This window comes from Primulina eburnea, chromosome 14 (assembly GCF_022965805.1).
Source record: "Primulina eburnea isolate SZY01 chromosome 14, ASM2296580v1, whole genome shotgun sequence".
NCBI classification, from domain to species: domain Eukaryota; kingdom Viridiplantae; phylum Streptophyta; class Magnoliopsida; order Lamiales; family Gesneriaceae; genus Primulina; species Primulina eburnea.
Genome location: NC_133114.1, coordinates 18,718,516 through 18,790,604, shown reverse-complemented (window position 1 = coordinate 18,790,604; position 72,089 = coordinate 18,718,516). Strand labels below are relative to the sequence as shown.

General features: G+C 35.9%; 1 protein-coding gene and 3 long non-coding RNA genes across 4 annotated transcripts; 2 read left to right on the top strand and 2 right to left on the bottom strand.

Annotated features, from left to right (window-relative positions):
* Positions 1 to 10,673: 10,673 nt before the first annotated feature.
* On the bottom strand, positions 10,674 to 16,054 carry LOC140812077 (uncharacterized). Its single transcript, XM_073170271.1, has 5 exons — positions 15,631 to 16,054; positions 13,797 to 13,874; positions 12,391 to 12,490; positions 11,545 to 11,687; positions 10,674 to 11,044 (listed from the first exon to the last, which is right to left on the bottom strand). Exons 1-5 carry the CDS (start codon positions 15,934 to 15,936, stop codon positions 10,829 to 10,831), a joined length of 843 nt encoding a protein of 280 aa, XP_073026372.1. The 5' UTR covers positions 15,937 to 16,054; the 3' UTR covers positions 10,674 to 10,828.
* A 19,929-nt stretch (positions 16,055 to 35,983) lies between these two features.
* On the top strand, positions 35,984 to 42,295 carry LOC140813247 (uncharacterized). The gene is made up of 3 exons (XR_012113861.1): positions 35,984 to 36,164; positions 41,775 to 42,031; positions 42,201 to 42,295. It is a non-coding gene; the product is annotated as an uncharacterized lncRNA (long non-coding RNA).
* Positions 39,048 to 40,785, bottom strand: LOC140813249 (uncharacterized). Its single transcript, XR_012113863.1, has 2 exons — positions 40,682 to 40,785; positions 39,048 to 39,209 (listed from the first exon to the last, which is right to left on the bottom strand). It is a non-coding gene; the product is annotated as an uncharacterized lncRNA (long non-coding RNA).
* Positions 42,296 to 42,495: 200 nt separating the features above from the next.
* On the top strand, positions 42,496 to 56,302 carry LOC140813248 (uncharacterized). Its single transcript, XR_012113862.1, has 3 exons — positions 42,496 to 42,615; positions 55,920 to 56,103; positions 56,190 to 56,302. It is a non-coding gene; the product is annotated as an uncharacterized lncRNA (long non-coding RNA).
* The last annotated feature ends 15,787 nt before the right edge of the window (positions 56,303 to 72,089 follow it).

Below are 72,089 nucleotides of genomic sequence, written 5' to 3'. Positions count from 1 at the left end.
TCGTGACTCTACGTTTTAGACTAGACTCAATTCTAGTCTAGGGATCCCGGTTTCCAAATGTGGTATTCCTATACCGAATTCCGTAATAGAAGGAACTCTGATCCTATTACTCGATATAACCAAATATGGTGTTCCTATATCGAATTCCGATATAACCAAATATGGTGTTCCTATATCGAATTCCGTAATAGAAGAAATTCCAATTCTATTTACTCGATATAACAAAACATCCGGTGTCCTGATCTAACCGTCATGGACTGTAGCTCCATCGCTAACATTCTATCTTGAGACATCGTGCAATGTGTCCGTGGCGATACCACCACTATCAGGCACTTCTGTCACAAGATTACTCGTCTAACACCTGTCATCTATAATTCAAGAGAACAAGTATATCAATCAACTCAATGCAAATATCAATGCAATAAAGTAAAGTATGTGATTTAGGGAAACTCGAGTCAAACCTCACTCGAGTTGTGCAATCCCAACTCAACATTAATTTATACCTTTATCTCCTCGCTCAGAAGAAGAAGAAGAAGTCCCGACTCTATCTCGGTCCATTCCCAATCTGGTTATAACAATACCGAACAGATATAATATCAATATACAACTCAATTCAATACCTGTTCTGATCAATATTCAAATCAAATATACGCTGATCGATATCAAATCAAGGTACAATCTAATCCATATCGACAATATCACGATATAATCGAAATCACTACTGAATCTGATCAATATCAATTAACTGATGTTTCGACGGTATAGCAATACAGTCTCGATACTCCGTCAGTCCGAACATCACAGATATAATACCAGAATTCCTAATCAATATCGATACCAGTCATAATCTCAATAACAATACATATCTGATATGAATTCTCAGTCAAATCGAATCCAAAAATCATAACAATTCCATAATCAATCCGTTTCTCAATCTGACTTTGATTCTATGATGTCTAACTTGACAAGAACATCATATATAAATCCTATTCAATTCTGACAATATCATAATTTCAGAACATGTCTAAACGTAATAAAACTTACGTCCAATTGTAGCTGTCGTCGCTAGGAACACGATACCGTACTCGGATCGAACGGACGGATTTCTCATCTGCAAGACTATAGCAAACTTCCTGCTGCTAGTAAATCAATCCGTGATAGACTCCACTTCAGTCGTCCACGAACATAAAGGAATAACTCCATTCTTTTCGATAACCATCGAATCAGACCTAATACGGATATCAAGGAATTTAAAATCTAAATCCCTTACCGTATATTATTCACTCCTTGGCCATTTCCGGTTCGAATCTTACCATCTCCTGGCAAGAATCTAAAATAGCTCTGTACTTGTTCGATATATCAATATCCATCATGCAGTCATCATCAGACAATATAAGTACAATCTAGTCTAATTCGTTTTTATTCTCAACTTACTGTTGTATATAATATATCACAGAATTCACTGCTATCAATTCTTTTCCCCAAAAGGTATAAAGGTCAATACTTCAGTAATACAGACCCAACAGGTACAACATATATCAATGCAACTCAGTCAAAGATAAACATAAAGAATGCATTAGTATACATCAATACATATGCAATACAATCATAAAAGATCAGTACATGTCACTGTATCATCAAGTGTGTCCTGAGTCTGTTTCTCGATCCCTCCCACCAGAGGATTCTGCTCCCCGAAATCTTCGGGGACCTCTCTGTAGACAAGCTTTAGCAAAATGTCCTTGCTGTTTACAGATATTGCACCTACCAGTTACTCACCGGCATTGCTCCGTAAGGTGTCTCCCGCCACAAACTCTGCAATAGGTTCCAGTATAACTCGGACTAGAACCACTAGAGCTAGATGAACCACTCCCTAACTTCTTGAATGACTTATTTCGAGCTTTCAGCAAATCCTGCTTTCCACTCGTGCTACCGCGATCAAATCGGAGAGGGGATTGCTGTGTCTGGGGTTGCATTGCACACAACCTTCCTAATTGTCTAATCAGACTCGTCTCCGCTCTCTTCGCTCTACTCAAGGCATCAGCAAAATGGTACGGCTACTGCATATTCATCAATGCAACTATCTCTGAGTTCAATCCTTTGATGAACTGAGCCGTTACAGCTTCATCATTCCTAGCTACATGAGGAGCAAAACGCAGTAGAGTAGAGAATTTATCAACATACCCTTCAATATTCAGTTGACCTTGGCTCAAATTCTCAAATTCTACTTTCTTGTCCTCTCGGTACGATCCTGAGAAGAATCTTCGATAAAATTCAGCTTTAAAGACTTCTCATGTGACCACCGTACCACGTAGTTCTAATATTCCTTTGGTTGTAATCCACCAACTCCTGGCAGCCTCTCGTAACTGATGGAATACCAGTTTAACTCTCTGTTCATATGTACAATCAAGTAAATCGAACAATATTTCTATGTCATCAAACCAGTTTTCACAACCTTCAGACGTCTCGATACCACTCAGAATCGGCGGTTGCAGTAACTGAAACTCTCTCAGCTTTACTTCCATCTGAGTTTCTTATACATCTATCTGATCAGACGAAGTACTACCCCTTTCTGGAATCCTTCTAGAAGGAATATCTGATAATCACAGATGTTAGTAATAACAGGAGACAAATCCGTCTCAATCCCAATCCTGATCAGCTTACCTCTGATCAAGAATTGGTTCTGATCCAGTTCCAAATAATACATATTACCAAATCAACTCAGATATTCAGGTAACATGTAGCTTAATATACAATAAAAACATACTGAAATCTTAGCATATACAATGTAATTTCAACATTATATTCAATCACATGCTAGCAATCATATGCAAGGAAAGAAAACTCATTCTACCCCGTTCATTCTTCTCTATCTCAGTGCTAAGGAACCTACAGTTCAAGGACCTATAGCTCTGAAACCTAATGCTCTTGTAACGTCTCACTCATTTTTAAAAGTGCGGAATTTTTTTTTTTTTAAAGATCGCATTTTCGAAATAACATTAGAATAATCATAATTATCTTACCGTAAAAATAGTGAAGTTTAAATTAACCAAACTCATCCAAAATCATACATAAACATAAACGAGTAAAAATCTTAAATTCATCAACGTATAAAAATATTAATCTCCTCTCAATCTCATAAATCGTAATGCGGAAAACATGTGGTCCTCGGGTCATGTCACCGCACCAGGTCTGCCTACTCAGAGTTCAGCACCTACAGTCTCCTCAGCATATAGCTCACCTGCATCACACACGCCTAGTGAGTCTAAAGACTCAACACACCTGTACCAGTAATAACAAGTACATATAAGTAGCACACAGCAGTGAAAAATATCATACTCAACATATCTTTCATGAACTTAAAACATAACGTAAACATGTCGTGAAAAATCGTATCGTGTCAAAGCATGTCATCATTTACGTATACGTGGCGTGTAAAATCATATCGTATCATCTCATGTCATCATATAAGTATATGTGTCGTGTAAAATCATATCGTATTAAATCATGTCATCTCATGTCATCATATACGTAAACATTTTCTTTTTAATTGAATTCAGTTCATTAACTGTGACTTTCGTATCATCATGTCATCATGTCAGTCGATGGATCCATCTACGTGTAACCGCGGTACCCGGCGGCGGAGGACATCAGCGACACTCTCACCCGTCAACTGAGCCCGAGCCTATCATGTCATCATATCATGTCAATGGAAATACGATCGTTGGGCTCCCTCTGGGGCCTTCTCCCGTAAACGGGCTCCCTCTGGGGCCTTTTCCCTCACGATATCTCCAATCATATCATCGTGTTAGTCACAACTAAATCACTTCCTTCAAAACGTGTCATCATATTCATCACTTAATAAAAGCATGCATATACATAATTTTTCCTTTAAACCAAGCATGCAACGTATTTATCATAATTACGTAAAAATCGTAAACATGATGCATAAACATTTAAAATATCATAATTTTGTGCTCAGGGCGCTGCCATGACCAATATCTCACATCGGGTACAAAATGTCCATTTTGCCCCTGGAAACTCAAAAATTATCGTTTCACCCCTAGACGTAAAATTCCGCGTTTTTGACATTTTCTTAATTCCATTGGCTCTAACATGTCCCAAATAATTATTTAAGCCTACAAGAATTTTCTCATATTTTTATTTGGCTTAAATCGATGACTTTTAAATTAATTTTTAAATATAACATATTAATGTCTTTTAATCTCGAATTAAACCAAATCTTAGCATAAAATTCTCAAATTAAAAACTTAGACTTCTAAAAATTATTGGAGCTTAAATATAATTTTCCATAATTTTATTAAGCTTAAATCTAGGTATTTCAATTAATTCTTTAATTAACGTTTCCTGCGGCGATTATATCACGAATAATTCCAAAATTCATCATTTTGACCCGAAACTTACCAAACTCATTAAAATATCCCAAAACATATTTATAAGCATTCCTAGACGTAAACTCGAGCTCATTTTACAACTTAACCAATTCTTTTTAAAACTTAGCTCAAGGTCTAGGTTTTAATCCGAATCGAGCCGAAACTTAACCAAAATCTTACCAACCTTTTACCACCCTTTCTAAACACTTAAAAGGCTCTAAAACCACTAAGCCAGCCCCCTTAGACCTTCGAACAAGACCCTGAACAGCTGCTGGAAATTCCAGCAAGCCATCGTCCAACTCTAGCCTTGACCCTAGCATGCTTCTACCGACTTCATGCTTAAACCGACTCAAACCGGACCCGAACCAGGCCCTAGACTTAACCCTTGGACATAACTTAAGACCATGGTTAAGCCCTTTTTAACTCAGAACCAGCGCCTAAGCCCCAAAAATTCAGAAACATGTCAGCAGCTACAAGGGACTCAAACTGTGCAGTTTTCATGTTTCTGGTTGTACAGCTTTCTCCAGCCAACCAAGCCACGAACCACCTTAATTAAACTCATCCTAGGACCCTTAGAGACTTCCTAAACCATAGCCAAAAGCCCTAGACCAACCCATGTGCAGAATCGAACAGCGAAACCCAAACTTCCAATCTTGTACTCAACCACCACAATGGCTACTATCCCGAGCGTTTCCTCTTCGAGCTTGGAAAAACCGAGACTCCCTTATTCATTTGCCCTTACACACGACACATACAGCCCTTTGCATCATGCATTTAGCAGCCCCTTGCACAAATACTAACAAGAAACGTGAGTTGGATGAAGAAGGTGCAAGAACTATGAACAAAACCGAAGCCTTCCTACGTTATATGCAATATCAAGAATTTTATGCAAATAAACCCACGTAACAGCAAGTATCTAGCATGTATGATGCAAAAATAAAAGTACAATGCGTGCCTTGAAGAGTAAAATGCGAGGCGGTCGAAGGATTGAGCAACAATGCAACGCCGAAGGATTTTCTTTGCAAGAATAATTGAAAAGCAAGGCCACCAGCTGGGTTTAAATTCTGAAACCGAGGTGAAGAATTCTGAATGGGGGAGTGTCGGCTGATTGAAACTTTGCATACAAATACACATATTACAGCCTAATATTGGAGTGCATGATGAGAGAAGGAATATACAAACGTGCCTTAAATGATGCACACCCACACAAGGGACACGAGATGAAGGCCGGAGGAAATCCTGCATGAACAAGTGGAAAACCGATGGGGCCTATAGTTGTAATTGATGAAAACGAGAGGGAGATGGTGCTATGAATGGTGTGTCGGCTGGTACAAAGTTTAGGTTTAGGGTAAATTGTGTTTAGTAGCTTAATTATATAGTTAATAATATGTTAATGGGCCACAATTGTATTTTAAACGTTTTTAAAAGAATTTTAAGCCCAATAAGATTAAAAGTAAGCCCATTAAATCTAAACGCACTCTCGAAAATTATTTCGTGATGGAAAGATGTTGAAAATATTAGCCGAACCATTAAAAAATCATCCGATTCGATAAAATTCGCATACAGTTAAAAATAAAGTCCCGCGGGTAAAAATACCCCATAAAATCCCATTTTTGAAAAATCCACTTAAAAACACCTTATATTAATTTATCAAAATAAATTGTGTAATTAAAATAATTTCTCTGAAAATTCTCCGGTCTCCGATCCTAGTTTGAACGCGAAATGCAACTTAAAAAAATCTTTAATGCATGAACCTTTAAAATATCATGAAATAAATTCTACCATGCAATAGTAATGCATAAAATGCATAAAAATAATTAGACACAAATTAATAAAATAAACATGCATTTTATGCTTTAAAAGAATTTAATAAAATACCAAAGAAATTTAATAATTTGCATGTATGTGGCTTACGTGGACTTTTAAATTTTCTTCGGGATATTACAGCTCTGATACCACCTGTTGTGGGGACCCGAACGCTAATCACGTTCTAAATCATAATGATGACTAATTAATCAATTAGTATAAACAGGGTCTAATTTTTTTTTTTTTAAATGCAAAGCGGAAACGTAATGTAATTAAATTCAAATTACATATCAAACATAACATACAATTATTGTATGATCTACACTAATCCAACTAGGTTCAACTACAAGTCAGTGCTGAATCCTAAGTTGCTTCAAAGCCCGGATCTCCACGCTATCTAGTCCAGCCTCGTGCTCTTCTTGACCCTGATCCTAGCCCACCTGTTGCCATCACACATACAAACAAGACAACAGCCGGATAACTCCGGTGAGATATAAATATCCCAATATAAATCATGTATACATGCCATCATATAAACAATATAAAAGCATATATCAAAAAAATCATATCATATATCAAAATCATGATATAAATCCATAACAAGAATAAATCATATTCTATACATGTACCCTGATCAGGAACATAAATCAATATCAAGAATAAATTCTATTCTAAGCATGTACCAATATCAGGAACATCAAGGGACATGAACCATCTTCAGGAACATAAATTAACATCCCTCAATACAAATCAATATAACTGTCACTCAAACTCGTGACTCTACGTTTTAGACTAGACTCAATCCTAGTCTAGGGATCCCGGTTTCCAAATGTGGTATTCCTATACCGAATTCCGTAATAGAAGGAACTCTGATCCTATTACTCGATATAACCAAATATGGTGTTCCTATATCGAATTCCGATATAACCAAATATGGTGTTCCTATATCGAATTCCGTAATAGAAGAAATTCCAATTCTATTTACTCGATATAACCAAACATCCGGTGTCCTGATCTAACCGTCATGGACTGTAGCTCCATCGCTAACATTCTATCTTGAGACATCGTGCAATGTGCCCGTGGCGATACCACCACTATCAGGCACTTCTGTCACAAGATTACTCGTCTAACACCTGTCATCTATAATTCAAGAGAACAAGTATATCAATAACCTCAATGCAAATATCAATGCAATAAAGTAAAGTATGTGATTTAGGGAAACTCGAGTCAAACCTCACTCGAGTTGTGCAATCCCAACTCAACATTAATTTATACCTTTATCTCCTCGCTCAGAAGAAGAAGAAGAAGTCCCGACTCTATCTCGGTCCATTCCCAATCTGGTTATAACAATACCGAACAGATATAATATCAATATACAACTCAATTCAATACCTGTTCTGATCAATATTCAAATCAAAATATACGCTGATCGATATCAAATCAAGGTACAATCTAATCCATATCGACAATATCACGATATAATAGAAATCACTACTGAATCTGATCAATATCAATTAACTGATGTTTCGACGGTATAGCAATACAGTCTCGATACTCCGTCAGTCCGAACATCACAGATATAATACCAGAATTCCTAATCAATATCGATACCAGTCATAATCTCAATAACAATACATATCTGATATGAATTCTCAGTCAAATCGAATCCAAAAATCATAACAATTCCATAATCAATCCGTTTCTCAATCTGACTTTGATTCTATGATGTCTAACTTGACAAGAACATCATATATAAATCCTATTCAATTCTGACAATATCATAATTTCAGAACATGTCTAAACGTAATAAAACTTACGTCCAATTGTAGCTGTCGTCGCTAGGAACACGATACCGTACTCGGATTCAAAATCGAACGGACGGATTTCTCGCAAAAGGCGTAAGGATTTCTGGTAAACCTCCTCGACCCTTTCTTCAATTCTGAGGAGCATTAACCGTTTGTATGCATATATATATTTATATATATATACACGTTGTACACATCATAAACGTGGCATCCTTACGTTCTGCATGACGGCGCATATGCGGGCCCAAGCGTCTTGCATATGCGCCGAACTCTCGGCCCGACATTTTGTCTCTTCGCGCATATGCGCCGTCAATCCCGCGCACATGCGCCGAACCTTCTGTCCCTCACGCGCATGTGCGCCATCTACGTCGCGCATATGCGCCGAGCTCTCTGGAGTTTTTCCTCGGCATTTCACTTACCTCGCGCATATGCGCGCCATGTCCCGCGCATATGCACGAGAGGTTCTGGACATTATGCTCATGTGTGCGCTTACACGTCGCGCATGTGCGCGAATGCACACCCTCGCACATATATTTTGCGTCTTGTCTCATCTTTCCCGGTCCGATCCGATCCGTCTATAATTACCTTGATTAAACAATAACTCATTCCAGATAAATCTCAGATTAAGGTAATTATACTCAAATCATTTCAGATTACGATAGTCCAATTCTCGGGCCTTACAATAATGCTGCATGTGTTGCTCAAATGAAAGAAGGATACATAAAAAGCGACAGAACTAAACATATTCCTCCTAAGTTCTTCGCATTCACCAAGGATCTTGAGAAGAATAAATGTATTGATGTTCGTCACATTCAATCAAGTGAAAACTCATCAGATCTCTTCACAAAGGCACTTCCTACGTCAATATTCAGAAAGCACATATATAATATTGGGATGCGCAATCTACGAAATTTGTGAAGAATTGTTCATGTCAACATCAGGGGGAGTTTACGTGAATGCACTCTTTTTCCCTTACTATGGTTTTTATCCCAATGAGTTTTTCCAAGTAAGGTTTTTAACGAGGCAGTACAAAACACGTAATGAAGATATCATCGTATCATGATCATCATCACAAGGAGCAGTGTTGAAAATAAATGATTTGAATATTGTAAAGTAATAGTTGAATATTTGAATGTTGAAAATAAGAGTTGTAAAATTAGAAATTTGTGTGTGATAATGTAGGTAATGATGTATTTTATTTTTTAGATTATATGTAATGAAACTCTATAAATAGATCTCTCATTAGTGAAGAAAATCACAATTCAGTAGAGAGAAAAAATTATAAAGTGTGTAGTTTGGTAAATTTTGAGAGTTTGAGATTTTTACTTTTTACCATAAATTTTTACTTTTTCACAACAAGAATCGATTTATTTTGGAAGGTTTAGCTGGTTTGAAATTTTGATTTTTATTTAAAAATCGCTTTATTCATTTCTATTTAAGTTATTAAAAAACAAATAAATTGATTTTTTAGAAATAAAATTTAATTTAATTTTTATATGGGTGTCATAACTCATAAGTTCTGTTGATGTTGAGTTCTACTTTGTGCTACTCCACTTTCGCCTACTTGCTCAAAATGCTTTCTAAATTTTGGTTGACGGCCTAATTAAGCTATTTTTAATTCGAGTTAGTTTGTTGCGATATGATGGAAAAATCAATCGATTCGATTTGTTCGCAAAAAAAAAAAAAATCGATTTACACAATTGAGTTGGGAGAGTAATCACATAAACTGAATAATTGTCCCTAACAAAACAAACAAACAAACATACGTTATGTACAAGTAAAATTTATGGCTGATTGCATGGAATAGAAGGTACGGGGGCGTGGCTGGCCACAGCGGAAGAAATACTCATCGTGTAGTTTTAACTGTTAGATGCTAGCTCCGCCGACAAAATAGGCGGCGGGATCCAGTAAACCAGGTTGTTGCCAGCCACCGCAATGAATCACCGTAGACAAATAGAGCTATATGGAATAGGCCTCCTATGCAGGGGTGGAGCCACCGCATTTTTCACCCGGCCTAAAATTTTTTAAAAAATTTATATTTAATTTTTTTTATAATTTTGGATAAATTTGATATTAGTCCGGATATATCAATTTAAAATATTAAAGGATTTTAGAATTTAAAATTCTAGCTTGGATAGAATCGGATTCCTGACTCTGCCACTCTGCTCCTATGGGATGTGTGTAATGCAACGTTGATGCAGCTGTGTTCTCCAATCCTTCTCATACAGGTTATGGATGCATTCTAAGAGATTATCAAGGTTTGATCATAGCTGCTATACATGGTCGCTTACCAGTAAGTATATCACACTCTCCAACATCCGCATAAGCGCTGGCATACCAGGAAGCACTCAATTGGCTTAAAGGGTTGCAGATTCAGAACGTGATAGTTGAATTTGATGCCCAAATCGGATCGAAGTCATCAAGAATTCGGTTTCAGATTCATCTAGTTTATGATAAGCGATCAACGGATCAGGCAACTCATATAGCTCAGACGACGGTTTCTATGGCTGATCCTGTAGGATGAGCTGCTCCCTCTCATACTTTAATTTCGGATGTAATGACTCTTGATGTGTAATGATAAAATTCCTATCTTTGTAATAAAAAAAAATTGCCTGATTTCATTTATGGCCACGTTCAATATTATTATGCAGCTACCTGCTCAACAACTTCATAGAGAATCCTTGTAGTATAACGAGAGCAAGTAAACAGTAGGATAATTTGATGACGATACATCTGACAAGCATGATTTATAAACAAGAGTATTACAATTGAACTGTTTTCTACATATGATCACTTGAGAGTGCGTCTATCTGATTCTAATCAGTTCTAATCCGAGTCCGACTTGTGCAGATTGTGAAGAATGTACAAGGAAGCAGAAGACAAGAATATACATACAGAGTAACTCAGCAAGTCCATACCAGTTGTTATTGTCACCATTTTGCTCCTCTCGAACATTTTTACAAGAAGAATCATCACTATTACATGTCCCACTTTGGTCTTCAGTTCGTCCAGTGAGCTAATTTTCATCCACTTCGGTCTCTCCTGCATATGGACACAAATCCTCCGTTAAAAACGATAACAAAGTACTACAATCCAAACACAGCTTACTATCATTATAATCATTTTTATGAAGCAAGCTTTAAGGGAGACGATGATGGCGTGAATAATTCAAAATGCAGAAAAAAGATTGTTTCGGTGGTTGGAATGATGGCATGATCGAAACAATTTTTATCAGATTTCTTCAACGAATTTTTTTTAAAAAAAATTATAGTAATGAATGCAACATTAATTACTTTCAATAGTTTGAGTATATGCACTTAAATTGAATAGATTTTCAAAACAATAAGTTTAGCTATGAGATTATGAAGAATCACCAAAGGATATTTCAGGCATTTTGTAGAATACAAAGCAACAAAAAATGAACTGTAAATAACAGTAGTCATATGGAGATTTATATATATAGATAACTTTACGCGGAGAAATAAAATAGCTCCATAAAGAAAGTAGTGATGTATGAGACTAGGCAGATATAAGCACAATACCTTCAAAGCAAACATGCCAAATAAAGAAGACCCCTTAAGTGAACGATCCAGTGACGGCGGTACATCAGCAGATACATTTGAGATAAACAATCCATACAAGCCCATGCCAAATATCAACATGACAGTCCCAGCAAGATATACATCTGGACTAAGATGAAAATATACATTTAACCGAGAAAGAAGGAAAATAAGAAAATGCAACAGCAAGAAAATATAGATATCAGAAGCCCGCAAAACAAGTGCGGATTCTCAAGGTTTAGCGAGGCTCCTTTTTCCTAGTGCCTCAACACAAGCTAAGGTGCAACCGTTCGAAGAAGTGCGCACCTTAACCATAAAGCCCCAGCCATGGTTTAAAGCTCAACACACCTAAGTGTGTCTTACATGCGAGGGGAGTAAATCCTAGATGAAATGCAAGATGATAGACATTCGTTTTTTCCTGTAAACTAATGAGTGCGTGTTCGTTGTCCATTAATTGTTAAAGTGCGTAATGGATTATGTTTAATGAATTTATTTTGAATAATTAGTTTTAGCAAATCATCAAAAAGGGCACATTATTTTAATAAAGCATGTGTCGAGCTTCAGTTCACCTTGCACTTTTGATATTATGATAGGTACTAAAAAAGTTGATAAAAAAAAAGGCTGACAAGAGAATATAGAATTTGTATACATGCATCATGAGTTAATCCCCAAATCTACGCATATCATAACTCTACTCCTGAGGGATAAGGAATTGCTTATAAAAAGATCCTAGAATTAAATTCCAACACGTGGAAGAGAAGGTCGTAGGGGTCAAAGATAATTTACAACAGTAAGTGTGGAAACAGCTAAGAATTTCAAGAAACTCACCAATAGCTTCAACTAATCGTAGAACCATTTTGCCAGTATGGACACCTTTCACACAGCTCGACCAATATACTTTATAGGCATCAAATATATAAACACATCCCTAAAAATGTATATGTCAGCCTCGAGATCTTTGTGAATAACATACAAGACAACATATATAAGAATGCATGACAATTATGCGGATTAAAAATCCAAATGGATGTCATGATTAAGTTTAAAATTCAAAGGTAATTCATAAGTGATAGGTAAGAAACCGAATCACTTTTCCCCAACGTCTAAGATTGCATTGGAATTGAAAGAATTGATCTGATAAATGGATTCAAATTACTTCAATAATCATGGACCAGAAATTGATTGTAATGATTTAAAAATAAATAAAAAAGAGTAGCAACGTATCCGAAAGGGATTGATTAAAAATTATAAGCAAGTTGACAGGATAAATATCTATGGTTTGAAATCCTTCTCTCCCAAATTCTTTTAATCCAAACACACAGTAACTGATGTTTCGTACCAGAAACATTTTAACTTGAAGTATGGAAAAATTGTACATCAGCAGTATAAAACGTAAAACAACCCATGTTTCTGAAGGCTCGCTTAATATAGGAGTCAAAATACGAGAACAAATATTGTGAACTCGAACTTAGCAAAATGAAGATGCACAAACAAGGCAGATGTTTCCTACAACCCAAAGAATCGTTATATGATGTAAACAAATAACACTATGATAAAGAATCCTCTCAAGTAAAAATTTCCAAAACTTCTAAATCAGATTCCTCTCAAGTAAAAATTTCCCAGATATTACTCGGATGGAGCAATTAGCCATGCTATCGGAGATGAGAATCTCTCACATTTATTTTTTTGGGAGTGGGTGGGGGTGGGGGTAGACAGATTCTTTCTTCTTTCATTCCAAATTTGATACACGTGAATGGACAGATGAAACGGAAGTTTATTTAAGAAACTATTTTAGCTGATCAGCTCGTGGCCCTTGACTTCATATAAAGAAGATACAAATATTTCAGAAACGTTTCAACAAAAAAGTTTATTTAACGAACTTCTTTGAAGCTTTCTTTCAAATGCAAAGACGATTCAATTTAATGTATCCATGGAAGTCTGCATGAGTCACTAACTAATCAATACCTTGAATTGTTGTAAACTTTAGTATAGCAGAAAACTCTAGGACTAAGAGAAATGAACAAAATATATTAACTTTGATAGAAAATATGAGACCATCTAATCTAGAAAAGTAAAGAATTATCCCATAGACAGCGTCTTATTAGTTATATAATAGAAATAAAAAATAAAGTAAAATGATTTTCATATTCATGGATGAAGGAAATTACTGTCCTGCTGTTTGAGCTAATAATACGAAATGCAATAATTCGGAAGGTTCCCGAAAGAGAAATTACATTGAGAAAGCACAGCAAAGAACCTGCTAGAGAGCCTCCAACAGCCAGAAGTGCCAAAAAACGAAAGTCAAATATGACCTGCACAGATAGGAAAAATCAACACATTCTAGAGAAATTTTTTGAAAATTCAGCATGCCCGATAATGTCCATTGAAATCTTGTCAAAATTCAGCACGAATTTTAATCCAACTATTTGATGACAATGAATACACGCTGATTAATGCAACAAATATATCCCAATCCGTGTTCTTAAATTATTCATTTTATCGTGATTTATCTAATGCTGATATGATGTCAATTCTGGATAAGTCAAGAAAATAAGACACTTACACAGAATCAGTTGAGAAAAAAGTTTTACAATAGGCCTTTGAAGTTACTTGATGTAACTGCCCCACTCTAGCAAGTTGAATTGAGTTGCGTATGATCCTTTCTCTTACTGTCCTTTCCGAACACGAACGACATTCACAAACTAGTGATTTCATCATCAATTACTCAATATTATTTGCTTGAGCACTGCTTTTTCATGTACTCAATTTTATTGCATTCAACCTCATGAGTATCGTGCAATGATCACTATGATTGGGCATTAGTTCATGGCACAAAATAATGGGAAATCGACAAATCAGATGACATAGATTCTTAATACCATTTCATAGGCACGTAAGAAAACTCGGGTTTAAGAATGTTACGCCCAGAGCCCGGCCCGCACGAGCGCCACTACACAAGAATTCCTGTAACAACTACTTCATATTCAATCTCGATACACAAAAATTGTTGATCCAAGTTACTTCAGGAGTCCATTAACTCATTATTAACCAATTCAAATAATTTTTTCTATCCAAAGCGGAAATGGGACATCACAATCACCCCACCTACGGAACGCGGTGCCTATCCTCTCTATCTACCAGCACGAGAATCTAAAGGAGGCTCTAGACTTTTCCAATATATTAATCCATGAATATCATGCTGACCAGGTCTGACAACATTTCCAACTAACTGTCATCTAGAATAAACCTGATAACAAGATTTCTCTATTCCTACTGAGCAGCAAAACAATCACACTACAAACACACAAGCAGAATTATTTCTTCCCCTAATAACTGTATTGTGATTTCAATGATTGTGCAATGAATCGAAATACAGCTACAGGTTTTTACGAAGTAGCCCCTTGATTGCATCATCACATAGATTGTTTAACCAAAGTTTCATATATAGAAATATTGATATTCTCTAGTCGTAGTTTTCGCCTTGTTCTCCAGAATCCTTGTAATGCATTTTAGTAACACTAAAATACAAACTCAAGCACAAATTCATCTAGCACGAATGGGCAGTGATGCATTTAATGAACTGTTTTGCCGCAAAAATGCAAAACCTGAGATGATATATTTTATTTACTAAACGCCCACAGAAATTCTGTTGCCAAAATCTGTGTCACGGCCAAATATGTCATAAACTGACTTCGAATAGCCAACATTCTACAGTGCATTAAAGCATAATTTTCCATTTCCCCATCTTCTACTGGGCCAATATATTCGATTTCACGCCCATCAGACTATCAAGTACGCTGAAACGATTCAAAAACACTCTAAATGGAGTCATACAAGCCCGGCCCTAACTTCTGAAGCCGAATGGCAATGAAAAGACTTTAAATTTTAATAAGCAATCACTGAAAGCATGGAATTTTGTCCCAATAAACATTAAATCCCTCCCTGTATGCTTCAACTAAGTTACGTTATCCCACAACTGAAACAAACTATCAAACACAAAAATAAAACTAAAAAATCATAAAACATCAAAACAAACCTGACTGGGAGTATTAAAATTACTTCCCTCACCTTCTCAATATTAGACTCTGTAGACTGTAAAAATCGCACCATCGGGCTTCTATTTGGATGATGCATCACGTCAGGCGGCTTCGAGAGCTCAACAAATGGAGCTTTCGGAATCGACCCTTTTGCGGAAACAGAATAATTGTCATTTTTCATGGCCGATGGTGATTCTTGAGAGCCCGATGCAGAAGAAGGGATTAAAGAAGCTAGTAAAGGTGAAATTTTTCGCCTCAATTTTCCACAGGACCAACAGGTGGATATGCATAGGGAAAGAGGGTTGGCCGAAACTGCTGAGAGTGAGAACATCGCCATTGAAGTTACTTACAGTCGTCGAAAACTTGTGAAGGAGATTCAGATGTATTTGAAGTGGAAATGAAGGGATATTTTGTTCGTAATTTAGAACGCATATATCGCTATCAGCCACTGGCGGGCAACGAGACTACAAACCAAACGATGCACACCTTTTTGACATATTTTTCCCTGCCAAATAGCATTTTTTTTAAACAGTTACACTTTTAATTCTTATTTTTTACTCGAAAATAAATTTGATAATCCCCATTTTATTACCAACAAAATATAGTCGATAATAACAATACGATTTTAATTCTTTAAATAGTACATCAACTCAAACATTTTATTCGGTTCCACGTTATTGGTATATTACAGGATTTAGACGTTCTGTTTTATTGGAACTAGTCTTTCACTCGTGCGATAGATAAACAATTATTTTATGTAATTGACAATTAAAATTAGTATTAGTAAGTACGAAGATCTATTCACTTTGTCAATGACGAGATATCTTATTGTTCTATTTATGTCCGAACCCCCAAAATAGAGAAAATGTAATTCATACCTTCTCATGTTCGGAAAATATTAATATTTAAAAAATTATAGATCTCTTGATCATGAAAGATATATTTAAACTGAAATCCTCATTGTTTCCATATCCAAGTAGATCATAACAACGAAACAGTCATAGTTTCATCGTTCCATCGTGAAGTACATTTTTGAAGGTTTTAACCTCGTGAATAACACTTATTAAAATAGTCATTTATATATTCTGATTGAAAAATGATATAACGCTTATATCATAGAAGGAATGACAAAATATGTTAGTCAATATAATTATGTAGTAATACACATATCATTTTTTTACTTTGTATAAAACCATAACTGTGATTAAATAAAATGATATAAACAACACAAATTTTTAATGTTTTTCTATTTTCAAGAAGATATTTCATATTCAAATTTGAATTCTTAAAAATAATTCTAACAGGCATAAATTGTTACAATAACATATTCATTATATATTGGTGCAATATCCTACGCATTATATCTTTATTATTAAATATTAAAAATATTGTACGGATACTTAATGATAAATCAAATTCATTTATATATATATATATATATATATATATATATATATATATATATATATATATATATATATATATATATATATATAAAACCAAAATTTTATTTTACCCTTTTGCCCTTTTATCATTTTGCTTCACTTCAAAGATATTTATCTCTCAAAATAACTCCCCATCTCCAACAAACCACCTACTCTGCACGATTCTCTTTGATTTACCCTCACAAATCTTCTCTCTCGAAATTTGTTTGATTGGGATGGACCAAATCCACGATCTCCTCCAACATATATTCGGTTGAGGCCTCGACAATCCGAACACCATATCCATTGCATTTGATCGCCACCCTCCTGCCGATTGAAATTCAATTTTCCCGGCCAAAAAATCAAAAGGGTCCTCTGGTAAGTACACAACAGTGTTCTTTTGCAATTTCTGGAGATTGTCTCGATCCATCAATTAAAGACGTAATCTTTTGAGTCAATCTAATTTAATAATCACACGTCCGAGATTACTGGTCCACATCATCACCCGTGACGGGTTCCTCCATTGTGTATATTTCAGATACAAAACTCAATAAATAGAGATACATATAGATTTGTGTCGTTGATTGTTGAGTTCCAAAGTTATGGTTGTCGCGTGGGAAAGGCGCGCATCTCTGTTCGTCTTCGCGATTGTTTTGCGATGTAAGCGTTTAGCGCGTATCTGATTTGTCAATAATGAGATTTGCGATACATATCCTTTTTTGGAGTTGCGGTAATTTTTTTATCCGATAATGGTGTCTGAGTTTGATAGTTTTACCATTTTCGTTTTACTATTTTCAAAATAAAAGAAGTATGGATTCAAATTGGATATACGGAATACACTTTTGTTTGCATATAAGTTCTGTGAAAGGCCAATCAATAATTTTTTTCATCTTTTACTATTTATTAAAGTTAAGCCTATTAGAATAACTAATGGTGTCTTGGTCTGTTTTTGAATCTACCCAAATTACCCTCCCCACCTCTCCACGTTTTTTCAAGATCCAATCAGATTATTTATTCCCTCACAAGTGCCAAACGAGACAAACTTCATTCTCCTTTCTTCAATTTCTACATCTAGTTGCAATATCTTTCTCTCAAATTGTCGCCTCTTCCCTTCCAAAACAATCGCATTGAAGTGGAGTCGGCGGCCGAGGCCAACGCCTGTAGAGCACCCTAACAAACTCGAAAATTATTGTCACGTCGACTCCGCCTCTTCCCTTCCAAAACAACCACATTGAAGTGGAGTTTCAAATGATCGCCGGAAAGCACGGCGGTCGAGGCCAGCGCTGGTATAGAGCACCCTGCAAACTCGAAAATTGTTCTCTCAAAAGATCTAAACATACATCCACGATTGACGTCACCTCGGACTCCGTTTATGTATTCCTAGATACTTCGAGCAGTTGGTTGAGACGATCGACGCTAGCCATCATCTCCTTATTGTCCTTCGAACGCACCAACTCCAGCGCCTCCTCCATAGCGGCGGTGGTTTGGCTGCAACACCCTACAGTGATTTCAATTTTTTTCCTCTTTAAATTTATTTTAGTTCGATTACTTCTATAACGGCGTATTATTTTCTTTTATTCGCTTTTCTGTACGTGTGTTGGTGTGATAAGACGAAATAATTTAATTTTGATCGATTTAAGTGGTTTTATATTTTTTAAACTTGAAATTATTGAAGACAAGGTTTGCTTTGCTGCCCCTTCCCATATTCGCCTAATAGAAATTTAAAATAATTTCTTCATGAATTTGCATAGTTGGGAAAATAGTTCAACTTTGTTGAAATTTCAGACCGTGGAAAACGATGTGCTGCCACTTTTGGATACTGATTTTGAGGGCAGCATGTGTTTTTTTCCAGCAGGAAAAATGTGACTTTGGCTCCCTCAAGCTGCCATTCTTGGATACTGATTTTGAGGGCAGCATGTGTTCTTTTCCAGCAGGAAAAATGTGACTTTGGGTCCCTCAAGTGTCCCAATCTTTGCATCAGACTCAAAATCAATCATCTTAATCAATTCGGAGCCCCAAATGGGAATGTATTAAAGGAGAAGCGATGGAATTTACTAAAAATAGCATCAAAGTCAGCAGAAGATTGAACGAAGACAACTCTTTTGCTGTGCCACATATCAGTCCACCTTCAACTACCTCCAAGAGACATAAAAACATTTGGTAGAGCAAAAAAAAGAAAATAAAAGAAAAGAAAAATCAAATTTCAAAGATCCCCATTATTTTGAATCCACTGATCTGGTTTCCTTGTTTTGTAATGTATTTTTGTAGCTTTTTAGTTGGGTTTTTCATTGATGAAGTATGATCCTCTTTTCAACCACTTCGTTCACAAAGTCAGCTACTCAACTTGCTCTTTTTTCCTCCATGTTCTTTGCTGTGGTTGCATGGATCTTTTTGTCCGTAAATATCTTCTCTTGCATCCAATGAAAATAGAAGCGGAGTGTAGTTCTCATACTCACTTTTCTTACTTTCTTTCCAAGGATCCAAAGCCTTTGTCAAAAGAGTTATACTCGAAAAAGAACTTCTGACACACAGACGAAGGCACATAGTGGCCGAATTAAAAACTAAGCTTATTTGTGCATATGGCTTGAATTTATGCTGAAACATTTAGTCATACTCTGTAGCAGTAGGAACATAGCATATTGGGTCTTTTTTCATGTTACTGCTACTTTTACATATGAAATTTGAAGTTTTTTTAAACTTGAAATTATTGAAGATATATGGGTAAATGTTGGATTTATGTTGCGAAACTAAGCTTGTAGAGGCCCGTATTCGTATTCATAAGTTTGCGGAATTATTAAAAAATTTCTAAATAAATATTTATGAAACGTCCTCATCTTTTATTGCTTTAAAAGTACTAGTACATTTTTTTTTTTTTTTTATGTTAAAACATTTATGTTAAATGTTCATGGATTTTTATGGATTAATCTTTGACATTTAAAAGATATGTTGCATGCTTGGTTTCAAAAATAAAACGATATGTACATACATGATTTTTATTAAGTGATGATAATATGTTGAAGGATGTGAAGAGATTGTGACTACTGAATATGTTGGAAATGTCGTGAGGGTTATGGTCCCAGTGGGAGCCCGACGATCGTGTTTCCTTGGATACGGATACGAATACGAATACGTGATACGAATACGAATATGTTAATACGTAGGCCAAGGCCCAGTTGACCGGTGAGAGTGTTGCTGGTGTCCCCGCCGCCCAGTACTGTGGTTTTCTAGATGGATCCATCGCCCATTAAGATTAAGAATACGAGTCACAATCACGATCTGAATTCAACAAACACAAGCATGAACATGAATACGAATATGAATATGAATACGTATATGAATATGAATACGAATACGAATATGAATATGTTTATGTTTTTATGAAAATGTTTTTATGCATCATGAAAATATTTACGAAAATGCTTAAGTTTAAGTTTATGCATCTTCATGAAAATGATATTTTAAGTACAAGTATTTTTCACTGTTATATGTTAACTGTATTACGTATTACTCGTTATCAAGATTATGGTGTGTTGAGTCTTTAGACTCACTAGGTGTGATGGATGCAGGTTATCATGATAATGCTAATGGAGGTCTTGATGGTTGATCCGACTGGACTGAAGGTGCACATAACCCGAGGACCTACGCTAGTTTTCCGCACTAGTTTACGATTCATGATTTTAAGCAATGTTAAAGATATTTTTTTACGACAATTTATTTATGAGTGATTTTTGAGAAGTTATAGTATGGGCTATACTTTTCAAATGTTATTTTTAGATTTGGTAAAGTAGTTGGTTGTTTTATTTTAAAATGATATCAAAAATATTTTATGATTCGGCCGAATGCTATGTGAGGTTTTAAAAAAAAAAAATTTCTAGTACATTTTAAGAAAACGAATAAGCAGACGTTTCAGTTGGTATCAGAGCCAGGTTCCTGTAAAGGGTTGTGCCACCATCAGCGCCGGGAAGATCAGTCGTCAAGCCTCAAATTTGTAAGTTTACATGCTTTATATGATTTTATGATGTTACCTGCATAAGTACATGACTTATATGTTTACGTCACATGTCTGTTTTATAAGTTTTGAATTTTTATAAGTGATACGATATGAAAAATTATTTTTCAACGCATGTTGGTTTTGTGGTGGAAGTGGACTATCTTGATATTTGGGTTTTAGTGTTGACATTCTATTTTTGGGCTATAAGTTAATCGTAAATATTATGAATGTTTTATGGGACACGTAGATTTTCTAAGAAAATATTTATGATTTATGGTTACTAGTCGAATTAATTTTTGGGAATTAGACGTAAGGAATAATTATTCGAGGATTGCAACGACTTTGGGAATAAGAAAATAGATAAATTGAGATTTTAAGTTGATGAAAATTAAGATTGATTATAGAAATTGATTTTTGGGTAAATAAGTGTAAATTTATCGAAATTATGTTATGGGAAATATGTAGAAGGAAATTAAGAATGATAAAAACTTATGAGTTAATCGTAGGATTTTCGAAATTAAGGATTAATTAAGATAATTTTTGAGGAATTTAATAATTTTTATTTTGCAATTATTAAGGAATTTGGGGACTAGTTTTGCATTAAGCGATAATTAAATGGTTTAAACGATAAGAATTTTGAGGATTTAGACTTTTAAGAATATTTAGAACCTTGGGATATCTTGGGTTATAACATTATAAGAAATGTTAATCAAGGGTTTTAAGGATGAAACTATATTAGGCTTGAAAAATTTAAACGTTAGCAGATACGTTTCAGATTTTAAGATTGAAATTTAATAAGTTGATGAATATTTTGGGTATAAAGTAAGGAAAATAATATACAATAAGTTTGGTTATCCATCTTTTAATATTGGGAATCGTAAGAAAAAAATTGAAATTCGAGATTATAATAATAATAACACTAAGTCATTTGGGTCTTTTTAAGTTGCGAATTGCAAAATAAGGATTTAGAAGGTAAATTAATTGGGATCAAGGAGACGTAATGACATTCTAGAATTTAAGTTTTATCAGAGTAGCGCAGCGGAAGCGTGGATTTTTGGGATACTAGAACTAAGTCTAAACTTTGGGTTATTAAGGATAAGCGAATTTCGAGGACGAAATTCAATTTAAGGGGGGAAGATTGTAACGCCCCGAAAATTTTAAGGTTCACGTGAACCACATGCGCAAATTATTAAATTCTCCTGTATTTTAATTAAATGTTTTAATTGCATGAATTAATTATGTTGTGCATAATTGATATGTTTAAATCATATTTCCTACATGGTTGCATTAAAATGGTATTTCTAGGATTATTCAAGTGACGATCGAGGAACGGGGACAGAGGGCTAAAAATGTAAAAGATTTTTATTAAATAGTTATTTTTAACTATTTAAAATGCGGTCGATGTTTTTAAGTAAATTTTTGAAAGTATCGAGTTGTGAGGTGATTTTATACGCCGGAACGTAATTTTATCGGTATTGGCTTTTCAAATAAAATTCGAGCTTTCGAGCAACCCGGCTAATAAATTCACAAACTTTTTTAAGAAAAATTATTTTTATATTTTAAATATTCTAATTAAGCACTAATGGGCCTAATTAACCTACCCAATGGGTCTAATCTTTGTTAGTGCTTTATTCTACTATTTAAAGTGCAATATTACCCCACAATTCACATGCAAACTCACGCCTCTCACACTTTTAAAATTCATAAACTCTCTAAGCACACAAGTCACGGCCACACACCCCACATATTCTGAAATTGTCTCCCAACCACTCTACACTCACGGCAACCCTATTTTAAAATCAGAAAACACTCCTCACCCCTCAAATTCTCTCCCAAATTTACACGGCACACACAAGGAGATTGGAAGGGAAAGCATCAAGTTCTTCTTAATTCTTCAAGCCAAGGTCCTCCTCGTCGTCGTTCTTCGATTTGTCAACGTAAAATCGTGCGTTTTAAACGCAAAGGCACGCCATATTCTCCTTTTACTCATCTTTCACACCATATTATGTGTTTGATACATGATTGCATTAAAAACATGATAGAACTTTTATATTTTCGTTTTTATGGCTATACATGCACAAAAAAAGAGTTTTTCTTTTTTAAAACTCCTCCTATTGACGCACAAAGGGGCTGCCATGGTAGGGAAACTTTAAGGGATATTTTTCCACATGTTTGAGGGTCCATAGATGAAGGTTTAAGGGCTGGAAATTAGGGTGAAGTAAGATGAACGAAAATTGGAGATGCATGGGCTTAGGGTTTCGATTTTTCTTACTAGGGGAACACGGCTGCTGTCGGGGTGTTAGTGTCTGTCCAGGAGATTACCTAGGGTTTTCTGAGGGTCCTAAGAGGGTGGCCAAGGGTCTGGTCGTGCGGCTAAGGGGCTGGGGTCGAAGCTAGACTAGGTTTGAATCACACTAGAACTAGGACTCTTTGTGCAGAAATTTCAGTAGCTGATAGGGGTGTGTTCGAGGGTTCTAATTAGCTTATTTTGGGTTGAAAAAGGTTTATTTATGTGTGAGGAAGCTTTGGTTCAAGTTTGGTAAAGTTTGGTTAAGTTTCGAGTCCATACGAGTCAAAACCGGGAAGTACGTCTAAGTTTAAAAACGAATCGGGAAACGCCTAGATTTAAGCTTAATAAAATTATGAAAAATTAGGTTTAAGCTTAAATAATTATTATAAGTCTAAGTTTCTAATTTGGGAATTTTATATTAAGTTTTGGTTTAATTCGGGATTTAAAACGCGTTAATACGTCACATTTAAAGATTAATTTAAAAGTCATCGAATTAAGCTAAATAAAATTATGAAAAAATTCATGTAGGCTTAAATAATTATTTGGGACATGTTAGAGTCATGAAATCAAGAAGATAATCGAAAACGTAAAATGTCGAGTCCAGGGGTAAAACGGTCTTTTTACACCTAAAAATTAGTAAACGTCATGGCAGTGCCCTGAATGCTGTTTTATGTGTTAATATGATTACTTGAAATGTTTAAGAGTTTCATGATGTTGATTTTAAAAACGTTTATGTTTTTTTTATGATTTTTATATGTTAAAACATTTATGTTAAATGTTCATGGATTTTTATGGATTAATCTTTGACATTTAAAAGATATGTTGCATGCTTGGTTTCAAAAATAAAACGATATGTACATACATGATTTTTATTAAGTGATGATAATATGTTGAAGGATGTGAAGAGATTGTGACTACTGAATATGTTGGAAATGTCGTGAGGGTTATGGTCCCAGTGGGAGCCCGACGATCGTGTTTCCTTGGATACGGATACGAATACGAATACGTGATACGAATACGAATATGTTAATACGTAGGCCAAGGCCCAGTTGACCGGTGAGAGTGTTGCTGGTGTCCCCGCCGCCCAGTACTGTGGTTTTCTAGATGGATCCATCGCCCATTAAGATTAAGAATACGAGTCACAATCACGATCTGAATTCAACAAACACGAGCATGAACATGAATACGAATATGAATATGAATACGTATATGAATATGAATACGAATACGAATATGAATATGTTTATGTTTTTATGAAAATGTTTTTATGCATCATGAAAATATTTACGAAAATGCTTAAGTTTAAGTTTATGCATCTTCATGAAAATGATATTTTAAGTACAAGTATTTTTCACTGTTATATGTTAACTGTATTACGTATTACTCGTTATCAAGATTATGGTGTGTTGAGTCTTTAGACTCACTAGGTGTGATGGATGCAGGTTATCATGATAATGCTAATGGAGGTCTTGATGGTTGATCCGACTGGACTGAAGGTGCACATAACCCGAGGACCTACGCTAGTTTTCCGCACTAGTTTACGATTCATGATTTTAAGCAATGTTAAAGATATTTTTTTACGACAATTTATTTATGAGTGATTTTTGAGAAGTTATAGTATGGGCTATACTTTTCAAATGTTATTTTTAGATTTGGTAAAGTAGTTGGTTGTTTTATTTTAAAATGATATCAAAAATATTTTATGATTCGGCCGAATGCTATGTGAGGTTTTAAAAAAAAAAAATTTCTAGTACATTTTAAGAAAACGAATAAGCAGACGTTTCAATTTATCTTGTCTTATTTAATAAAATAAACATGTAAATAATTTTAACTTTAAAATAACAGCGGAAGCAAATATTGTTTTCAACCAACAATTTAAAAATAATCCAACGTAAACATTAACTTAAAAATAATCCAACGTATTAAAACTGAGTTTGAATAATAAAATGTGCGTAAATTAAATCATAAGGTCCTCGGGTTTACTACTGTTGTCCCAAGATCGCTCACTGGTCTCGGCCCGCGGTCTCGACCTCGTCAATACCTACAACAATCAAGTCTAGTGAGTCTAAAGACTCAACATGTATATATCATGAATAACAAGTAATATATATATCATAAAATCGCATGCAACGTAAAAATAAAGTCTCGAAAAGCGTACGATGAAAAACATATAATGAATAATTATACCTACGTGCATATCTGAAAATTATACGTAAAAGCTTTGATCAATAGAGCTCCATAACCTATCATAATTTTCTGGTAGAGAAAATGTTTCTAAGCAAGTGGCCCATAACATAGCGTAAGCGCCTGATCAGACTAAACCACAGTATACTGGGCGGTAGAGATCAATCACAGCCCTTGGACTGGATGTCCGTAACCATACATAATCATAAACCGGTCGTAGGTCACCGGGCGGAGAGGTCCTCGGTTGCGCCTACCGACTTCCAAACCCATAAGCATAAGGTGGCCACAAGACATATAGCATATATCTCAAAAATAAACATTTTATATTTTTATGCACGTAATATAATTATAATCTTATTTTTACCAGATGAGTTGGATCGTTCACAGGATTGCTGCGACTTACTTCTAATATGTGACACATGCAATAAATCTTATCTTTGACAAAATTTTAACAATAGAACCAAAAACGAGACGATTCGGACCAACAACTTGATTTTTAACCATGGCTTCGTACCAACTCGAACCAACATTAAACCGACGTTTAACCATGATTAAAAATACCGCAAACATACTGAAAAATATGCATTATAACTGTAAAACACGAAAATAGGTTGAAGGAGTCCAAAAACATAAAACGCTCTTTCGAGATTCATTTTGGCACCTTTCACCGTAAATTCTCGTACGACCTCTAAACTCGACCAAATCACGAACGGCCAAAAACATGACTTTCCTAACTCATTAAGGTATTGTCCAGTCCAAGGCCATGGGCTAAAAGCCAACCAAGAACTCAAACAAGTACCAAACCGAAGGTCACAGCTGCTGGAAAAACGCAGCAGTAGCAGTTTACTTGTTTGTGGTAAAAATCCTGAAATAAATGAGTATGGGCTTAAACCTCCGCCCAAGGACTCTTACCAACATCCTAAGGCATGGCTTGGACCATGGCTAAGGGCTAAAAGCCAACCACAAACCGAGCCAACACCTAGGACATCACAGCTCCAAAACCGAGAGAGCCAATTTCTGTATAGTGTGATGTATTGCATTTTTTTGCTGTCTTGTATCGTTCCAATGGCCATTTGAGAGACCATGACTCGATTTAGACATGATGGAGAGTTGTATGAACCATGGTCACAGGCTATGAGCCAACCACAATTCATCCAACACACAAAAACCGAAATCACCCTACACAGAATCTGAAAAGGAAAAAAAAACCGAATGACTCTTGCATTGTTGATGTAAAAATCTGATGGCTCCTTGAACCAAGATTGTAAATACCGATTTGGTCACCCCCTGGACATGTTAAGGGAGGGTTCTAACCATGGCTACTGTCTTTTGAACAGCCATAATTCGAACTCACTCCTTAATCAACTATGAATAACAAAACGTGGTTCAATTCTGCATTTTTTGAAAAGTTGCTGTCATTTCATTATTTGTGGGTGTATGGATGTAAACCAATGGACCAATAACACCCTAACACACTCTAAATTATGCCTAGAAGCAGCCTTGAGTGCATGGAATCGAGCAACCTCCTGTAAGCAACAAAGATCAGCAAACCGTGAAGTGGAAAACAAGGGAGCCGAAAATTCTGTACAGCTTATTGCTTGGAATGTTGCTGTCCATTTCGGTTTATTGCTTGAATCATGCATATATAATGATTTTAAAATATCTATAGGACTTGATTGAAGAGAAAAGAAAAAACATATACATGCCTGGAATTTGTTTTGAAGAAAAACAAATCAAATCGATAATACGACGCGACGGGATCGGAGTTGAGGATTCTTTTCTTTCTTAATTTTTCTTGCTGCTGTACACGAATTTTATCAGCTGGTTTCCTCTGATATTTCGAGCATATGGGTGTAAGTGATGTTAGGGATGAAGGTGTATGATATAGGAGGTGTTAAGAGGTCATAATATGCATTTAGTTAGGAGTTACAAGTGAGAATTTGATTGGTTTTGAATTGTTTCTCCTCCATCTTGTGGCCGTTGCCTTGTCCTTCTTTTTTTTTTGCTGTATAATTTTGTATTTGCTAGCCTGATGGATTAAAGAAGAATTAAGGTGTATTTTGTATTTGAATTTACTTATAATTAGTGCATTAAAATAGGGAGATGAACACACCATAGAATACAATTAAAATTGACTTGAATGGGGAGTTACCTATCACTTTAGAAATGGGTTAAGGCTTTTACCGAATATGCTACTCATTTGCATGATTATATTCTTATTTAATCTTTGCATTTTTATTGTTTAAGATATTAACCCTTCATTATATATTTTAATGCATTAACAATTTAATTTAGTTTAAAGATCATGCTTAGAATTTTGTATGGCATGCTTGACTTAAAATTTAAGTATTTAAATGTTATTTTTAATTTCTTGAATATATTTTACTTAGATTAATTCATCCTCCATTGTTTACACATTTTAATTTAAGCTTTAATTAAATCTTGAACCTAAAAGAATTTATTTACCAACTTAGCTCTAATTAATTAAATAAATTCTAAAACATTTTATTTCTTTAAATTAATTTATTCCTTGCCTTAAATTAAATTTAGGAATATTTTCTTATAATTAATCTTATATCAAATCTCCAAACTCCGGTCCGACCTCGCGTAATCATCCTAAATAGATAAAACTAAACATCTATTTTTAAAATAATTAAAACACTTTATATATATGTAAAATATTCATTTCTAATTTTAAATAATAGAAATTATGCATGGCTTATATGTAATTTGATTTTCGGGTTCTACAAAGCTTATTTGTGCATATGGCTTGAATTTATGCTGAAACATTTAGTCATACTCTGTAGCAGTAGGAATATAGCATATTAGGTCTTTTTCATGTTAATGCTACTTTTACATATGGAATTTGAAGTTATGGTCTGAAGAAATCTTCTACTGCTCTGTGTTGCTTCGATTTGATGCCAATTTTTAACATCATTTGGTTGCAAATTAAAAGAATTTGAAGTTATTGTCTGAAGAAAGCTTCTACTGCTCTGTGTTGCTTCGATTTGATGCCAATTTTTAACATCATTTGGTTGAAAATTGAAAGATATAATGCTCATATAATATGCATTCTCAAAGAACTAGGGCATACAAGATTAAAAACGTGTTCTTGCGGACAAATTAGACCAGTTATATGATTTTATCTGGCATAACTCTGTGATGATGAATTGTTGGACTTTGAGATGGCTAGCACTTCCAATTGGAATCAATCAATTTTGAGCAAGCATGAGAATGTTATCCACTTCCTACCAATATGTGTCGAAGAATGAAAATTTGGTGAGTTTTGGTCAAGTTATGAGAAAAAATCTCAAGTCATGTAAACTGAAATTTTATGAGTTGTTATAGACTAAGCAATTAGGCAAAAGTTTGATGTTGTTAAGGTATTTGAATTAATTTATGAAATTATTGTGGATGTATCTCACTGATAAAAGTTTGATGTGAGGATCGTGGAGACGAACTATATTGGTGTATTACTCCATTTTGTAAATCATACTGCCCAAATACGTTTTCTTTAGAGTTGTTTGAATTATATTTCCATTCCTTGGATGTATCATTCCCCACAAATCTTGGTTTATTGGTCACCAGATATTGTGCTTCATTTTCCTTTTATTTTATTTTCTTAATAAAAAAGTCAATGATTTACAGCTTCCAAAACCACTTCATCGCAACACCCTACGGTTGCTTAATTTCGTCAATCTACTTCATTCATTTTCTGGGTCCTTACAGGTTCAATGAACTGAATTGCAACTTTTATATTTCATTAACTCTGGCGTGATTACTTTTTAAATTTCACATTTTGCTGTAAATATGATCAATTTACATACTTTTAATCAACCTCCTTTGCGATCCTCTGGATATTTACTTCGCTGTAAATAATTACAATTTACATACTTTTAATCAACCTCCTTTGCAATCTTTTGGATACTACGTGCTCTGTAATTCATTGCACTAAATTTCTAGATGATTGGTTGAAATGTTATTGATTGTGTTTATTCTATTGTGAGTTGCAGATTTAATGCAACATTACGAAGAATGTCAGTTGAAATAGGTTCGCTTAAGAAATTCTTCCTTCCTCAGTGTTCAGGTTTTATGTAGCCTCAAATTTAAAAAATAGTTGCAGCAATTGAATATTAGTTAGAATATAATGTTTGGAGTTTGTTGATTATTCTATGAAAAGAATATAAAAATACACTGCCAAATGCTGTAATTAAAAATACCAGGAGCATTACATCATGATTGACGGAATTAATCAACGAAATAATTTAATTTTGATCGATTTAAGTGGTTTTATCGGCCTTAAATGTAGAACCCGTAAATTAGACTGCGTATAAGCCATGCATAACTCCTAGTATTTAATTTAAAATGATTTTTATTGCATGAGTATTTAAATTCTTTTCTTTAAATTTATTTATTTTACGCAGTAGTTTAATTGTTATCTTTTCAGTTAAATAAGTGAGGCCGGACCGGAGATGGAGTATTGAGATAAGTTAATAAAGACTCATTTAAGAAGTGGTAATTTAGCATGTTCATTTCATTAAATTATGTTTAATTATTTTATGCATTTTATGCATAATTCATGCATGATGGAATTTAGTTCATAAAATTTTAAAAGTCCATGCATTAGGATTTCTAGGTGCATTTCACGCCCGAACGAGAAACGAAGACCGGAGAATTTTCAGGAAAAATTATGATGTATTTTTATAAATTAAGTTAAAGCATTTTTAAGTGTATTTTACAAAAATGAGAATTTTTACCCGCATGACTTTATTTTTAACGGTACGCAAATTTTATCGAATCGGAGGACTTTTTAAGGGTTCGGCTAATATTTTCAAAGTCTTTCCAACTCGAAATATTTTTCGGGAGTGCGTTTGGACTTAATGGGCCTATTTTTAAATTTATTGGCCTTAAAATTCTTTTCAAACTCTTAATTAAGAAATTGGGTCCCATTAGTTATTTGTTGTCTATTTAAATAATACTAAACCTACACTAAACCTAACATTTGCCCCCATCAGCCGACACCCTCCCCACTCACCATTATTCCTCTCGTTTTCAGCGGCCTCCACCTCCTCCACTCACAAGATTTCTCGTTATTTTTGCTGCTACAAAGTTCGGTGACTCCATTTTTCCTTTGCTCATCCCTTCGGCTAGTGATTATCCGAGCGTTTGTCCTCACACAAAATCCAAGGCACGCTATGTACTTTAATTTTGCATCATACTCGTTATATGTATACTGTTATGTGCTTTATTGGTTCTGAACTTTCTCGATCCCGCATGATACAAGACAGTTTTCGATTTTTGGTTCAAGTTCTAGCATCCCTTACATTTAACTCATGTTTTATTTCTGGGTTTTGCAAAGGGGCTGTTGTTTTGCACTATCAGGGGACTGTACACGAGCAGGTTGAAAGAATTTAGGTGCTGGAGTCACGGCTGGGTCTCGTGGTTCGGTTGTAGGATGAAGGGGAACATCGGGTGATGTGTGTAGGGGCTGGATCTCGGGTGCGTGCATGGAGGGCTGTGCATGGCTTGATCCTAGCCAAGGAACCAACTCCCTGGGGTCTGTGATGGAACTAGGAGAAGGCTGAGGGTAGCTGGTCATGGCCGCTAAATGGTTCGAAGGGTTTTGGCTAGGTGCTCTGGAGTGGGACGGGGAAGGGTCTTTGTTGGGGAGATGCTCATGTCCGAGAGATTGGGAAGCTTAGGGTGTGCTTTGGCAAGTCCAGGGGTGAGTCCTCGAGTGTTGCACGGTCCAGCATGGGGCTGGTACAGAACAGGTTTAGTCTAAAGGGGGCTGAAATCGCGTTGGGTAAGTATGAACTTAGGGTGCAAAGTGCTCTTGAATTCTTCGGTTATGTCCAGCAGCTTTTTGGGGCATTTCGGGGACCTTAGTGAATCTGGTATGCATGGTTTTAGGCCTTTTAAGTGTTTACTAGGCGTGGTAAAAAGTTGGGAATAAATCGGTTAAGTTTCGGATCGATTCGGATTAAAACCGAGACCCCGGTCCAAGTTTTAAAACGAATCGAGTGAGTTGTGAATTTGGCTCAAGTTTACGTCTAGGAAAGCTTTTAAAAATATTTTGGGACATTTTAAGGAGTTTGGTAAGCTTCAGGTCAATTTTAGAGGTCCAGGGTTGAAATGATAATTTTCGGGTTTCCAGGGGCAAAATGGTCATTTTGCACCCGAGATGATATTTTAGTCCTGGCAGCGTCCTGAGCACAAATCATAATATTTTTGAAATGTTCATGCATCACGTTTACGATTTTTATGCTATTGTAATAATTATGGTGCATGCTTAATTTAAAGGAATTAAGTGAGGAAGTGAAGAGTACTCCGTCTCCGCCGCGCCGCGTCATTATTTTGTTTGTTTTCAGTCAAAACAAACCAAGACATGTTTATATCTTCTTTCACTCTTCAATCAAGTCATATAGGTATTTTTAAATATAGCAAGTACATGATTTTAATGCAAGAAGATCGAAATTGTTCATATTTAATTATGCCATTTAATTATATTACGTGCATGAAAACAGAAAATGATTATTTTTGAGATTTATGCGATATGGCTTGTGGTGCATTCACTATGTGGGAGCATTATTTATACGGTCGCCAGTGACCGCTCAGTTCAGGTTGGTACCACCCGGTCGCCAGTGACCGATCAGTTCAGGATGGTACCATCGGGTCTTCAGTGACCGCCAGCTCAGTTCCAGGTTCCCGGTAGTCAGTTACCGATCAGTTCAGCTTAGTGCAGTGGCCACAGGCGTAAAACATAATCTCAACAGAAAAGTTTATCAGTTATTTCAGTACAAGGCTCCAAGGAGCAAATATTTTTACTGTGATTATCAGTTCAGTTATGCACGTATTATAATTGCTCAGTACAGATTATTTTCAGTATGCCTCATGACATGATATTTTACCCCATTCATATTTTTACTCAGATTTTACTCGTTACCTGCGATATATGCATGCTGAGTCTTTAGGCTCACTAGACTTGATTGTTGTAGGTACTGATGAGGTCAGGGCCGAGGACGGGGACCAGTGAGCCAGCTTGGGTCGGCAGTAGTGGCACCCGAGGACCTCAGTGCAGCAGTGTTTATTTTATTCCGCAAACAAATTTTTATCAGTCATTGGACATTTTTTAAATTGTTATTGTGGACAAACAATTATTTCATTCCGCTGCTTTTATTTTAAACATTGAACTTGATTCATCAGTTGGTTTTATGAGTAAGGCCATTTAAGTTCTTTGAAAAAGAAAATTTTTAATTTGCCGCAAATTTTCAAACAAGCAGTTTTAGGGCCTTTACATTAAACATGAAATTATTGAAGATATATGGGTAAATGTTGGATTTATGTTTCGAAACTAAGCTTATTTGTGCATATGGTTTGAATTTATGCTGAAACATGTAGTCCTACTCTGTAGCAGTAGGAACAGAGCATATTGGGTCTTTTTCATGTTACTGCAACTTTTATTTACTTATGGAATTTGAAGTTATGGTCTGAAGAAAGCTTCTACTGCTCTGTGTTGCTTCGATTTGATGCCAATTTTTAACATCATTTGGTTTATTATTCAAAGATATATGCTCATATTACTGAAACTGGTCCTACATCAGAAACAAGCTTGCGGTAGACGGTAGTGCAAATTTCTTACTTTTTTTAAAAATTATGAGCATTGTACTCTGGAAAATTGGAAATATGATTCCAATGAAAGTTGTAGAGAATTGTCTTATCTTCAAAATCGAAATGACACCGAAATCACGTAATTTGGTTTAGTGATGAATGATATTTACCCAATTTCCCAGATAATATGCATTCCCATATAAATAGGGCGTACAAGATTACAAGTATGTTCTTGAGGAAAAATTTGGGCCAGCTATATGATTTTATTTGGCATAACTCTGCGATGATGAGTTGGACTTTGAGATGTCTTGCTCTTCCAACTGGAATAACTCGATTATGATCAAACATGAGAATGTTATCAACTTCCTACCAATATGTGTCGAAGAGGAAAATGCTTCTGCTTTGCTTTGCATATGTGTGCTGATATGGGTTGTTTTCAGCATTGTTAATCAAATAATTTCACTAAGCATTGAACAGCTGAAATGTGATAGAATTTGTTTGCTTTTCAACAAAATTAGAAGAATGAAAAGTCGGTGAGTTTTGGTCAAGTTATAGGAAACATTCTCAATGCATGTAAACTGAAATTTTATGAGATGTTATAGACTAAGCAATTAGGAAAAAGTTTGATATTGTTAAGGTATTTGAATGAATTTATGATATTATTGTGGATGTATCTCATTGATAAAATCATGATGTGAGGATCGTGGAGACGGGCTATCTTGGTGTATTACATCATTTTTTACTTGAATCATACTGCTCAGGTACTGTCCAGATACGTGTTTTTTAGATTTTTTTTTTATTTATATTTCCATCCCTTGGATGTAGTCATTGCCCACAACTCTTGGTTTATTGGTATGTCATGTCATGTCAATTTTTTATATCACGCTTTAATAGATTGTTCTATTTCTTTTGCATTTTTGTGTTGTACTTGGGAATGATTCGATAAAATGAATATTTTATTATTACGCTAGAACAGAGAGAGTTTAATTTATGCATACAATGCCTAAAGTTAAATACAGTTTTAATTTTTTTTGTTCAATTTATTAACTGAATTTAGGAGACAAATTTGAGATTTTTATTCAATAAATTTTAGTTCGATAATATTATGATAATTTTTGGAAAATCATTTGACTATTTGTTTACTTCTTTTACTTTGAAGATTATCATTATTTCAAGTGAGATTATATTGCGGCTACAAAAGAATATTATTTTTTATGATCATAACCTATATCATGTAAGTTAACAAATTAAGTTTGGCGGATTTATTTAAGCTTTGGAATTCATTGTCTTTCATGATTCAAGTACAAAATGTTTCGTTGTCATGTTGTTGTAATATCATAAATGTTTAATTTATTAACTCAATATATTCATGACACACGCAACGCGTGTGCCTCGGTAGCTAGTATTTTTTTATGGTTATATGCTGTTACGTTAACGGTAAATATCTGTCATGTAATGTTTATTGTTATCTCAAAGTTAAGATTTGTCTCTTTTTTTTTTTCCTTTGCAGTAGAATCATGAATTCAAAATATATTGTTGTTTGTTAAGATTATTCGCTACTATAAACGCGTTAGGTTAGAATAGTTTGCTTTGAAGCGTTACTCTTCTTTTTCTTTTGCTATAAACCTTTCGAGCCTTAATCTTCTTTTTCTTTTGCTTGGGTGGCTGGAGCTCAACTTTGATAGCAGCATCGAATACTGCTTTAATATTCTGTTGGAAAAACATAATGGGGTAAATGAGTGCGGCGTGTTGAAAGAGTGAAGATACTAATAAAAGAAACTAGAAAGTTGAATATTTAAACTTGAGAATACATGTTTGTGTTTTTTTAACTACATTCATAACCAATCATCTTTCTCAGCTCCTCCCCCTGCACATTTAATATATGGTATTATAATTATGTTCAGAAAGAAAAGATTAATTAACTATTTTTTGCTTAGAATAAATCAAGAAAGTAGATGGCAAAAAGAGCAGCATAGTTGAAGTATTATGCAGTGATGATAAATAAAGTATTATGCAAATAAATGTTGAAGCAAATTAATAACTATACCAATTGTATAAAAAACTCAGTAATTAAATATAATAGATAAAAGTTATGGTTAAGAAATTATATTGCATTTATTAAAATTTGTTCTTTTGCACATTTCACCATCGCTTAAAAATGCCTTTTTTATGGCAAATAAAATTAATAACCAACATTCTTTATATGATGAATAATAAAATGGCTCGAAAATCAAATTTATACATGAAAAACACATATTCTCTTATCTCCATCTTCATTATTTACGAAATATTTAATAAATCATAGGATATACTGTTATTTAAATCTTTCAAATCTTCTGAGGATATTCGAAGAACATGATCGATTATACTGGAATGCTTTCTCTGTAAATAAGGCTTGAAAATTTTTTCTCTGTACTCTTAAATAAAGGATTTAATTTTAGTAAAAACCAAGAGGAATTTAGTATGCTTTTCTTTCACATTTGTAACTTTTGGAGGAGAGTTGACTGTCTTTAATGTGCGCTAGGGATAGTCTTATTTTGATATCGTTTAGTTTATTGAATCTATGCAATGAGTGACCTTCTCATTAGTAAACAATTAAATATGTGTTTTCATTTTTATTGGACAACTAAAGGTGATCTCTTGATGATTTGTGTACATTTGGTTTACTGAGGATGGTGATGAATTTTGTTTAAATTTTATCGAATTCATGCATAAATGATTACAACAATTAATATATTTTTAAAAATTAAATTTTAGAAACAAAAGCTTATGTATATTTTGTTTACTTAGGATGTTGATTAATTTTGTTGAAATCTTAACGAAATTCAAAATATTTAACAATATTATAATGATAGAGATGTCTACTTTAATATGTATAAAAAATCCATTAACTGTGGCTAACTAATCTAAGATCAGCTATAATTCATTTCAAACAGAAACAGTGGTGCTGAGACAGATCTATATGCCCATGGTTGCTATATCCCCCGTTCGAATTTCACGCTCGAGGTGGTAGAGCCTTCCAGTTGTTCAATCCAAAGCCCGAGTTTTGTTCCTAAGGCCACAAGGTTTGATATCTACTCTTTTTGAATAATAATGTTATATTTGAGGCAAAAACTTGTGTGAGACGGTCTCACGGGTATTATTTGTGAGACGGATCTCTTATTTGGGTCACCCATGAAAAAGTATCACTTTTTATGCAAAGAGTATTACTTTTTATTGTGAATATGGGTAGGGTTGACCCGTCTCACAGATTATAATCCGTGAGACGGTCTCACATGAGACTCACTCTATATTTGACTTCTGACGAGGACATATTAGGATGGTCAAATATTAACCTCTTAGTTGTCTCATGAAGATTAAAAGCAGAAGCCAAAAACCAGCCTTCGGCATTAGTGGGCCTATGGGTGCTTTAAAATATATTATTATTATTTTAGCATTTTCATAAAATTATTATTGTTTTAGCATGGTTTCATAAATACATTTTAAATAAATATTTTTTTTATCTTGATGACAAATAGTTGGGAAGGCAAATTTTAAATTTAAGATATTTTTGTAAACAATAAACTGTTTAAATTTGAAATTAAATATATGAGGTAAAAATAATAATAAAATTATGTTCAACAAAATAAAATATAGTATTATAATGATATAATATTTGAAACTTATTTTATTTTGGATTTTAAAAACAAAAAATATGCATTTTGAATAAAAAATAAGTATGGTTTGTATGAGACTAACCTCCCACTTCAAATCTTATCTATGTTTCCACAATAGTTTATCCAATTAAAACATGTTATCATCTTCTGACATCAACTTTCTTCATCTATATCCTTCATTTTTGTAATCATTGCATAAATTTTCATTAATTTATGTATATTTTATTGATTATATGATTTTTTAAATTTTGTATTCATGTTTACCAATTGACTTTGTTTTTAAAATTTTTATATGTTTAAAAAATTCATTATATCTCTACTATTTTATTAAAGTTCAGAATGCTACAAAAATCTCTTCCCTATTCCAAAACCTCTCTCAGATATAAGCGCATAATAAAGTTACGGCCTTTCTTCTTTCCCGATTTCTTGAGTTTGTATTCTAATCTTCCAACGAGAGAAAGCTTCATCTCTTTGCCTATTTTGGATTGATTTTCGTGCCTCCATTTCAATTGTTTGAATCAAGAAAAATGTATTCTTGTGTAGAGATGTCAATGGGGCGGGTTTGGGGCGGGTTTGGCTAAACCCAAGACCCTCCCCATGAAAAAAACTTTGACCCATTATCCGCCCCACCCCGGTTAAATATTCTTCGGACCCACCCCACCTCAAATACGAAACGGGGCCGGGTAGACCCGTGAGACCCGTGAGACCCGAATTTTTTTACAATAAAAAAGTAATATTTCTTCTCACATGACTAAATTATGAAACAGACAAGCCTCTAAATATAATATTGTGGAAAATTAATTCATGTTTTCGACCACATTTAATAATAACAAAAAAAGTATTTTCACGACATAAAAAATTACATAAAAAAAGAGTTATTAGCTCTCCAAAAAAATCTTGACATCCCCAAAAATAAGTCATAACATAATTTATACAGATCAATATAAAATCAGTGAGTAGGCAATATTTAAGTCTATTAAGATGAATACCAACTATTCTTCCACTATTGTTAAAAGGATATTCAAGTGCAACAATTGACATAAGAATAGCTAAGATCGTTATGGTTGAGCTGAGCTACTAAAAAATGAAAATTAATAAAACTAAAACCTTAAAATATTTATATCTACATATATGGGGCGGGTATGGGGCGGGTATTATAGAACCCATGACCCGCCCCATATCCGGACGGGTCTAAAAAATTGGACCCGAGACCCACCCCATGACCCATTTAGTATGTCCAAACCTACCCCATACACGCGGGTCCATTGCGGGTCTGAGTAAAACCCGGACCCATTGACATCCCTATTCTTGTGTATGGTTAGAAAAAAGTTTATATGAAAACTTTCATTTATTGATAATTATTTTTTTCATCACCATTGTTTTAAATTTTCAAACACATGTGCGCTTTTGATTTTTTTTTTTTTTTACCATATTTGTTCTCGTATCTTCCGATTTTTTTCTTAATAAATTTATACGTTAAATCATGGATAATTTTATATCTTATTTCAATGATTTAATTTCAAATCTTAGTTCCTTTTACCATATTTGTACATCTCTTCATATTTTTAATCTAACTAATGATCTATAAAGTTGTGCTATTTTTATGATGATACATTACATTTGTGATTTGTGCCATTAAATCATATATTTAATTGCATAACAGTATGTATTTTCATAAACTTAAATAGTCAACTATTTTGATTTGTGTTATTTTGATGTTTTTCGTTTGTTTCAATGTTAACATTTTGTTTCAATGATATAATTACCGTTTTTTCATCTTTATTGTAAACAAAATAATATTTTTTACTCTCACTCAAACATTACTAAGTTTAAAATTAATAGAATATTGTGAACAATGCAAAGCGAAAACAAGCCAAATATAAATTTTAAACAATTTTAATAACTATAGTTAGAAATCATTCTGGTAAAGTTAAGAATTATTTCAATAACATTTATAGTAGAAATATCACAACTATTATGAATGTTATTTTAATTAAATCATAATAACTTAGTTGTGTATCCTACATGATAACTTTTTTCAATCATTTTTTTCTCTTATTTAATGTAAATTGTTTGTTTTCCATTATATTGTTGCATTTATTAAATGTTTCGTGGGTGATACTTCTCATTTTGATACCTTCTACATCTTTAAAACTCTTTAATTTGTGGTTCACATGTTAATTCAAGTAATATAAAAATGGTGTATACTTCACTAGAGGTTGGAGCATCATTCCATATATTCACCCATCATCTCCGCACCCCAACAAAAAAAAATGTTGTTAAAAAATGTATTGTGTTCCTTGATGTGTTGGTCGTTAAGTTCATATGATTTACTTGCTCTTTTTGTTCCAAAATTCCCTTTTTCCCATTGTTTTTCATTCAACCATGTTGCCTAGAAGGTTAGTTTTAATCAAAAATGGATTTTTGATAAAATCAAATATTATGCATATCTTTCTTCATTTCTGTGTTTGTGTTGCGCGATTTCCTACCGCAAGTGTACGGTGTCAAGTTTTAGTACTGGTTAGAGTACAGATATCGGTCCCACGAGGAGTGTGTGTAAAATTGTATATCAATTCTTGTAATTAAAATAGTCTCAACTTTATTTAGAGAGATTGAATAAACGGTTGGTTTGGTTGAATGAATTAACTGAAAACAATGAATTAATTAAGTCACCGAATTGAGAGATAATAATGAGAGAAAGTATCTAGAGAAATGATTTTACTAAGTTTCCACGATAATTACTCACAGTTTAATTTATATTCCTGAATTCCAATCAATTAATGGCCAAGAACACTTAGATTGTTTTATTCCCCCTTTCCCAAGTGACGAATAAAGTGTATCTGTCAACTTTGATTCAATTATTCCTAATTAGAATCTACGTTTCATAGATAAATGCAAACAATGTTCTTACTAAGCCTCGCTAAAGTTATACGCCTTCCGAACGCTATAAAGATTTAACGATGTGTCTCTAAAGATCTATAATCCTAGTCTCTCTCCCGAGTTATAAGATTAATCAAACAACAAACAAATTATGGCCAGTAAATTTGCAGTGCAGTAAACGCAGAGAACACAATTAAACGAAAGCGGAATTCAATCAAATAAATAACGGTGTCAAATCATTGTATCAACATAGTTACGTCATTCTCTAGAATGGGAATTTAGTTCATCACGAAATCCAAGAGAAAACAAGACATATTTGTAATTCTAGGCATCGATACACAGTAGAATAAAGAAACAAAGGAAAAGATAACAAATCCGAAGTGTCGTCTCTGTTCCCAGATCTGTCGTTCTTCGTATTTGTGGCTTTTCTTCGCCCTCTGAATCTTCGTCTCGTGTATGCACTCCGTTTCTCGCCTCTTTTCTTCCCAAGATGGTGTATTTTCGTGTGTTTTCTCCTCACGGCGGCTCCTCCTTTGCCATGACCTAATTCGCGGCCTTTTATAGTTTTCTGAACTCGCGGCGCGCGCTATGGCGCGACAACTGGCGCTGGGGCGCGTTGTGTTATGCCGAGTAAGATGTGAGTGCGCGCACGGAGGCGCGAGGTTGCGCGCTAGGGCGCGCGACTCTCTGGCTTTGGCTTTGCAACTGTGCGCGCGGTGGCGCGAGATTACGCGCTAGGGCGCGTAACATTCTGCCTTGAGAAATGTTGCTGTGCGCGCGAATGCGCAAGAAGTCGCGCTAGGGCGCGTCGCTCTCGGGGTGATGCCTTGCATGTCAGTGCGCGCAATGGCGCGAGATGTCGCGCTGGGGCGCGCGAGCTACTGTCCGAAGGTTATGGCAATGACTTTGTTTTCTTGATTCACTTGGCTTCGTGTCCGCTGTTTTCACCATTCCTGAAATGACAACAAAAACAAACCAAAAACGCATAATTCTGTTCGAAACAAGCATAATTCAAAATGAATTCTAATATAAATTAAGTGCAAAACTTGCACTTATCAGTTTGGCATATTTATGTGTGCTTAAGTGTGTGGTGTTTAGACGGATTTACCTGATAATGATGAAGATTATCATGGGATTTATTGATACCTTATGAGCCTGATATATTGAACATCTACTGAAGCATATAAGTTTGTGATAATCACATATTTTCTCTTTTCCACTCAATCCATTATTTCTTTTTCAAATTTCCATCACGATCAGATACTAAAACATGTTAGTTTGTGACTTTTTGCCCTCAATCTCTCCCGTTGTTCGTTTCGATCTACGAATTATTTTACTAGCCATATTGGTGATAGATGCTTGTAAGATTGTGCTTCTCTTATTCTTCTTGGAACCAAATTGAATCCGATAAAACACAAATTCATTTAGTTATATGTTTGAATTACACAGCGCAAATACATAATTCGGACGAAACAATGAGCAAGGGACACGTTCTACTCTAAGATTTCGGCAATAAAGCATAAGGTTTGATTTATCGAAAATTATCTTAAAATTGTTCCCTATTTTCCCCAATTCACACGGTTTTTCCTTTCCACCTATTCTTTGATGAAAATCATCAGTTGAATCTAAAAACATGTAATTGTTCTATTTTGTATTCATAAACCACCGTAAACGAATCACAGGAGAGAAAAAAATTATGCGCCGGCCCTAAAAGGTAATTGTTATATACTCACTTCTTAATTTCCTTTATTGTTATTATTTTTGTTTTGGTTTATGGGTTATAATGCAACTGGTATGCAAAAGAAGCGTAGACTTAAGGCTTCCTTGCAATTCGTTCATTTCGGTATAATATCTATTTAATTTATTGATGTTGTTCAAGGTTTCTCGTTATATAATAACGGTTTTTTATGTTATACAAAGTTTGCACCAGTTGGCACAAATCTTATTCATGTTTCCACAATAGTTTATCCAATTAAAACATGTTATCATCTTCTGCCATCAAATTTTTCTTCGATGTATATCGATGTAATGTTGGTATATTCATGTTATTCACGAATCTGTTATTGCATTTCTTTTATTATTGGAACTTAAACATTTGGAGACCAATATTTAATATTTTTCTTCTAAATATTTACACAGATTTAAATACTATTTAGCTTTAATGTCTTCTCCTCCTACACGGGCTACTACTCATACCAATCGCAATGACAATGAAATGTGTCAATTAAACACAGCGCGACGACGAGCACAAAGACATTTAATGACACAAGCTGAACGACAAACAAATCTAGCCCGCCGTCGGTCAAACTACCAAAGACGTATAAATAGAAGTGTACATGCTACAAATTCTGATGAATCCAACTTTGAAATGACAGATTTTACTACACATTTGAATGGTATGTTACATAAAATATGTAATGCTTCCTATTTATCAGTCATTATTTTCATTTTTGGTACTTTTAATTTTATATAACTCAATCACCTATTCTTATTTATATTATTATCAGACATTTATTTATTTATTCTACTACAAACATATAATGAATGCACTTATACATTTTTCAGTTCTCCTCAACAACAATTTGGCTACGACTACTACGTTACATGCAATAATAGAAACTTCTTCAAATCAAGATGGTATATTTCATTTACAATGTTTGAGGTCAAACGATTTTAAACATTTCTTTAAATATTATATTATACGATATGCAAAACAATATTTGATACTACATCCACATGTAATAAATAAAATTATAATATTTTATTAATGTAACATCATCATTTAAATATTTTTCATATCTAATAATTTGAACAACAAAATAATTAATTATTTAACATTCATTTTAAATGTCAAGAATCAGCGCAACTACAGTTGGACAAGTGTGTCGTATACAGACATTATCTTATCAAACAATGACATCAAATTTTGAGCAAGGGAGTACTAGCACATGTCAACGTCTAACTTATTTAAATCATCAAGGTAATATACTAAATTCAAATACTCCTTTTGACGTAACATGTACCATTTTTTTTCATGACTTTGCATTATGTCATCTATGTATAATATAAGGCACCTGAAATCAACATATAACTGCTTGATATATAAATATTAAAATAACATTATTGTTAGGGCTCAAAAACACCATTTACGTCGACATCGATATCATAATCTATCAAAAAAATTAAAAATAGTCAACATAATGGTTGATGGCATTTGTACAAACCAACGATTTTTCTATATTGTCAAGCTTAACTTTTTCATAATGAAACACCTAAACTGTGCTGCAAAAATGGTTTCTCAAAATTAGATGGTATTTCATCTCCGATTGTATTGCAACAATTGTATGATAAAAACAATGAACAAGGTAGGTATTTCATGCAACATATAACGGCGTATAATCGCTTAAAACCAAATAATTGAATCAAAATATGTTGGATCAATAAGTATTACTTTGATACAATAATTGTTTCACTACATTTTCTATTTCTGACATACATGCGTGTATTTCTGTCACAAAAATCTTTTTATTGCTTCTGGCATCAATTTCCCCTCTCAAGTTCTCAATATATTATTTACTAACTTTGATAAAACTCCATGAACCAATTGATTGATTTTTTAATATAATTTTGAAAATTATATGCACACTTATTTTATCATTTAAAAGTTTCAAAAATTGATTGAAAAATAAACTAGGAAGCTTATTCATTCAATCTTCCAACAACTATTTCTTTTTTAATTTGTTAGTTTGAAAATTCATTTGAACAATATTGCAAGAATTAACTTCAGTGAAAACAATGTCATTACTAACATACAACGATATCCACGTCCACGTCGATATCGTAACCTAGCAAGAAATTTCGGTGAAAGTGGGATAAATTATCGATGGCAATTGTCTGACCCAAGAATTTGTATACATTGACAAGCTCTATTGTTTCATGGTGAAACATCACAATTCTGCTGTAGAAATGGAAATACAAAATTTGGATCATATCCCTTCTCCTATTGAATTGCAAGAGTTGTATGCTGCGGATAATGAGGAAGGCAGACATTTTCGGCAGTTCATAAGGGCATACAATCATGTTTTCTCTTTTACATCGATGGGAGTCAACTTAGATGAGTCCTTAACAACCGGTACACATGGAATTTACACATTTCGTGCCCATGGATCAATATATCACTCGATTGGAAGTCTTATACCAAATGAGAAGTGTAGGCCACGGTACATGCAGATGTGGATAGTAGACACAGATCATGATATGGACAATAGATTTCATGAAAATCCAGAACTAAGGCGAGACTTATTGCTTCAGATACAAAATATTCTTGATCAACACAATCCATTTGTGCACGTGTTTCGGCAAATTGGCAAATGTCAAGACATACCTAACTGTAGCCTCATCATCATGCAACAAAACCTAATGAACATCAATATAGTTTACCAACAACATCTCAAGTAGCAGCTGTAATTGTTGACAACAAATTTCAAGAAACTTTGAGCGGTTGATATATTACTCTACAAGGTATCGGTGGAAATCTTATCAGCATTCAAGATGTAGTTGGCTATTATGATCCTCTACAATATCCACTCCTTCTGCCATATGGTACATATGGTTGGGACATAAATAGCCGAAATATCAATGGTACCCGGTTAACATGCTTAAATTACTAGGCGTATGTAACGTCCGAAAAATCAGTCCACGTAAACCACATGCATGCAAAAATATTTTAATTGCTTAATTGTTTTATTTAATTGCTTTTAAATGCTAGCATGATGTTTATTATATGATTAAATATAGGATTGCATGATTAAATGATTATGTGACATGTTTTCATGAAATTAAGGATTTTTACCCGAATATTCGATAATAGGCAGAGAAAAGAAGATCGCGGACGACCAAGACAAGAATATGCATTTTTATTTAAATAGTGGCAAGGCTTCCTAATATGATTAAATATGATTTAATTTTCCTAAAAATGTTGGAGTTCGAATTATTTTACGAATCAAGCTCGATTTTTCCCGGGAAGCCGGTTTTGGGCAAACAAGGAGTTTTAAAAGATCAAAAATATTATTTTATGGAAACTTATTTTATAAACTTTTATTATTTAATTAATCAAGTGTTATTGAGCACAATTTAATTAATTTATGTAGGCCCAATTACCCTTAAGCTTGCAAGCCCAAAACCAAAGCCCATTATATAATTAAGTTTATAAATAAGTAAACCCAAGTCTTTTAATCTAAAAAATAATCACAAAACAGCCGTGAATCACCCTTGCACACACAATTCAGATTTTCGAAATTTAGAAGAAAGAAAAGCTCGTGTTCTTCGTCGTCCGGTCGTCCAACATCGCACCCTCGTCGAAGATCGAATAATTGAGCGTTATAAACGCAAATGTACGTTTCCTAAACTCTTTTAACATCATACAAATCATATTATGCATGATTTAATTGTTGATGCATGAATAAAATAGGTATTCGATTATTTTTACGGTAGATCGTATATTTTCAAAAACACGATGTTTTTACGATTTTATGAAAAACTTTTTTTGAATCCAACGAGTGTTGTAAGGCCCGAAAATTTGATTACCGTAATCGGAAATGATTTGGTGATAATTGATATAATTATAGACAGAAAAGATCGGACCGGAAAAGACGAGAAAAGACGCGAAATATGTGCGAAGGAGACGCCATGCGCGAGTTTGGTGCGCACACATGCGCGAATTGGGCAGACGACCCCACGCATATGCGCGGCGTGAGGGCGCGCATATGCGCGAGGTGTCCAACAGCATCTCCAGAGAATACGGCGCACATGCGCGACATAGAAGCGCGCATATGCGCGAGTTTCATTCCGCCGAGATAGTAAGTCTCGTGCATATGCGCGAGACGAGTGCGCGCACATGCGCGAGTGGATAAATTTTGAGATGCCGGGCAGGAAGCCAGGCGCATATGCGCGGGCCTTGGGCGCGCATATGCGCGAGGCATGCGGAACAAAAACTCGACACTTGGGTTATCATGCAACGTGTATATATATATATGTATGTAAATGAAATGAATTCTTCATTCAGCAATCGAGAGTTTCCGGGAAAAAAAGGCTTTAAGTTGCTTCGACGTGGGAAATTGGGATTTACGAGAAATCCGTCCGTCTGATTTTAAATCTGACTTCAGTACCGTGTTATATCAACGCAAGCTACAACTGGACGTAAGTTGTGTTACGTTTAGACATGATTTGAAATTATGATGTTGTCAGAATTGAATATGAATCATATATGGTGTTTCTGATATAGTAGGCATCGTATATCTGAAGTCAGATTGAAGAACGGACTGTGTATGAAATTGTTATGAATTTTTAGAGTTGATTCGATTGTAATTATACCGATTTGATATCAGAATTATGGTATTATCGATTATGTGGTATTGGAATTGATATCTGATTTATACTGTATCACTGGATATATTGATATTAGTCAGATTTGAATCAGATGAGTTATTGATTCGTATATACTGATATTGTATTGCCGGTATTGCGAGACTGTACAGACTTGACATGAGACTTTGTATTGATATTAATTATGGGCTGTGTTGTTATACCTGTGATGTTGAAATTGACCGGGTTACGGAGACTGTACTGTTATGTCGTCAAAACATCAGTAGATTGATTATGATCAGATTCAGTAGTGACTTCGATTATATCGTGATATCGTCGATATGGATTAGATTGTGTCTTGATTCGATATTGATCAGATTATGTTTTGATTTGCGTATTGATCAGAACAAGCTTTGAATTAAGTGGTATATTGACACGGTCTAGTTGATATTGTTATTCAGATTTAATATGGACAGAATTGACTTCGATACTTCGAACTCATCAGACCGAGAAGACAAAGGTATAAATTGATGTGAATGTAGGATTGCACAACTCAAGTTGGATTTAACTTGAGTCTCCCAAAATCACATACTTTATTTTATTGCATTGTTATTTGCAATTGAATGAGATTGATATCATTGATTTATTGATTGATGTTTTGAGTCATAGGCGGATATGTCTAATTGTAAATGAATAATCTTGTGACAATAGTGCCGGATAGTGATGGAATCGTCACTGGCACATTGCACATTGCACATTGTCACAAGATAGGATATTGGTGAAAATGCCAAAGTCTATGATGGATAGGTCAAGACACCCGAATGTTTGATCATATCGATGTGGATAGAATGGAGTTCTTCTATTACTGGTGTTCGATATGGATAGGGCCAAAGTCCGTGAATAAGAACATACCACCACCCCGATCGGGAGTGTAGGTGGGTGTATGTTCTTATTCCGAGTGGGATCCCTAGATTAGGATGAGTCGAGTCTGAGTCTAAAGAATCACGGAGTGTGATTCCGAGTTGTATTGATTCATGTGTCGGATGTGATACATGTTATATGCTGAGTTTATGTTGATTCATGTTTCTGATTTTGATACATGTTATGAATGTTTATTTCATGCTTTTATACTTGTTATATCAAATGCATGTATACATGATTTATACTGGGAATGTAATTCTCACGGAGTTATCTGGCTGTTGTCTTGTTTGTATGTGTGCATGACAACAGGTGGGACAGGTTCAGGGTCGAGGAAATGAAGAAAGATCATGATTAGAGTGTAGACTACGGACTTGGAATAAAGATAGGGTTTGGACACTTGTTATTTAGATGTTAACCCTAGTTTGAATAACTGTACATAGGACTAAATGTATACCTTAATACTGATATAGATGTGTAGCTTGTAATATACTGATATGTATACTAGCATGATTTCCATTGCGTTCCGTATTTTTTTTAAAAAAATTTAGACCCTGTTTAATTTAATTGATTGATTAGTCCCAATGATGATTAAGAACAAGATTAGCGTCCGGGTCCCCACAACAGGTGATATCAGAGCATTAGGTCTAGAACTGTAGGTTCTTGAGACTGAAATAGGAGAAGAGTGAGCGGGGTAGAATGAATTTTCTTTCATTGCATGTGATTGCTAGCATGTGATTTATTATAATGTTGAATGACATTGTGTATGCTAGCATGATATTATGTTTTACTGCCTAAAGCTACATGGCATATGATGGAATATAATGTTGAAATTACATTATATATGCTAAGATTTCAGTATTTTTTTACTGTTTATAAAGATACATGTTACCTGAATATCTGAGTTGATTTGGTAATGTGTATTATTTGAAACTGGATCAGAACCAGTTCTTGATCAGAGGTAAGCAGATCAGAATTAGGATTGAGACGGATTTGTCTCCTGTTGCTACTAACATTTGTGATCATCAGATGTTCCTCCTAGAAGAAATCCAGAACGAGGTAGTACTTTGACGGATCTAATGGATGTGTCAGAAACTCTGATGGAAACACAGTTGATGAGGTTTTAGTCGTTTCAACCGCCGATTTTGAGGGGTACTGAGACGCCGGTTGATTGTGAGAATTGGCTGGAGGATATAGAAATGCAATTTGAATTTCTGAGTTTCACAGATGATTGTAGAATTAAACTGATTGGGAACCAGTTACGGGAAGTCACAAGGAGTTGGTGGCTGGTAACCAGGGAAGCCATAGAACAACGTGGTTCAGTGATTACGTGGAAAATTTTCAAAGTTGAATTTTATCAAAGATTTGTACCTCTATCGTACAGACTAGATAAAAGTGCAGAGTTTGCAAATCTAAGACAGGGTCAGTTGAAGATTGATGAGTATTTGGCCCAGTTTTTCACTTTGCTACGTTTTGCTCCTCAAGTGGCTAGGAATAATGTGCTGTATTTGATCAATTCATCCAGAGATTGAATCTGGAGATACGTACATTGGTAAATGTGAAACAACCGAATAACTTTGCTGATACTCTAAATCGAGCCAGAAGAGCAGAAACCATTCTGATGAGACAAAAGGAAACTTCATAAGTTCTCCCGAGACCGATACCACAACAATTGCCTTCCAGAATTGAGATTGGCAGCAGCAGTGGTGGAAAGAAAGAGCATTTGAAAGTTCAAAAGAAGAAGTTTAAGAAATTAGGGAGCGGTTCATCTAGCTCCAGTGGTTCTAGCCCGAGTTATACGGGGATTTATTGTTGAACCTGCGGAGGAAGACATCCCACGGAGCAATGCCATGGAGTGACTAGTAGATGTAATTTCTGTAAACAGCAAGGACATTTTGCTAGGGTTTGTCCACAGAAAGGCTCCCGAAGATTTCATGGAGCAGAATCATCTGGTTGTAAGGACCAAGAGACAGGCCCATGATGCACTTGATGGGATAGCAACATGTAACTGTTCTTTTATGATTATTTTGAGTATGTATTGAGAAATACTCATACTTCTTATACATGATTTTGTATGAATTGCATGGATATATGCTTTGTTCTGTTGGGTCTGTATGTATTGTACTATTGATTCCTTTATCTGTTGAGGGAAGATTGATATCAGTGAACTCTGTTAATATCGTATACTGCAGTAAGAGGGGAATGAGATGGAGTTATATTAGGTGGTACTTGTGTTGTCCGATTCCGACCACATTACTGATATTGATATGTTGGCAAGTACAGAGTTCTAGTAGATTCTTGCCAGGAAATGGTAAGATTCGGACCTGAAATGGCCGAATAATAAATAATATGCGGTAAGGATTTTCGATTTAAAACTCCTTTGATATCCATATTATTTATGATTCGAGGATTATCGAAAGGAATGGAGTAATTCCTTAGATAATCAGTTGATTTACTGAGATAGAATGAATCATTGATTGAGTTGCTAGGGACAGGAGCGTTACTACGGTTGTCCCAGATGAAATTTCAGGATTGATTCTAACCAGGGAGATTGATTTCAGCCTTGACTCGATATCAGATATTGTGATTATTTTCAGAACTTTGTACATAATGATATTGATTGAATTGAAATTTCAGTTAGAAGATTTACTGCCCGAGAGTTAGAGTTACATCTGATTATGTGTTTCTCTGTAAAATACTTTAGTTTTGTGTATGGGTTGATAAATCTTGTTTTCAGAAATGTTCTGATGAATTTTTACTCGTTTTATCTATGATATTTTGATGTATTCGCCGCGTATGATTGATTGTAGCATAGTTAAGACCGTGATCAGTGGCTGAAAACGACGTTGAAAATGGCAGAATTTCAGAAATTACGTTTTATGAGTTTACTAGATCAGTATCAATGTTTGGTATTTTGAATCCGATTCGATGTTGCTGTTATTCTGAATCCGTATTTGATACCGATTGTTATGAACCGTTGGGATTATATACAGTTCAAGCCGACTCAGAGCTGATTTGGAAAATTACAGTAGTTCAGAAGTTTGATCAAACTGTTCAGAACTTGATTTCGATAGTTAGAACAGTGTGTCAATCAGAATACCAGGTAAGTAATGCTTTATTTTATATAATTAACTGATTTGTTTATGCCAGATATTTCGAATTTGAAATGACAGGTATTGTCAGATGCACACAGTAGTAGATTTAGTATTATTCTGGTAACAGGAAATGTGTGATAATTCGAACGGACAGTTTTGATGTAAACAAATGAAATAAATTATGTCAGAATTTGTATTGAAATGTCTAAATCGCTGACAGATGAAGACAGGAAGATAGAAACCAGGAGATTGGTTATACAGATTATCGATTTCTGAATAGAAATAGGGGTACAATTCTATGGATCTGGTGATAGACTTACAAAAATCCTGCCAAGACTGTACCAGGAGGTGGTTATGATTGAACGATTGTTCAAATCTGCATATGTTATATTGTACATGATGATGTACAGATATGACTAGACGACTGAGAGGTATGTCAGAAAAGGGGTCAGATTGTATTGAATGCCAGAGTTGATTATATCATACCGTGATTTTTGGTTGATTTTGTACTTGTGGCAGAATGTATAGCATGATTTTTCATCTATGGTTTATAGATTGACGGATAGTCGGAGCGAACTATCTAGATACTGGAGGATATCCAGGAACTGTAGTGCTGGATTTTAGCACTAGTGACCTGATGTCTTGTCACTTTATGAATTATTGTACAAATAGCTATTAGATGAGTATCGAAATAGCTTTAGTCGAGGTATTGTACAATGAGAACTGTGGATTTCCTTCGTATGGGAATGATACTGCAGTGATGCCTGAGATTGAATTTGATAGGGTCAGAGATCTGATAACGAAAATGAAACTGATTCAGAAGCAAATGACGATAGCTCAGAAATTGATATGAAATATGCCAATGGCGGGCGATGACTGTTGGTATTTGAGGCCGAGATTGAGTTGTTAGGAACTATTGATTGGTATATACGGATGTTGTATAGCCAGTATTGCAATTGATTTTATCAAAATGATCTTAAGTAGTACGATGATATTACACTTCTTAAATTCTTCTTCAAATTAAAATCAGGGATGTGTGAAAGAATGAAAATTCAGAATGAAGACTATTCTGTCGTTGGAGATACAGTAAAGTTGGCAAGGCATTGAAAGAAGCTACCTAAGAGATAGAATCTAATATGAGATTGAGATTTCAGAAGTGCTGCATTGCAATGAGTTTCTGATTAGCTTCTATCATACATTTCTTTCTTTATCTGATGTGATTTCCTATGATTTCGAGGACGAAATCAAATCTTCGGGGGGGGGGGGGGGGGGGAGAAATGTAAGGCCCGAAAATTTGATTACCGTAATCGGAAATGATTTGGTGATAATTGATATGATTTTAGACAGAAAAGATCGGACCGGAAAAGACGAGAAAAGACGCGAAATATGTGCGAAGGAGACGCCATGTGCACATGCGCGAGTTGGTGCGCACACATGCGCGAATTGGGCAGAAAACCCCGCGCACGCGCCCTCACGCCGCGCATATGCGCGGCGTTAGGGCGCGTATATGCGTGAGTTGTCCAACAGCATCTCCAGAGAATACGGCTCACATGCGCGACATAGAAGCGCGCATATGCGCGAGTTGCATTCCGCCGAGACAGTAAGTCTCGCGCATATGCGCGAGACGAGTGCGCGCACATGCGCGAGTGGATAAATTTTGAGATGCCGGGCAGGAAGCCAGGCGCATATGCGCGAGGCATGCGGAACAAAAACTCGACACTTGGGTTATCATGCAACGTGTGTGTGTATATATATATATATATATATATATATATATATATATATATATATATATATATATGTATGTAAATGAAATGAATTCTTCATTCAGCAATAGAGAGTTTCCGTGAAAAAGGCTTTAAGTTGCTTCGACGTGGGAAATTGGGATTTACGATAAATCCGTCTGTCTGATTTTAAATCCGACTTCAGTACCGTGTTTATATCAACGCAAGCTACAACTGGACGTAAGTTGTGTTACGTTTAGACATGACTTGAAATTATGATGTTGTCAGAATTGAATATGAATCATATATGGTGTTTCTGATATAGTAGGTATCGTATATCTGAAGTCAGATTGAAGAACGGACTATGTATGAAATTGTTATGAATTTTCAGAGTTGATTCGATTGTAATTATACCGATTTGATATCAGAATTATGGTATTATCGATTATGTGATATTGGAATTGATATCTGATTTATACTGTATCACTGGATATATTGATTTTAGTCAGATTTGAATCAGATGAGTTATTCATTCGTATATACTGATATTGTATTGCCGGTATTGCGAGACTGTACAGACTTGACATGAGACTTTGTATTGATATTAATTATGGGCTGTGTTGTTATACCTATGATGTTGAAATTGACGGGTTTACGGAGACTGTACTGTTATGCCGTCGAAACATCAGTAGATTGATTATGATCAGATTCAATAGTGACTTCGATTATATCGTGATATCGTCGATATGGATTAGATTGTGTCTTGATTCGATATTGATCAGATTATGTTTTGATTTGCGTATTGATCAGAACAAGCTTTGAATTAAGTGGTATATTGACACGGTCTAGTTGATATTGTTATTTCAGATTTGATATGGACAGACTTGACTTCGATACTTCGACCTTGTCAGACCGAGAAGACAAAGGTATAAATTGATGTGAATGTGGGATTTCACAACTCAAGTTGGATTTAACTTGAGTCTCCCAAAATCACATACTTTATTTTATTGCATTGTTATTTGCAATTGAATGAGATTGATATCATTGATTTATTGATTGATGTTTTGAATCATAGGCGGATATGTCTAATTTTAAATGAATAATCTTGTGACAATAGTGCCAGATAGTGAGGGAATCGTCACTGGCACATTGCACATTGTCACAGGATAGGATATTGGTAAAAATGCCAAAGTCTATGACGGATAGGTCAAGACACCGGATGTTTGGTCATATCGATGTGGATAGAATGAAGTTCTTCTATTACTGGTGTTCGATATGGAAAGGGCCAAAGCCCGTGAATAAGAACATACCACCACCCCGATCGGGAGTGTAGGTGGGTGTATGTTCTTATTCCGAGTGGGATCCCTAGATTAGGATGAGTCGAGTCTGAGTCTAAAGAATCACGGAGTGTGATTCCGAGTTGTGTTGATTCATGTTTCTGATTTTGATACATGTTATGAATGTTTATTTCATGCTTTTATACTTGTTATATCAAATGCATGTATACATGATTTATACTGGGAATGTAATTCTCACCGGAGTTATCCGGCTGTTGTCTTGTTTGTATGTGTGCATGACAACAGGTGGGACATGTTTAGGGTCGAGGAAATGAAGAAAGATCATGATTAGAGTGGAGACTACGGACTTGGAATGAAGATAGGGTTTGGACACTTGTTAGTTAGATGTTAACCCTAGTTTGAATAATTGTACATAGGACTAAATGTGTACTTTAATACTGATATAGATGTGTAGCTTGTAATATACTGATATGTATACTAGCATGATTTCCATTACGTTCCGCATTAAAAAAACTAATTTAGACCCTGTTTAATATAATTGATTAATTAGTCCAATGATGTTTAAGAACAAGATTAGCGTCCGGGTCCCCACAAGTGCGCTGCCAAAACATGATAAAATATGATTGAATTAGGGGTAAAACATGATAAAATAAAAGGACATATTAAGCTGGAACCGTAGGATTTTGTTAGCCAAGTAGAACCGTAGGATGTAGGATTTGTGCAAATTCATGAGGCTCGATCACTATGCATGGGGTCTTGGGGTTCGACCAAGTCTCGAGGGGGGCTCGTGCTGGACGTGGTTCAGGGTCAGGAAGGGTCCTAGCCTTGGTTGCAGCCTAGGAGGAGTCCTTTAACGCAAGGACTCCTCGCGCGCTAGTGGAGTACAGCAGCGGTCAAGGGGGCTCGCTGCTGGGGCTGGGTGGCTCAGGGTAGGTTCATTAGGGTCCTAGGCTCATGGGCAGGGGTCAGGCTAGGGGATGGTGCGGCTGGCTCGCTTCTGGCTTGAGCAAAACAAGGGGCCGCAGGGCAGCAAGGTGACGCGCTATTAGGTTTCCTAGATACAAAAGCTTTGTGCGTGGGTTAGGGGCTCTGGTCTGGTCTGGGCAAGGGTGGAGCATGGTCCAGGGATGGCGAGGGTCGTGTGGGCTCGGTGGTGGCTCGGCTGGGAGAGTCCTAGTTGGGGTAGGAGTCCTAGATTTGGCAAAGAAGTCACACGCACACACGCATGCATATTGGGTCTCGGTTCCAGAAGTGTTGGGTGAGCTAGGAGCTGGTTCTTTTTGCTGGGCTTGGTCAAGAGGGTGCCTAGGGGAGTTGGCTAGGGTTTGGCTCGAGGTGGCTCGGGCGTGGCTCGAGTAAATTGGGAGATGGCATGGTAGGTTCACTATTGTGTCAATTTCGAAAATATAAGGGGGAAATTTCGATCCAAGGGTCCACGGGTGTGGCTCATGACTTGGAAGGGTAGAATAAATACTAAAATGTTAATTTTAAAGTTTGGGGTCAAAATAACGAGTTTTGGAATTATCCGGGATTTAATCGCGGTACGAAACGCTAATTAAAGAATAAATTGGAATGCCTAGCTTTATGCTTCATAAAATTATGGAAAATTATATTTAAGCTTAAATAATTATTTAGAATAATCTCATATCATTAAAAGTGAGGAAAAGATAAATTTGAGAATTCTTACGTCCAGGGGCAAAACAGTCTTTTTACACTTAAGAAAATACGAAAACGCTTGGCAGTGTCTCGAAGGATCATAACGCATGTTAAATGATATGATATGATGTAAAATTATGATTTTGATGATAATATGTATTTTTATGATTTATGGTAAAGATGTGCAATTTATACTGTTTAAAATGCTATTTTTAGAAAGTTGTCTTATTTTATGATTTTTAAAGAAAATGAAAAATATTTTCAGAGATGTGAATTGACTGTGACAAAAGATATGATATATGATTTTGTGGGGATGACGTGAGGGCCAAGGCCCCAGAGAGACCCCGTGTATGGGGAAAGGCCCCAGAGGGACCCCACGATCGTTTTTCCACGGTGGAGCCTAGTGCACACCCTCATGAACCATGTGGAGCTAAGACTGCAGTCGACCAAAGGATAAAAGCTATTCACTTTCAAGGATCAAACTTCACCCAAAATGATATATGATTGAAATCTTTATGATTTTAATGATTTTATGATATATGGTTTATGATAATGATAAAAGCTATTTTTAAAAAATTTATTTATGCTTAAAGTTATTTTAAATTGATTTTACTATTTATGCTCAAATGATTTTTAATGGTTTATTTATGTTCAAAAGATTATTTTAAATAAAAATATGATTTTTAAATGCATGTGGATGTATATGTATTATTTGTTATCTATGTTTAGAACGTGTTGAGTCTTTGAGACTCACTAGGTTTGTATGATGCAGGATTTGATGATTTTTGGAGACGGTGACGATTGAGTCGATCGAGTGCAGCAGTACACATCCGAGGGTCTTTATGTTTCCGCACTAACTAGAAAGATTTATGATATAAATATTTTGCTAATGATTTATATTAGAGATATTTTTATGCTTTAGTTTATTTTTAGTGATCTTTTCAATGGTTGATTTAGGAATTTTGGTTAGGAGATGATTTAGGATTTATTTTATGCACTTGAGATTTCATATGCTAAATTATTATGATGGTTGATTATATTAAATTTTTTATTTAGTAATTTAGAATTTATGATTTAAGATTAGAGAAAAAAAATCGAGGTCGTTACAGCGTATATGCTACAGGTCAGTGAAAAAACATTGTACTTTATGCTTCATTTTTTCAATTAAAAACAATTTAAAACTTACATATACACCTATACTCATATAATGTAAATTATATTCTTAATCAGATACAAGAAAATTCGCCATCTTTGCTACTTAGAGGAGGCCGTCTACTTTAACAATATGTAGTTGACAATTACGTAAAGATTGAAACACAAAGACTACGATGGATATGTTCAAATCAACGTGATATACGTTCTGAACTTTACCAAGGATTGCAAGATTGTTTACATGGAGGTGAAAATAATGCATGTATGATAACTTAATTATTATAATATTATTTTTCACAACATATATTACAACTCACAAATTATACATATCTACCAAATGCATTACAGGAAATGTTGGTACCAGAATCGTTTTGCCATCATCTTTCGGTGGAAGCCCACGTGATATGTACCAACGGTATCAAGATGCCATGACTATGGTACAAATATATGAAAAACCAGATATAATGCTTACAATGACATGCAATTCAAATTGGAGTGAGTTAAAATATCAACTACTTCCTGGTCAATCATCTCAAGACCGTCCGGATTTGGTTACAAGGATATTTAAATCAAAATTTGAAGAGTTTAAAGACATTGTGGATAGGGGGTTTTGGGTAAGGTCCGCTCTTATTCGTACGTCATTGAGTATCAAAAAAGAGGGCTTCTCCATGTTCATATGTTGGTCCTATTTGAAAATAATGACAAGTTGTGTACTCCCGATCACTTTGACTCAATTGTGCATGCTGAAATACGTTCACAAACAGAAGAACCCAATCTACACAAAGCAGTTGTCCACCATATGGGCCATGTGGATCAATCAAACCAAATTGTCCATGCATGGTAAATGGTAAATGTAAGAAGAACTTTCCAGAGCCATTTGTTGAGTACACATGTAGAGGAAACGATTCATATCCTTTGTATTGAAGACGTGAAGGTGGCCAGGTATCAATTACCAACAATGACAATATCTTCATTGAAATGGTTGGGTTGTCCCATACAATCCATGGCTTTTATTAAAATATGATTGTCATATTAATGTGGAAGTATGTGGAGGGATTAAATGTGTCAAGTATATATACAAGTACATCCATAAAGGTCCTAATCGGGTCGCACTAGAGTTACGAAATGGGCAAAATCGTGGATGGAAGGTGGATTTGTGCGCCTGAAGCATTGTGGAGAATTTTATCATTTGAGTTCAGTAAGATGTATCCTTCAGTCATTAAGTTACAACTACATACACCAAACCAACATTTGGTTTATTTTGACCCCAACAACATGTAAGTGATCTACTAGCAGATGATGACAACTCGAAGACTATGCTTACAGAATTTTTCGAAATAAATTGTGATCCTGACTTGACTGGAAAGTATTTATATCGAGAATTTCCACAATATTACACATGGATAAAATCTGGAAAGAATGGATTCATTGAAGAAGAAACAATAAAGTGGTTGGGAGAGTATATGTTGTGTCGCCATCTGAAGGTGAGAGGTTTTATCTCCGTATCCTTTTAAACCATGTCAAGGGCCCAACATATTTTGAAGATTTGATGACTCTGAATTGGGTAACATATTCAACATTTAAGGAGTCTGCTCAAATGAGAGGACTTCTTCAACAACATGAGTTTGGCAGTGCCTTGAATGATGTAATGAATGCTAAAATGTTTATTTTGAATGTTTATGGATTTTTATGATGTAAAATGATAATGTTAAAAGACATGTTGAATGCTTGGTTTAAAAGAAAAACAATATATATATATATATATATATATATATATATATATATATATATATATATATATATATATATATATATATATATATATATATGCATGAATTTTCATAAGTGATGAACATATGAAAAGTTGAAGTAGGTGACTTGATTGTGACTAATATGAAACGATGATATTATGATATGATAATATGTAAGACCAATGCTAAGTTGACGGGTGAGAGTGTCACTGATGTCCCCGCCGCTTGGTACCTTGGTTATACGTCGATGGATCCATCAATCTTTAGCTGATATGAAAGTCTCAATTAATGGTCTGAATTCAATAAAAGGGAAAACGTATACGTATATGATGAAAGAAAATGTTTATGATGAAAGGAAAAAGGATTTAAAGTAATTATGCCTATTTTATTAAAAGTATATTTGACTGTTGCTTGTGAATATATATGTATTATTTGTTATCATGATTAAAGTTTGCCGAGTCAATAAACTCACTAGGTGATGCAGGTGAGCATGATGTTGTTGATGATGAAAGACATGATGGTTGAACTAGCTGGACTTATGTTGCACATAACCCGATGAACTTTGCTAGTTTTTCGAATTAAGATTACTTTAAAGATTTTATAACGTTATGTTTTTTAGTGGTTTTGGGATATTTAAGAGTTTATGATTTATTTTGAAAAATGCTAGTTTAATGCTTTACGATTTTATGTTTTGCACTACATTTTAGATTTTCAGTAAAATAGTTGGTTGAGTTATTTTACTTGGTGCAAATAATATTCATATTTATATATATGGCCGAAATTTTTTAAGGAAATTTTTTTTTCTATTATATTTTGAAGAAAAACGATTCATTCACTCGTACAAAAGATAAAATATCATGAAGTTAGAACAAAAAAGATGCACCAATTTGCTGCATAAGAGAAAAATATAATAGAAGAAATCACAAAGAAGTGAAATAGTTCAAGTGCAGTGTACTCAAAAAAGAAGACAGATTGGAGTCTGTATAAAAGAAGAGAAAATGCAGATAAAAATCTCAAAGACAAAGTCAGATAATCAAATCCGAACAAGCTTAAAAAATCACAGCACTGAGAAAGGCTAAGTGTACTCAAGATTCGGATTCGAGAAATTGTCTGATAGCTTGCGGAGCTAAAGCAAGTGGCTTGTAATCTGATCAACTATCAGAACAAAAAAGAATTAACATACAAAAAAGAAATCTTTTTATTAAAGCGGTATTCTAAATGGTCACAATTTCAGATCTTTTCAGAAGCATTAGTGATACAAGAATGAATAATACAGAAGCATTAATGAGGCAATACATATCATACAGTGCAGATATCGAGAAAATTTGATCGTTGAATTCTTAAACCCTATATATCCACTCCTCGAAGAGCAAGTCATATATATATATATATATATCTGCAAAACATACATGAATATACATGCGTTTGTGGATTTATGAAATACAAGGGAAATAGTCTACAAAGAGTACAAACAGAACCATGTTCTAGGCACGAGAAAGAGAGAACCCACGATATTGATTCCAAAATCACTCAAAAAGTTTAATTTTAGTTTGTTTTAAATCATTGTGTTGTGTAATCTTGATGTATACATTGTATATTTTCACTTGTAAATCATCATGATGTATGATCTTCACATATAATTTGAGTTTGTTGTAAATCGTCATACTATGTGATCTGGACGTACGTTAGCACGTTGTAAATCATCGTATTGTATGTTCTGGACGATAGTCTTGTATCCTCGAGAGTAATTCGTCCTGCTATATGATCTATATATGTGTGATTTGGTGAATCCTTCCTTAGCTTGAGTTTAAAGAAGGAAAGTTGTAGAAGCAGTTGGTTTCAAACTTCCATAAAGAAATATTATGTTTTTACTTTCCACATTTATTTTATTATAATAGTATGCTGATTATATAAGCATAACTTAAATAACATCCAAACACCTTAGTTTATATCAAATAGATTCAAAACTTAGCAACATATAATCAACTTATGGTTTAGATATTTATCAAGATGATTAAAATTATTTAATTTTTATTCACTCTCCTTCTATACCAGATATCTTGTTCATTCGATTCTAACAAAAAACAACTGAATATATTAACTGCGTAAAAAACACGAAAAATCGTTATTATACGTAAACTTTTTAGGTAAAAAAAATTAATTTAATTTTTAATGTTTTAAGTTACCTTTAATAATTTTTAATAAAAGTCAACTTTAATTTTTAAATATTTTGTAATATAAATTTTTAAACAAAAATATCTTAAAAACATCTATGTTCTTTAATTGTTACTCTTGTGCAACACCCCAACTCCTAAAAATTATATTATAGGATTCTACATCTCCCAAGAATAAAATAAACATACGAACCATTTCATATATATTTACCACGAAAATCATCACCACCAAAATACAATACACCGATATCATTTACTAAAAAGTTTACACATACATTTGTCTATTCAAATATAATTTTGTGGATCTTAAATTTTATAAGTTAGCAGCAAAATAGCCCCAGCAATATGGTATAGTTTCAAAATATTGTTTTTGGGATCCAAAAGCCCAAACAAGGTAATAATATTCTCAGCATGTCGTCATCCATGTACACTCGTTCTGCTCAGCAAGTCCAAGCCTCATATGCTGTCATGTTCACTTACAATGCATGAATGTTACGAGTCCAGGGGTGCTTGAAGAAAGGGAGCAGAGGCCGCAACGTACGAGAAGTGCACCTAGGAGATTAGTAGACTTCATATCAGAGTAATTGTATATCAATTGTGAGAATATTATACAAAGCGTGAAATAAAATTTAGGAAACAAAACACGTTTATAACTTGGACATTGTAAGTCAAAAAGGAGGGACACTTGTTTTCATATAAGAGGAGGAAATAAAAGAAAAGGGGTAGCTCCCAGAATTCAGCCTCTCTTCTCTGTCGTTCTGTAACCTTCTGTATCTTTTCTCTATAAATCTCTCTTCTTAGATGCTAACTTGCAGGTGGATCTGGAACTCCGAAGCGGTGCTCTAACATTGGTGCTCTCGTTCTCACTCAATTGACGAGTTGCCATAGCAGTTGAAGTGGTACATCAGTAAAGCGATGGCAGAAGGAACACGATTTGCTCGATTAGAGGAAACTCTTTGCAAACTCATTAAGCTCCAGGAATCGCAGGCAATTTTAATTGAAAAGCAGCACACGAGCATTGATACCATCAATACTTCACTCAGTGAGCTTGCGGTTGGCTTAAAAACGATCGATGCGAAGGTGGAGCAGCAATTGAGGTGCAACAACCACTCGGTTGGACCGAGCTCGCCACCACCGCCTTAGTCAGTAAATAATATGTGTAGGTTCCAGAGTTCCGAGCTTCCAGTAAGGGCAAACAAAATGCAAATTTATTTTTCTATATTTTCAGATGATCGTCCTTTGGCGTGGGTAGCTCGCATCCAGAGGTATTTTGAATATTATAGAACTCCAGAATCTCAACGTTTAATTGTTGCATCCTTTCATTTAGATGGGGATGCTTTGGATTGGTTTGATTTGATGAATCGGAATGAATTCATTGCTGGTTGGACTGAGTTTTTGAGTGCTATTATAGAACGGTTCGGACCGTCGGAGTATGAAGATCATTTTGGAAAATTGAGCAAGCTCACACAATCCAGTTCGTGGCTGAGTATCAACATCAATTCGAACAACTGGCAAATAATATTTTGGATGTTCCCGAGCATGTCATCATTTGTTGTTTTGTGATGTGAATCTTGACACGAATAAATAGCAAAAACGATTAAAAGTGAATCGCACCCTCTATTCGTAATTACGATAATAAGATTCGTGTGTTTTTCCGATCTTTTGAATCAAGTATGGTTGTGATATTCACCTCTAAACTATGAAAAGTCTAGCAACAAATAAACACGGAATAACAATCGAAAATTAGAACGAACCTTCGAAGAATGATTCCTACGACAATCCGCACAAGAACGATCGACAAACTCCACAAAGTTAGAAACTTTGATAAGTTTAATTTTGGATTTACAAAGCTAAGCTTTGAAAAAGTTGAGAGAAAATCTCATAAGTTTGATAAAACTCAAAAAAATATGTGTATTGTGTGTAAAATTTCGTCCAAGATATGTCTTATATCAAAAAGATAACAAAAATCTAGTTTCCTAACAAAATAAAACTCTAAAGAAGGTAAAAATCCTCGCCCAGCCGTCTCAGACACGGACCCCGTGTATCCATCCGTGCCCGGGTCCGTGTACACTCGGGAATAAACTTCAGCTGGACACAAGGGACACGAACCTCGTGCTCACCTCCGTGTACGGGTCCGTGTAGACACTGTCTTCGCCAATGTAATAGGGCACGGACCCCGTACCTGGGTCCGTCGTCTGGTCCGTGCAGGTACTGGAATAGCTCATCTCAGGTTGTAAAGGACACGGACCCCGTGTCCAGGTCCGTGTGGAGGTCCGTGTAGCCTCGGGTTTCTCCAACAATGCTTGAATAATATTCCGTTGGCCTTCAAACGTACTCCCATGCATCTCGACCCCTTCAAGCTGGTTCATGACTCCCTGTAGTGCCTCCTTGAATTTCTTTAGTCGTCCCCTCGTGATTGGTCCCTCCGGCAACTGCAAAGGATCCCATGCTTTCCTTGGAGCTTGACGACCCGTGTTCGCATCATCCTCCCCTTCTTGAAAAGGATTTGTCCTCAAATCTTGCTCATCACCTACATCAAACATCGACAAATCACTAACATTAAATGTAGAACTTACGTTGTACTCACCTGCCAGATCGAGTTTGTAGGCATTGTCATTGATCCTCTCAAGAACTTGGAATGGTCCATCGCCCCTAGGTAATAGCTTAGAGTGTCGCTTCTCCGGAAACCTCTCCTTCCTCAAGTGTAGCCACACCCAATCACCCTTCTCGAATACCACCTTCTTTTTCCCTTTGTTGGCTTGCTTAGCATCTTGTTCATTCTTCTTCTCAATGTTGGCTTTGGCCTTTTCATGCAACCCCCTAAAAATTCAGCCTTCTTTTTGCCGTCGAAGTTTAACCTTTCACTCACAGGTAACGACATCAAATCCAACGAAGTTAAAGGATTAAAACCATACACAATTTCAAATGGCGAATAATTAGTAGTAGAATGCACGCAACGATTATATGCAAACTCAACAAATGGCAAGCAATTTTCCTAATTCTTTAAGTTCTTTTTAAGAATAGCATGTAATAAAGTTCCTAACGACCTATTAACTACCTCAGTTTGACCATCAGTGTAAGGCTTGAGATTTATTAGTCTTCATTGATGTGAGACTCGGACGATATGAGTATGCATGATATACAATGGGAAGCACTAAGTGAGATGGGAGTAAGAAAGAAATGGAAAAGGTGAGGAAATATTCAGAATAAATTAGAAGGGCCGAAGCATTGGGGCACATGTGCGAAGAAATGTGCGCATATGCGCGAAGAAATGTGCGCATATGCGCGACAATCCAGTAGCATCGGCGCACATGCAGCGCATATGCGTGACATGTCCAGAGACATTGGCGCACATGCGCGAGATAAGGCGCGCATCTGCGCGACACCTCCAGAGACTTTGGCGCACATGTGCGAGATGAGTCGCGCATATGCGCGAGGTGTTGATGCCGAGACAATATGTCTCGCACATATGCGCGAGTTGAGGACGCGCATATGCGCGAGAAATCCAGCATGAAACCTTATGTTGACACATGGCTTGGACCTATATAATGTACAAATTCTTCATTTCCATCAGCAACCATCGATAGGAATTTCAGAAAAAGCTCCAAGTTCTCCCTTAGCTTAGAATTGTGATTTTCTCCCATCTAGTTATCCGATTTTTGATCCGGGGTGATATTCGTACTCCTCTTGCGATTTGCTATCAAAGGAAGTAAGTATTATTCACTTTCAATATATTTTGAAGTTGAGATGTGTAGGGAATCAGATATTGATTGTTATTATATGTTCTTGTGATATCGGAGAGCGTATATTTGAAACCGGATCGAAGAAATGGTACCACATGTATTTGTTATGAATTTCAGCATATATTGAGATGGGATTACGCAGATTTTGAGATCTTGATATAGATATTGTGATGGTTATGAATTAATGATATAGTCTTGTATTGATTCTTATTGTTGAGTTGATCGGTATTGAGAAACTACGCCGTTATGCCGTCAAAACGTATCGAAATTGAATAATGATTGTACAAGACTTGCTTTGGATTGTATTTTGATAGAATACGTCCATACAATGCCATTTCAGATAAAGATTGACAGAGTTAGTATCCTGACTTCGAGACTTCGATTGATTCCAACGACAAGAAAGGTATAATTCATGTTTTGTTTGGGGAAGACACAACTTAAATGAGATTCAATTTGAGTTTTCCCAACAAAATCACATACTATATTATGTTTATATTTTGAATGTAATGCCTTGTTTATAGATTTATATTCAAGACTTGAGATAGGAGTCATTGACAGATTTGTCAAACTAGATGTTCGGTAGTATCGTCACATTGGAGCAGTTCGACTCCGTGTGTAGACACTCGATACAGATATGACCGAAGTCTAGGAATAAGACGTACAGTTACCCCGATTGGGAGGGTAGGTAACAGACAGTGACGTCTTATTCACATCGGGATCCCTAGAGTTAGAATTGAGTCGAGTCAAGACATTAATTGAATAAGATTACATGCTTATATGGTTATGTTCATAGATTATGGAACATGTTGTATTGACTCCCCTCATGATAGTATGTTCATGTTGTATTTGTATAGTCATGTATCATGATTTATATTCCCTTGCATAATATGCATGTTTACATGTCTTATACTGGGATTTGTTCTCACCGGAGTTTCTGGCTGTTGTTGTGTCTGTATGTGTGCATAACAACAGGTGGGGCAGGATCCGGGTAACGACAAAGATGAGAGGACAGGATAGCGTGGAGATCACGTGTAATAGCCGAGCCCGATGTACGGTACGGTTTAAGTTTTCGTATGTTATTGATTTATTGATTAAGTTTGAGTTTAGTAGTGATGTTAAGAGTTGTGTTTATGGGTTATAGTATGACTGGTTATAGTTGCTTGGTGGTTTTGATGTTGTTAGTTGGTGTTGGTTATTTCGTTTCAGAGTTTTGGTTAGATTTTAGTTGCTTGAGATTTTGTTTCTGCCGTGGTAGCACCGCACCCGCACTCAGTGTAAGGACCGCACCCGCGGTCGTAATTTTTGGATTTTTGTGTTTTTCCCGTAGCTTCACCGCACCCGCGGTGATGTTAGTACCGCACCCGCGGTGTAGACCGCACCCGCGGTAATTGCAGGACCGCACCCGCGGTCATCGATTTCAGAATTATTGGTGGTGTGCCGTGAGCTTACCGCACCCGCAGTACAAGGGTAGCGCACCCGCGGTGATGAACAATAGAGGTATGGTCGAGATTTAAAGTGTTTTTTGGATGAGTTGACTTCACTTTTTCCCTTTTCCTTCTTCTCCATTTCGAATTCTCTCTTGGTAGACAAGGGTTTTCCCTCATTTCTTTTGCTTCCTATCTTTGATTCAAGCTTCTAGTTGGATTTTCGAGTTAAGATCGAGGTTCTTGGTTGCTCTAAGAAGTTAAGGTAAGCTTTTGGTTGTATTATTTCTTGGTTTTGGAGAAGAGATGATATGGGTTTGTTGTTTGAGTTGGTTTAATGGGTTATTTGACTTGAGTTCTTGGATATTGAGTTGATGATGGTGTTATTTATGGATTATTGTTGTAGGTGGTGTATCAAGAGCTTAGATTGAGGTGTTCTTGTGGTTTGTAAGTGGAATTTCATCCCTTGTGCTCACATGATGTATAAGTATTGTATTTCAAATGTTTTAATGTGTTATTCCTTTCATTGGCTTCATAATTATGTATTGATTCACTTGTATATCTATTGGAGGCATTGTATGTCTCAATTGTATTGAAAAGGGAATACAAAAGAGTAAGTGATTGCAAAGTGTTGTTTAAATGCCAAAGAGAAAGAGTTTAAATGTTTTATGGATTGATAGATATATAGTTAGAGATTGCATGCAATTAGTTGATCACGACCATAGGCTTATATCCCTCAGAGTTGTCGATTTATATCGATGGGATACGAGCACCACAAACAGAGTTACTATTGATATCAATCCATACCAGAGAAAAGAGAAATATCATCTCATTGTTATTGTTATTGCTATGTTATTTATGATTCATAGATTGATGGTATTCAATGTTTTAAAGCCATGTTTTACAGAGTATGCTATGTTCATTGCTATGTAAGAGTTCCACTTGCTGAGTTTTATACTCATTTCAGTTATTTCATGTGATGCAGCTAAGAGCGACGGACCAGGACAGTGATTGTGGCCCGAAGTCATATGCATACGAAGTTGGAAGGATGACATTTTTGGACATGATCATAGGAATGATATTTTGTATTTTTGTTATGTCATTGGAATGATCATGTATTTATTTTGGTTGCAAATATTTTGTAAATGAATTCATGTTATGTAATTGTAATCCTTCCATCCTTCAATTGAAAATTTTAAATTCCGCTGTATTTTTATTGTAATGGGTCAAGGTGTCACGTTTAGTGGTATCAGAGCACCGTTCTTCGGACCAATGCATATGACTTCGTCTACTTTCAACTGTCCGGGTATGTTTTCTTTGCATCTATCCATTGTTATTTATTGATATGCCTTTTGTGAGCACATTGTAGTGTATGCCTCCTAAGAGGAAAGCTGTAGAGGATGAGGATAGTTCTTCCTCGAGAGTTGTCGACGAGTTCGGCAAGTTGCTTAAGGAGCTGGCCAAAGTTCATAGCGAGCAGATTCAGCAGCTGCTTCGATTGCAAGGAACAGGACAGGGTAGAGGCCAAGTGAGAGGCCAAGCAGCTCAGGCAGTGGGCACTGACGCCGTCTTTTCTGCTTTCAAGAGAATGGATCCACCGGAATTCGCAGGTAGCACTGATCCGTTAGTGGCTGTCGAGTGGGTCAAGGCGCTTGAAGCAATCTTCGACCATCTCCAGTATGAGGATAAAGACAGGATGAGCTGTGCAGTATTCATGTTGGTAAAGGCTGCACGTATCTGGTGGAATGCCACCAAGGTTGGTGTCGATGTTTCAGCTTTGAAGTGGTCAGAGTTCACCAATCTTTTCTATGACAAGTACTTCCCAGACGCACTTCAAACTAGGAAGGTGACTGAGTTCTTGGAGCTTCGGCAGGGAGGCATGAACGTTGATGAGTACATTCTCAAGTTTGAAGAGGGTTGTCTATTTGCTCCGTACATTGCTTCAAACGACAAAGACAAAGGTGCTCATTTCATTCGAGGCCTTCGTGCAGAGATCAGGAGGGATATTAACCTGTCCAAAGCTGTGACTTTCAAAGAGATCGTGTCCAAGGCGTTGTTGGCCGAACAAGACGAGAAAGATATCGCCAGAGAGAGGCAGGAGAGACATCAGGCCATTGCTCAGAGAGGCCAGAGTTCGAGTCAGCGGGGCAGGGATCGATTCAAGGGGAAAGGCAAGATAGAGCCGAGTCCTAAACCACCGTCAGTTCCAGTTGATCCCGAGAAGCCACTGTGTCCTAAGTGCAGCAGACATCACCGAGGAGAGTGCAGATTTGGCACTCATAGTTGTTATCGTTGTGGCACTGCAGGCCACATTGCTAAAGATTGTCCAAGGGGATCGAGCAAGGATAGAGTGCAGGGTCGTATCTTTTCGATGACCAAAGAAGGTATAAACCATGATTCTTCTGTGATCTCTAGCGCTATTTTAATTTCGGGCAAAGTAGCTACGACTTTGATTGATACAGGTGCTACTCATTCTTTTATGTCTGAATTGTTTTTGAGATCGTTGGGTTTAGTTCCTTCTGTTATTCCCCTCCAGTTCAGTGTTGTTTTACCTTCGGGAGATGTGTTGTGCCCGACGTCTATTGTTTATGCGTGCCTAGTTCGTATTGAGGAGCGAGTTGTTTTTGCTGATTTGATTGTCATCCCTATGGTTGCCTTTGATGTTATTCTTGGCATGGATTGGCTTTCGACTTACCGTGCAGTGATTGATTGCATTGCTAAGACGGTGACCTTTGCAGATGATGGCATTAAGGGAGGAGTTCTCGCCAGTGCAGGTACTTCGCTGGTCCTTCCTTTTATTTCTTGTCTTGAGGCTGAGAAGTTGATGTGTAGAGGTTGTGATGTATTTCTGGCTTCGATTGTGGATGTGGATAGAATGATTAAGTTGAACATTGATGATATCGATGTTGTGAGGGAGTTTGCCGATGTGTTTGAGGATGATGTGCCAGGTTTGCCTCCGGACAGGGATGTTGAGTTTGTGATTGATCTAGCTCCAGGTACGGTTCCTATTTCTAAGGCTCCGTATAGGATGGCCCCTGCTGAGATGAAGGAGTTGAAGACGCAGTTGCAGGATCTTTTGGACAAGGGTTTTATTCGTCCGAGTTCTTCGCCTTGTGGAGCTCCGGTTCTTTTCGTTAAGAAGAAAGATGAGTCTTGGCGGCTGTGTATTGACTATAGGGAGCTCAACAAAGTGACGATCAAGAACAAGTATCTGTTGCCACGGATTGACGATCTATTTGACCAACTTCAGGGTGCCATTGTATTTTCGAAGATTGATCTTCGATCTGGCTACTATCAGTTGAAGGTTAGGGAGTCTGATATCCCTAAGACAGCATTCCGGACCAGGTATGGTCATTATGAGTTCCTTGTGATGTATTTTGGTCTGACCAATGCTCCTTCAGTTTTCATGAATCTGATGAACCGTGTGTTCAAGCCTTATTTGGATAGCTTCGTCATTGTCTTCATCGACAACATCCTGATCTATTCCAAGACCAGAGAGCTTCATGCAGAGCATCTCAGAGTTGTTCTCCGATTGTTGAGAGAGAAGAGGTTGTTTGCCAAGTTAAAGAAGTGTGAGTTTTGGTTGGATCAGATTTCTCTTCTAGGCCATGTTGTTTCGAAAGATGGCATAGCTGTTGATCCGACGAAGATAGAGGCAGTTCAGAAGTGGCCTATTCCTACCACTGTTTCAGAGGTACGCAGTTTTCTTGGTTTGGCGGGTTATTATCGTCGCTTCATTTCAGATTTCTCCAAGATTGACCTGCCATTAACCAATCTGACGAGGAACACTGTGAAGTTCGAGTGGTCCATTGATTGCCAAAGTTCATTTCAAGAGTTTAAGGATAAGTTGACGACAGCTCCTTGTTCTTTCATTGCCCAGTGGTTCAGAGGATTTTGTTGTGTTTACCGATGCGTCGAAGAAGGGTCCTCGGTGCAGTGTTGATGCAGCGAGGTAAGGTTATCGCCTATGCTTCTCGCCAGTTGAAAGACTATGAGAAGAATTATCCGACGCATGATTTGGAGCTAGCAGCTGTGGTTTTCGCCCTGAAGATTTGGCGACATTATTTGTATGGCGAAAAGTGTGAGATCTTCACAGACCACAAGAGTTTGAAGTATTTGTTCTCTCAGAAAGAGCTCAATATGCGGCTGAGGAGGTGGTTAGAGCTTGTCAAAGACTATGATGTGACTATCAGTTACCAACCAGGGAAAGTGAATGTTGTAGCAGACGCTTTGAGCCGTAAGTCGAGTTCTTCCTGGAATTCTTTGATTCAGAAGCCGTTGTTGATGGATTTGCAGAGAGAGGAGATTTCTTTGGTGGTTCTAAGGACCATTGCTCGCTTTTCAGCGTTGGTCATTTGGGCTACATTGACGGACAGGATCCGTAGAGAGCAGACTGTTGATGTTCAGTTGACAGAGTTGAGATGCTAGAGCAGAGGAGAGAGGTAACTCAGAATTTGGATTGAATGGAGACGGTTTGGTGACTTTCAGAGGCCGTATTTGTGTTCCTGTTGGTGATGATATTCGGCGAGACGTCTTGACAGAGGCTCATACCGCGCCATATTCGATACATCCAGGCAGTACCAAAATGTATCAGGATCTTCGTAGACTCTACTGGTGGCCAGGTATGAAGAAAGATATTGCCGTATTTATTTCTCAGTGCCTAACTTGTCAGCAGGTGAAGATTGAGCACCAGATACCTGCTGGGACATTGTTGTCATTGCCGATTCCTCAGTGGAAGTGGGAGCATATTACGATGGATTTCGTGACTGGTCTTCCTAGGACGCAGAAGGGTTTCAATTCCATTTGGGTTATCATTGACCGATTTACAAAGTCAGCGCATTTTCTTCCAGTCAAGACGACGTATTCCATGAACCAGTATGCCGAGGATTATATAGCAGAGATTGTTAGACTTCACGGTGTCCCTGTGTCGATTGTGTCTGATCGTGACCCTAGATTTACTTCAGAGTTTTGGAAGAGCTTGCACAGAGCTATGGGTTCACGGTTAAAATTCAGTACAGCTTATCACCCCCAGAGCGACGGTCAATCAGAGAGAGTTATTCAGATTCTTGAGGATATGCTCAGAGCTTGTACTATCGATTATCCTGGTAGCTGAGATTCCAAATTGCCTCTTGTTGAGTTCACGTACAATAACAGTTACCAGGCGACGATTGGCATGGCAGCGTATGAGGCACTTTATGTCAGGAAGTGTAGATCTCCCTTGTATTGGGATGAGGTTGGTGAGAGGAAGATGTTGGGTCCAGAGTTGGTCCAACAGACAGCCGATGTTGTTGCGGTTATCCGTGAGAGGATGAAGACTGCGCAGTCGAGACAGAAGAGCTATGCAGATGTTCGTCGTAGACCTTTGCAGTTTGAGGTTGGCGATCACGTCTTTCTGAAGATAGCACCTCTCAAGGGTGTAATGCGGTTTGGCAAGAAGGGCAAGTTGAGTCCTAGATTTATTGGCCCCTTTGAGATTTTGGACAGAGTTGGTGATCGAGCCTACAGGTTAGCCCTACCGCCAGATCTTGACAGAGACCACAATGTTTTTCACGTATCGATGCTCAGGAAGTATATTGCGAATCCTTCCCATGTTCTTCGCCACGAGCCATTGGACTTGACGCCGAATTTGACGTACCAAGAGATTCCGGTTCAGATTCTGGACCGCAAAGTTAAAGTTTTGAGGAATAACGATATCGGCATCGTTAAAGTTCTTTGGAGGAATCATTTGATCGAAGAGGCTACGTGGGAACCGGAGGATGAGATGAGAGAGAAGTATCCTGAGTTGTTCGTGCAGTGACGTCAATTTCGAGGACGAAATTCCTCTAAGGAGGGGAGATTGTAATAGCCGAGGCCGGTGTACGGTACGGTTTAAGTTTTCGTATGTTATGGATTTATTGATTAAGTTTGAGTTTAGTAGTGATGTTAAGAGTTGTGTTTATGGGTTATAGTATGACTGGTTATAGTTGCTTGGTGGTTTTGATGTTGTTAGTTGGTGTTGGTTATTTCGTTTCAGAGTTTTGGTTAGATTTTAGTTGCTTGAGATTTTGTTTCTGCCGTGGCAGCACCGCACCCGCACTCAGTGTAAGGACCGCACCCGCGGTCGTAATTGTTGGATTTTGGTGTTTTTCCCGTAGCTTCACCGCACCCGCGGTGATGTTAGTACCGCACCCGCGGTGTAGACCGCACCCGCGGTATTGCAGGACCGCACCCGCGGTCATCGATTTCAGAATTATTGGTGGTGTGCCGTGAGCTTACCGCACTCGCGGTACAAGGGTAGCGCACCCGCGGTGATGAACAGTAGAGGTATGGTCGAGATTTAAAGTGCTTTTTGGATGAGTTGACTTCACTTTTTCCCTTTTCCTTCTTCTCCATTTCGAATTCTCCCTTGGTAGACTAAGGGTTTTCCCTCATTTCTTTTGCTTCCTATCTTTGATTCAAGCTTCTAGTTGGATTTTCGAGTTAAGATTGAGGTTCTTGGTTGCTCTAAGAAGTTAAGGTAAGCTTTTGGCTGTATTATTTCTTGGTTTTGGAGAAGAGATGATATGGGTTTGTTGTTTGAGTTGGTTTAATGGGTTATTTGACTTGAGTTCTTGGATATTGAGTTGATGATGGTGTTATTTATGGATTATTGTTGTAGGTGGTGTATCAAGAGCTTAGATTGAGGTGTTCTTGTGGTTTGTAAGTGGAATTTCATCCCTTGTGCTCACATGATGTATATGTATTGTATTTCAAAGGTTTTAATGTGTTATTCCCTTCATTGGCTTCATAATTATGTATTGATTCACTTGTATATCTATTGGAGGCATTGTATGTCTCAATTGTATTGAAAAGGGAATACAAAAGAGTAAGTGATTGCAAAGTGTTGTTTAAATGCCAAAGAGAAAGAGTTTAAATGTTTTATGATTGATAGATATATAGTTAGAGATTGCATGCAATTAGTTGATCACGACCATAGGCTTATATCCCTCAGAGTTGTCGATTTATATCGATGGGATACGAGCACCACAGACAAAGTTACTATTGATATCAATCCATACCAGAGAAAAGAGAAATACCATCTCATTGTTATTGTTATTGCTATGTTATTTATGATTCATAGATTGATGGTATTCAATGTTTTAAAGCCATGTTTTACAGAGTATGATATGTTCATTGC

Bases quoted from the DNA above. Each gene is read 5' to 3' on its own strand.
- LOC140812077 (XM_073170271.1), bottom strand. From the start codon at position 15,936: ATGGCGATGTTCTCACTCTCAGCAGTTTCGGCCAACCCTCTTTCCCTA. The intron at 12,491-13,796 runs GTAATTTCTCTT...ATACATTTTTAG, and splicing joins CTTTGCTGTGCTTTCTCAAT to GGATGTGTTTATATATTTGA. The intron at 11,045-11,544 runs GTATTGTGCTTA...GTCCATATGCAG, and splicing joins TTGGCATGTTTGCTTTGAAG to GAGAGACCGAAGTGGATGAA.